Here is a 72,089-nt window from a genome sequence, read left to right on the forward strand (position 1 = left end):
CACAAACAAGGAAGTAAAAAATGTTTTTCCGGTCCCACCACTAATTTGCATATCCAAATTAGGATTCGGTATTCGGCCAAATCTTTCACGAAGGATTCGGGGGTTTGGCCAAATCCAAAATAGTGGATTTGGTGCATCCCTACTCTATAATCCATTCCATATATCAGTTTTGTTTGGCCCGTATGTCAGTGTTCTCTTGTAGTGAATCAGTTCCTGCAGCAAATATCTATAGCCTACTTTTTAGGTAATTTTGATCTTCAGTACATTGTACAGAAAACATTCACAGAAATGGAGGCTTATTCAGTTTGCTGTACACTATAATGAATGCACATTTGGACAAATCTAATACCCTAAAATTGAAATTGTTATACATCTGATTAGCCTTTGACAGGTCAAAGTTTTTTTTTATTGATAAGCTTTCTCTCTCAGACGGTGGGAGAATCCCTTCTCTTCGCTCTGGAGTCCGGTTTAGGAGATGCTTTTACTTCTGACACACGAGAAGCCTGGAGCCTGCTGTATGCGACTGTGGTACAATCCATGAGTCGTGGTTGGCACAGAGATTCCCAGGAGCAGCAAGAGGGCATCTAACAGACAAGTAATATATAATCTGACAGTGTAGAAGTCATTCTTCAGACCTTTAGTGGCAGGACAGTCACTGTGCAGCACTTCAAAAATAACCCACAGTGCTTTGCACACAGACGCTCATCTTTGCAGACATGCAACTGCAGAGAAATAAAATCAGGGACACGATGCTGGAATTGTGCAGAAAACATGACAAATATCTGAAGACTGAATGGAGTTTGGGATTTTATGCTATCCTCACCATTCGTCTACTTAAGTATGAATCTTGACATATACTGGAGCAGGTCGAGTTGTTACCCATTTTATGCTCTGCAAATATTCTGAGCACTGTTTTTTTTTCCCTCCACTTTATCTATATAAATATATATAAGTAGTCTAAATATTCTATATAAAACTGTACATTTATCTTTGTGCCCTATGTGTAGAATATGTGCAGTAAATGATTCCTGAATATGCATTAAAGGAGAAGGAAACTCCCAGGGCGCTAAACCCCTCCCCCCCTCCCCTGTGCTGCCCCCCCTCCCTCCTCCCCCCTGGCCTACCTGTCCCCCTGGGCAAATGCCCCTAACTTTTTACTCACCCCTCTGCGCAGGTCCTGTCCACGGAGTTCGCAGTCGCCATCTTCTCCCACGCGCGTCTTCTTCCTGCTTTGACCGGCGTCTTCTGGCGCATGCGCAGTAGGAACAGGTACCGGTACGGCTCTACTGCGCATGCGCCGAATGTCACGAAGTTTTCTGATTTCACTTCGTGACATTCGGCGCATGCGCAGTAGAGCCGTACCGGTACCTGTTCCTACTGCGCATGCGCCAGAAGACGCCGGTCAGAGCAGGAAGAAGACGCGCGTGGGAGAAGATGGCGACTGCGAACTCCGTGGACAGGACCTGCGCAGAGGGGTGAGTAAAAAGTTAGGGGCATTTGCCCAGGGGGACAGGTAGGCCAGGGGGGAGGAGGGAGGGGTGGCAGCACAGGGGAGGGGGGAGGGGTTTAGCGCCCTGGGGGTTTCCTTCTCCTTTAACTTTAACTCTAATCTGTGTATTCTAAAGATGAATGTGCTATCTCTAGAGAGTGGAAGAGAGTGGAATGATTTACAAAGTACCTATGCCTAGCCCTCGTTATCTGTATGTAACTCTACGTGTGGGATTCTTATTTGTATATTTTATCTATATTAATAAATTTCCAAAATCCAAGAGAAAGAGTCAGCCTTCAGTGATCCATTTGGGAAGAGCAGTGCGTAATGTACACAACACATTGCACACTGTAATAATAATAATAATAATAATAATTCTACCATTTCAAATTAACACATGAAAGAGACAGTAGTATAATTGCCCTTCGAAAACCATGTAATTTTGATTAAAAAGACATAATTAGGCAGCATCCTAGTTGGATGAGCAGCTCTTTTACCTACATTTTTCCTACATTATCTGTATTACTTTAAAACACTTTCATTTATTGATGTTACTGTTCCTTTAAGCAAACCTCATTCAAAAATGTGTTGTAAAAACTGCAAAGGAATGTACACATTGACAAATTCAAAATAGTAAAGAATCATCCTATGTGGCTTAATACAGAAGTAAAGAAGTTAATAGGAAAGAAGAGAAAGGCATTTAAAAACTACAAATCTGTTGGGACAGAAGCTGCATTTAATGAATATAAACACTGTAATAAATGTAGTAAATCAGCAATCCGGAAGGCAAAGAAAGGAAATGAAGAGTTAATTGCGATGGAGGTGAAAACTAATCCTAAAAAGTTTTTTAAATATATTAATAGTAAAAGATGCAGGTTGAGAGTGTTGCTCCATTAAATAATGGTACCAGTATGGTTGTAACAGATACAGAAAAGGCAAATGTGTTAAATCGGTTCTTTTCTACAGTATATACGATAGAGGAGTCTGAGTTCCCAGGCTCACTTTTTAGCTGCATAATGGCTCAGCTCAATCTAGTCAGTGGCTGATTTAGGATATGTTTCATAAAGCTTTAATAAAAATTCATGTAAACAAGGCTCCAGGGCCTGATGGCATACAACCCGGGTTCTAAGAGAGCGTAGTTCAGTTTTAGACCAGCCCCTATTTCTGATTTTCTCAGATTCACTTTCATCTGGTATGGTGCCTATGGATTGGAGAAAAGCTGATGTTATTCCAATATTTAAAAAGGGATTACGATCTCAGCCTGGCAATTATAGGCCAGTAAGCTTGACATCTGTGGTGGCCAAATTATTTGAAGGCTTGTTAAGGGATCACATTCAAAATTTTTTCAAAGTCGCATTTTTCAAAGTCGCGACTTTGAAAAACGTATCGCCGTGTGTGAATGGGCGCAGGCGACTTTAGCGCTAGCGGGTGCGAGATACCAGCAAGCCATTCAGGGAGATTAGTCGTCTCAAAGATGCGGCGATTAGTCGTCAGGCGACCAATCTCCCTAAATCTTCCCGTGTGGCCCTAGCCTAAACCATCTTTATCTCACACAAATCCATATGTACCAATAGCAAACAACCTAAATATGAATGCCAGGATATACTTAGCAGTTATATGGACAAAGTATGGCCCCAAAATTAAAGTAATGCATACACATTTTCAAGGGTAACACTTCTCCTGTGGCAAAATAAGCACCCTAAATGCATTTGTGTACCACAGACGAGCTCCTAAAAGTATGCAGACCCCCTGAAAACCATTTATTTTTGGAAAACACACATTCAGACAAATCCAAAATGGTAAAATGTCTTTCTATGTCAAACTACCAAACTGCAACGCTTTCCTAAATTTAGCGTTCTCTAATCACATTTCTGAAAAACAATTATAAATATTGCAATTTGCCACAATTATTTGTTTGAGACAAAGATGGATCACGTATCATCTCAAAGCTGCTGCTGCAGGTTATTAGTAATACATTTTACACACCAGATTTAAACAGAGGTTTGGGTGCCCATGTCCCGAACCCCTTTACCTGAGACTACTCTCAATTCTTCTCTCCATTACAAAGTTTCATTTATAAAGACTCACCGGGTAGTATTGGTGGCCAATGTGCTGCAGCCCTGAGATAGGAGCAATGAGGGGAATCCACAAATTCAATCCAAATAGGTGTGCTCATCAGACCACAAGAGTATTATGCAAAACTTCTTTCTTTATTGGAACATGGCTAAAAACAAGCTTGATGCATTTCATGTCTTGCATGTAGTCATAAGCATAAGAGTAGTTAATTGCTCTGACTTTGCTTTAGGAATAAGGCATTATAATTAGCCAAAAAAAAACAACAGTCTAAAACACAGTTATATTCTGTAGTGTTTGGATGAAGATTATATTTATTATGTTGGTTTGAAAAAGCCAACATATTGTTCTTCGACTTCAGGTTATTCTTCCGCTTCTTCTTCTTAATATTCTTAATCCTAGGTTCCTTGTGCCGTCTTATGGAGGCGGCACTTTAAACACTCCAATGTTTGATCCTACCCTTACATGTCAAGATTTTTCAATTTCTTTCAAAAAACGCAATGGTCCCCCCTTACGTCTTGACATTTTTCACTTACTCAATGCTCCCCCCTTACGTGTCAAGATTTTTCAATTTTTTTTCACATATGCAATGGTCCCCCCCTTACGTCTTTACATTTTTTCATCCCCATTGCTGTTGATAATCTGACTGTGCCCATAAATAGTTAATTGCACAGTGAGACTTGTAGAGATAGGACTTGACCAATGATCTCAGTGTGCAATAAATATTTTTTTAGCTCTGTTTTATTGTAATTTTATTGCGGTTACCATTGTTCTCAATCCTTTGATTTTGATCCTTAAACAAGTAATGTGCAGAATTTTCCATTTGGGGGTCTCTATATGTCACAAACTGTGTTTATCCTGTGTCTGTTGAAGGTCAAATTGTTAATAAAAGGGGTGTGCCCTGATGCCATTGTGAACAGACGTGTGGTGATTGCTCTGCCCCAGACTGTGCTTTATGTTATATTTGTTGCCTTTTACTGTGCAAAACTGATCCAACCCCTCTATAGTTGTTCAGCACACTTCATATTTAAAGAGAGATTAAAGATTGTTAAATCTGGAGGCCTCCATAGTAACCAGGAGGAACCTAAAATGGCTGCCAGCGAAAGGGTTGTCCTTCTACTTTGCCACTCATCAGCTGCGAAGTGCTCTAAACAACAGCTGAAATCAATACTCAATACCCTCACAACCTAACGCTAGTTGTGCAAGCCATGCAACATGAAATCCAACTTAATTAACACAGCAATCAAATTTTGGAACCCCAGAGGCTCATTGAAATTTGTAGCTGGCACAGCAAACACTGGATAAGGGACCTCCCAGAAGATTTATACGCCCCCAAAGCAAAACAGATTCTCATTCTTTTGAATTGCCTGCTGGACAAAAAGGATTCTACAGAGATCCTTAGAGTGATGGTACAAGTGGAGATTAGTTGCCCGCAATAAATCTGCTCTACTGTAAGCAACTAATCTCCAGAAAATGCTTGCTCAGCAGCAATAATGTAAACCTCAGGTGGGAAAAATATGTATTACTTAGTTTCCTGCAGTTGTCCGAAGTTTTCTCAAAAAGAAAGGCCTGACTATAGGTCATTGCTGCCTCCTAAATTACCCAAAAGACTCTTCTATGGGATCCTGGAGTCACAACTATACCTAGACTTGGGTTTCTTTTTCTGGTGACTGTTCCTACCTGGCAAATGTGGCCTTTCATTCTAGTACCATTAAAATCTGTAGCTCAAGCTTCCCCCTGTATATTATAAATGGTATACTGAACTGTGAACTAAGACACTCCCTGTGCTAATTCCCCTTAAAGAGTATAACTATAGGTAAAAAACTGTTCAGAAGGCCCCTAGCATTCCTATTTATGATGTGTTATCCTTGTACAAAGCAATATGTGTGTATGATGTAAAGTGCAAGCTTTGACACAAAGTTCAGACATTTCACACAAAGCACTGCTGGGTATTGATTTATTAAGCCTCTGTAAAAATGTGTTCCTATTATAAAGCATTAATGGAAATTGTTTTGCTTTTCTTTTCATTGCTTTTCCCTACACTGCCCACTCTCTCCTTTTTTCTTTAAAAGAAGATAATGAGCTCTATATAAACAAACCACACCCCTCCCTAAACTACAACCTTTGACAGACTTTGAGATAAGAACATATTATACAGAGTGTTTGTGGACTAGTAATTTGTTTTACTAACGTTCTCTCCTAAAACAGTGACAAGTAAAAACAGGACATCGGAAAGTTGAAGCAGGTACATTTTATTTGCATTGTTGAATGCAAGAAACTATTGCATATTGCATATTTATTGCAACAATTTTCAGCACTCACTCATGCTCATATTGAAAAATAGTCTGTTTAATTAGCTGTTTTTGATGTATTGTTTCAATAATCAGAATATCCAGTGCAATTGCATTTACAAATATTTTTGAATTAATATCATAGGGCACAAGGTAAGTAGAGGGTATTTCTGTGCAGACATTAAATGGATGTTTTTTCTCACCCTGAAATATTTGATTTTGATTGTGAATAAATGAGTACTCTAATTGCAACTGGTCCTGTGCTGTTTCTACGTTGCTATTTCTGATAGTAAGCTCTGTGTATCAGGGCAGAAACCTGCAACCATAGCATGCACAGATCCTAGATGGCCCAAATATTGTCCTTGATAAAAATTCATAAAAGAAAATAACCTGACTGATATTCCATACTTATTACAGTTGCTCTTAATCATGAGGAAGGATACCTGAGTGATGATTTAACCCCCATGTCCCTGACATTCCTAATCCCAGTCCCAGTTTGGGGGAAATAAAAATGGCCAATTTCACAGGAATCCTCTGCTTACATTCCTGACTGGATGATGATGTATTTGTTTGTTGTCTGCCTGATTCAAGTACCTGCTTTAGTAGTTAGCTTTGTTACTCATCCTTGTTGAGGGACAGCCTTAAAGGAGAACTAAACCCTATAAACGAATATGGCTAAAAATTCAGGGTCAGTTGGACACTAGTTAGAAAGCTTAGTGAATGAAAAAGGAAAAAAAGAAATCTGATACAAGGTTTGTGTATCCCAACAGATTTGCCCCCTCACTGTGATGACAGGCACTGCCAGACAATACCAGAACACACAAAGGACAAACTATATACATGAATAATTCCTGGCTACTGACACAGGGCACACGTCACACCCGTCCTCCTACCTCAGACCAGGTTCCCAGGTTTGCACATTGTTGGGTAAAACCCTGGAACACCAGAATTGGGTAAACCTCAATCCTCCTATCAAGACAAGGCATCAGTATTGCGATGTTGTTTGCCACTGCTGTGTTGGATGGAGAAGGAATACTTCTGTTGGATCAAACTCCAGAAAAGTCTCCTGAAACTCGCTGAAGCCAAATGAGGGGGTTAAGGTTGGTCATCACAATGAAGTCTCTGCCATACAGATAAGGCTGTAATCTTTTTAGGGCCTACACCATAGCAAGGCATTCCTTCTCCACCATAGCAGAGGCTATTTTAATTGGTAATAACTTTTGGCTATAGGTCTTCCTCCCCATGGTTGTCCACTTGATATAACACAACTCCTATCCCTGGGGTATTCAATAGGGCAGATTTTTTTTTCTTTATTTATTTTTTTTAAAATTTTGAAAACTTTAATAAAAATTTCGAAATCATAAATAAAAATCAACAGTAAGAAGAAAAGCGAAGAAGAGAAAGGAAAGAAATTAGGTGCTAAGAGGAGGCAAGGGTATCAGTTATTTCATACCAGGGTAGCACTCAGATAGCATCAAATAGTTTGTAAATCCAACCAAGTTCCCCATATGGCTTCAAATTTCTCTGGGCAACCCCTCGCTAAGTAAGTACATTTCTGTCTTGGAAGGGAGTCATTTACCAATTTCAGCCAGAACTGCAAAGAAGAGGGATCCAGAGATTTCCAAGGCAAAAGCTTTTTTTGCATAGTAGAACAGCTGTAAGTAGCATGCTTTGGAGTAGGCCCGGAGTTGTAATTCCCCCATTAAACCCAGCAGACATAGCTCTGGGGTAATAGGGCAGATTTAATGATGATCATTTCTATATAAATAAATGATGATGATGATGATGATCATTGCTTTCTCACATCAAGGAGTCCATTGCACAGCCTTCCCTCTCTTCTGGTTAAATCTATAAGAGGTTTCACCATGGAGCTATAGTTAGATATGAATTTTGTCACAGAACAAAATTACCAGCGCTTGGTGTAACCCAAGCTGTGGTGGTGACCAGCTGCTAGAAACACCCTTGTGCCAGCGTTTGATCTAACCCACAATATTGAGTTGACCAGCTGCTATAAACGATAAAAAGGCAATATTTGTACACAAAAAGAAGAAGAAATGTTGCCAGCACACGGTTTGCCTTTAAAAATAATTATTACAAAAATAAGGTGTTAGCACCACACTTTGGCCAAGTTATGTTAGCTCACATGCCACGTCAAGGCCCCTCATTGTATGTGAGTCCTACACTTTCTGTGAGCATTCTCAGTCCCTGTTTTAAAGCCATCACTCAGCCTTTAAAACAGGGAATTATTTATAGATGTATGTTAATTGGCTGGGGCTTAAAAGTTCCCAGCTTTTTCACTATAGCTCTTGAATTAAGGGTAAGTTATTATTATTAGGGTTATTTTTAAAGACGAACTGTGTACTGACAAAGTTTCTTATTATTGTTTGGACAGTTTATGTGTGAAAACCACATAAGTTGTGTCATGAAACCGATGTATTACTATATTTCATGCAGCTTACAGTTTATCCTTACAAGATGCCCATACAGCAGTGAGATACCATTAGAGCAGTGATCCCCAACCAGTAGCTCGTGAGCAACATGTTGCTCTCCAACCCCTTGGATGTTGCTCTCAGGGTCCTCAAAGAAGGTGCTTATTTTTGAATTCCTGGCTTGGAGGCAAGTTTTAATGGATTAAAAACCAAGTCTAGTGCCAAGTAGAGTCTTTTGAAGGCTGCCATTCCACATGGGGGCGACCAAATAGCCAATCATAGCCTTTGTTTGTCACCCCAAGGGACTTTTTCATGCTTGTGTTGCTCCCCAACTCTTTTTACATTTTAATGTGGCTCACAAGTAAAAAAGGTTAGGGACCCCTGCATTAGAGTCTTGTTGAACTTCCCTATATGAAAACACAAGATGTGGCACTTAATATTCCCAGGTGAGACTGCAGCAAATGTGCCAACACCATTGCCCACCAGTACTGGAGTGGGAAGATGATGGAGGATCCCAACTGTATGTTGTATAGGTCCATTACCCACATCTAAACTGTCCTAAGCCACTAGAATCTCCTTCTTAGTACCTCCAGGTAGAAGAATATGAATGGACATTTCTATAAGGACATTGGAGAGCATGTGGGGTTCTACTAGGGAAATGTAAAAACCCCAAATCGAGAAATTATTTAGCTGGTTTACCACTGCGATGATATGCTCGATGATATCCTCGAGACAAGAAATTTGGTCATTTTAGTGGACTCCCAGAATGATAAACCACTTTGGCTTGAGTAAAGATGCCACGTGGGTGTGCTGCTTGTACTGCTTGAATGGCCTGTCCTTTAGCTGCAGTTACTTCCCACGTGAGAGCAGTTACGGGATGGTCTACTGGGTTATTAGAGGTTCTGGGTGGTTTCAGACACTGTCCCAGAGTAATAGAACCACAGCAGAAAAATTTCCTGTTCAATGCATGATGTTGTGGTGCTGACCAGACCTGTCCTTCCAAGCACTGGTCAACCTATTGAGCTGCTTCCTCCAAAGTTTTCAAACATTTTTCCATGAACTGCTTTAGTAGGCACAATTGGCAAAGATCCTGTATTATTTGAATCTGGTTTGTGTTTAACTCCACAATAGGTTTCCAAAATCCCAGAATCATAGGCTATTTTATTTAGCATGAGAAATGACTGCCAATATGTTTAGTGCACTGGGGATATGGGATCTCTCTATGGATATCGCTTTTCAGCACAATTTACCAGGAAGTATCTTCATCCACTATGCCTTAGACACAGTGTAATGCTTGCACATCATCTCAAAGATTTGTTTATTACTTCCCAGTGTTTAAAGGGAAAGGCAGCACGGGTAAGCTTGACCATGGGTGTGAAATGCTCAGTATTGGGATACTGCAGATGTTTTGTGCTCATAGTGGAAAGGGAAACTCTTAATCTTTTCTTCCTGAATAGTCAATTCAAGTACCTTAAGACTTTCTGAACTAGTGAGGTCAGATGCCAGAGCTGCAAGCATTGACTGATTATTTACCAAAGTGGGGTCATCTTCCACCTCGCACACTCCCCCTTGTATTGGCAATTCAGTCTCAGATACAGTAATGGTGGTGACACCTCTATCTATTTCACTTACATTGGTCATCTGGAAGGACCTGCCTGCTCCATCAACTGAGTATGCTTTGTGTGTTTGGCAATAAGAGTTGCCATCTATGCTTTAGTTATTACAGTAAATTTGATTCCCAGATCCTTACAAAGACTTTTGAGAATGGGAAGATAAAATTGAGCCAACTCATGCTCCAATGTATATGCTCCCACCAACTGGCTACCACTTTCTGTCACAAGAAGTACCATGAATGACTTCTCACTAGCAACCACAACTGCAAGAAAAACAACTCCTTTATTAATATCTATTTATCTATTTATCTAGTCTAAGTGAAAGAACTCCTGTCATGTCCTCAGTCACTGGCTTCTTTTTATGAGCCCTCTGATTGGCCAGTGAATGGTACTGGGGGAGGGGTTGAACCCCAACCCAACTCCACTATGTAACTGTATGTAACTATATGTGGTCCTTGTCCAACAGGCCCCAATAAGCTATGACAATAATGTCATGTACTGATAACGATCTAAGGTTAAAATGGCTGCTTGTAAGTTGGATATATGTTGGAATAACAGTACTTCAAACACTCTTTTTATTTTTATTAGCATGAACAAGTTGTCCTGTTAGATGATAGCATTACCAATGGTCAGCTGAAAGAAATGTTTTCTTAATTTAGTTACAACAAAGTTTGTTACAGTGTGGGCAGAGATGTGGCACAATGGTTAGCACTGCTGTCTTGCAGTGGTAATTTTAGGTTTAGTTCCAGCCAGGGCACTGTCTGCAAGGTGTTCTCCCCCATGTCAACATGGGGTACCTCCCAGATTCCAAAAGTATATAGGGAGGTTAACTGTACAAATTATGTGAGTGGGAGGTTGAATTTGTTGTTGCATATTCTTATAATATATCTTTAGACCTTGTTCAATGTTCTGTGCGATGGAGCAATTTCTATATTGGGAAGCATGTAAGTACTATCTATAATTAAATATAGTACTTACATGCTATCTTTCATAATATATTTTTAATTTTTGTATATAATGCCACACCTTGTGTGAAAATAAAAAACCCCCATGTGTGAGCATTTCCAGGCAGATATTATGCCTGTTACTGCTGAGTATTGGGAAGGTCAGAGCAGATGGGCTCTTTTTGTCTGGTCTTTTGATCTGGTAGAAGGATTCTACAGTGAGGCAACTTCAGGCTACTATAGAAAACGCATCGCCACGTGTACATTAGCGCAGGCGACTTTTCATTATAGCCTATGGGAAAATACGCTGAGCCAGGAGACAAAATCTCCCCGAATCTCCTCGTATGGCCTTACCCTTACGTTGTCCACTTTGTAGGAATTTATACCTTTCAGCAACCACATTTACTCTTGGCACGAAAAAGTTCTTTATAGCAGTAAGAGCAGTTTCAAAAGTATCATCAGGTAATGGTAATGTATAGAATATACGCTGTCTCTCTGCTCCCAGGAAGTATGCACAGTATAAGTATGGGCACAGTGACATCTACAGGCCATTTGCATGAACACCACAATGCTCCACTGTTCAAAACTACCCCTGATTTCAAGCCCATGCAAATTTGTGCCTCTCATTCTGCTTTATCTCCTGAGAAATGCCTTCATCGAAAGAAACTTATCCAAACCACTGTGGCCTTGCTGAGCATATTTTTGCAACTGCACTTCCTGTTCATTCTGTCGTTTTCTCTCTCTCTCTCTCTCTCTCTCTCTCTCTCTCTCTCTCTCTCTCTCTCTCTCTCTCTCTCCCTCTCTCCCTATCCCCCCTCCCCTCTCTCTCTCTCTTTCTCTCTCAATCAACATTTTTTGGCAACATACATTCTTATTCCACATTAATTATGATGGGGAGGCCAATGGCTTCCCTATGCGTTGCAGTGCTGTGACTCCAGAAACACCTCCTCTCAAAGACATACTAAATAAGACTCTTCTTCTTCGCATACAAGGATAATTTACTTTAAAAAGCCTATCAAGATTTATCTGACATTTGTGTTAAGGAAGGGAGTGCAGGATTATTTGCCCTTGCAATGGAGATACCTCCTCAAATTCTCTCCTGAAGACTCAGAATTAGAAAATCCAGATGGCATTGGTTATATATGCTTCAATTTTCAAAAATTGACCTAAAAATCTTGAAGCGGATGCGCTTTACTGGATGTTTTCACCTGAATTGAATTAACCTACCTACTATGAACTCAAATAGTCCATCTCTACCACCTTCACCCGCTTTCCAAACTTACCATTTCTTCAAAGAAAAGATTTTAGTCCTGATCGTCTTTGTCTGGACCTTTGAGACCTTGAAGATAAATGCCTCTTGATTTTACTAATGGAATATGATGGGCCATAGCAAGCCTATTTTTCTTTTAACCCACAATTCAGTGGTTCCTGAGAATTTTCTTTGCAAGAACACTCAAGGAAACACTCAAGGAAACATCTTGCACATATTGATGACAACTTAGATTATAGCTTAGATAAGTAACCATTTGAAAACCTCTAGGTACTATGATTGACTAATTGATAGGTGAAGAAGTGCCAGATGATGGATGCAGTATGTGAATAGTCCTGGATAGGAAAGTGTGAAGATTTAACATCTAAGGAGTCTGGAAGACCCTCATAAGAAAAGGTTACTTCTGGGGGTGTACCTTGTAAGTAAAGAGGAGATGTATAATGGTGCTGTTTTGTAGTGTCACAACTAGTCAGCACCAGCACCCCCCCCCCCCAATGCCCTAATATAGGTCACATTTCTTGGTGTTCCTGGCTGCTTTACAATTCTATATTTACTGTTTACTGGACTCTTGCCATTCTACCTTGTACCTGACAATAATCCATTGCTGCCTGCCCCTGAGTCTTCAGCCTGAACTTTGACCACGATCGACACTTAACCCTCTCACTACCATGTATTGGACTTTGTACCTAGTGCTTGGTCCGGACCTCTCCGCTAATTTGGCCCGTGAGGTCCTGACATAGAGAAAGCATATCCAGTGGTCATAGTGATTTCACAGGGAATTTAAGTGATTTGTTGCCCACATGCCATCACCCTAAAGCATCAGCGCAATATTAGAAATCACCTGCTCAGAGAAACTGCGCATATTTTGTGTACTTACTTTGAAGCAGAGAGGTGGTTGACTAAAGTTTCTTGTTTGGTCTAATAAAATGAGGACAAAGGGAAAGAAAATAAATGTACTTTCCTCATTCCACAGCCTTAACCTTTCACAGATACCTATATCTTATGCATCAGGGAAATGTCATAATAAATGCCACCAGCACAAGGGCTAGACCTGTCATTTCTGAGGCTCTGAAGAGAATAGTGATTTCTAAGATAGAGTTCCATTGCATATCTGCCTGGTCTATTGGCTGTATATTTTGCAGAATATTTGCTAGTTACTTTATTTATTTTGGAGTACCTTCCAAAAATATTCTTTCTGACAAATTCATTAAATCTTTGAGATGAGCCATTACTATTGGTTGCATTAAAGGGATTTTGTCATGGTAAAATATGTTTTTTTTCTAAAACAAATGCATCAGTTACTAGCGGTCCTCCAGCAGAATCCTGCATTGAAATCTGTTTTTCTAAAGAGGAAATTTTATCTAATTCTAATTTTATATATATATTTAATTTTGAAATATGACATGGGGCTAGACATGTTAGTTTCCTAGGTGTCCACAGTTATGTGAATTGTGCTCTGATGAGTTTCAGTCGCTCTTTACAGCTGCACTGTAAGTTGGAGTGATATCACTTCCCCCTCCCTTCCCCTCCAGCAGCCCTTCAACGGAACAATGGGAAGGTAACAACATAACATCTCCCTAACACCTGCATTGCTAAAAATGCAATACAGGTGGTAAATATGAAAATAGCACTCAAAAGTAAAAATCCATCCGCTAACCCAAGTCGCGCCTCCTTCAGTTACATTGAGTAGAAGAAACAAAAGCTTATCTGAAAGCAGTTTGTGAAGTGCTGGCTCTTTCTGACCAGTGACTAGGAACAATGACCTGAGATGGCTGATTACACACCAATATTACTACTAAAAAAATACATTAATGGGTTCAAGAATAACATTTTAAATGGTAGAATGATTACTTGCAATGTACACAGTGTAATTTAGTGATAAAAACTATAGCATAAAAATCATGACAGAATCCCTTTAAACAAAACAGAGAGACTTTACATAAAAAATGTAGCACTCAATTTGACCAGAAAGAAATAATCCAGCTCCGGCAAGATAGTGGAATACTTCTGAAACTACAATTTAGGCCAATATTGGAGTTTTAAGATAATTAAAAAGGATTTACACTTAATTTAGTGAGAATTTACATTTTTGTATTTTTGCAAAACAAAATACAATTATATATTAAGCTGGGTTAAAAAAGAAGGCATAACACCATTTAAATCAGCCTTCCTCAAACCCTTGAGAAATGCAAATAACACCAGACTGCCCTTTTTGGCTCACAGGAGAGAATACAGTATATTCTTAGCAGACTTCAAATTACTTCAATAATCAATAAATTCCTTTTAATTAATTATACAGTCAAAAGCAAAAGTTTGTCCACCCCTTGCAAAATTAATTTATTAGATAATATTGCAAGTGAAAAGTGGGAAACAGCTACTGTAGGAAGCAGTGTGTTTAGAAACGACATATGTGCATATGTTAATGCTCAGTTATCTTTTATTTTATGAACGGTAAAACATAGGAACAAAGAAAATGATGATTGTAGCATGTGCAAAAGTTTGGACCAGTGATCAACATTGTACTTGCAAGTTCGCTGAACCTAATTGTATCATCATGTCATAAGGAGTTGTCACCTGTTAACAATTGCAGATCTTAGTAAAAATCTCTAACACCCCAAACTTTGGGCTGCCACAAGTGATGGCCGAATAAATTCCCCAGACATGAATTTGTGATGAACTTTCACCGCGTCATAAAACTTTAATGCATTTGGACCAAATACTTGGGCGTATAAAAATTGAAGCTTGTACAATTTGTACTGCACTATTTTCTAAAACGGAATGCAGTCCATTGCTAAACACCAATTAATCGTTGGAATTGTCCTTGGAACAGAAACTATTCCTGTTGTGAAGGTTGTCTTTTTTTCCTTACCTTTGTGCGCACTGTGATATTCGAGAAAAGTTTATTGGACCTTGTATATATTTGCACAGTCATTGTAATGTTCCTCTTTTCTAGGGAGAATAATCGAAATGTTTCAATCATTTAGATTAGATCATCAATACCTTTCCTTGGCCTTTTACAGTTCTGTTATGTCTTTTTGTAGATGGTTAGTAACAAGCATGGGAAATGCACACCCTGAGAAAATAAATGAGGTGCCAATCCATTAAACAAAAAGAGATGAAGGGATTGCACACCCCAAAAATAAAAATACAAAAATCTTCATAAAATAATCACATCATAAAAAAGCCCCAGTTGTATGTTCTTGTGCAGGCTTTCCTGCACATCTGTGTACCATCTTCCCAGTTAGTACCAACTTTGTTGTCTCTATAGTCTTACTAGTGTGATGGTGGGAGCCATCTTCTGACATCACTATCCAAAGCTTATATATAGATCAGTGCCTACGGCAGCAGAGAAAGAAACAAAAACAAAAAATAGTGCAATATGATTCAATATTACACCAACACCCAGGGGCCCATTTACTTAGCTCGAGTGAAGGAATAGAGGAAAAAAAACATTGAATTTCAAATGTTTTTTTTGGCTACTTCAACCATCAAATGGGCTACTTCGACCTTCGACTACGATTTCGAATGGAACGATTCGAACTAAAAATCGTTCGACTATTCGACCATTCGATAGTCGAAGTACTGTATCTTTAAAGAAAAAATTCAACCCCCTACTTCGCCACCTAAAAGCTACCGAAGTCAATGTTAGCTTATGGGGAAGGTCCCCATAGGCTTAGCTATCTTTTTTTGGTTGGAAGAAAATCGTTCGATCGATAGATTGGAATGATTCGAAGGATTTAATCGTTCGATCATTCGATCGAACAAATATCACTAAATCCTTCAACTTCGATATTCGAAGTCGAAGGATTTAACTTCAACAGTCGAATATCGAGGGTTAATTAACCCTCGATATTCGACCTTAAGTAAATTTTCCCCCAGTGTCTAAGTTATTTTCTTGAGGTGTAGTTCCCCTTTAAACTTTCCACTCCTATTGGTAACCAATTTTTTCAATTCGTTACCACCACCGTTTGGCCAAATTTCAGGTGTCACCTCTTTGAAGAGTTACAATGTGCCATTGTGATTGGATAAGTGATGGGTTCAGATGGGTTCAGATGGAGTTTATATGGTGAGAACTTCCCACACCAGTCAGTTGAACTGAAGAAGCTGCTCGGATGAGTAGTGAAATGTCTTCAATGATACTCAGCAAGTCCAGTTGTTTTTAGATTTACCTATACTAGAAATATATATATATATAACTATTTAACTATGACACACATAACCAATGGATTAAAGCATTGGGCATGCAGAATCTCACCTCACCTCCCACTGAAAAGGAATAGAGTGGACGTACCTTATATAATACAAGATAAGCAATAGGAAAAACAAAGAACAGGGCAGCAGGTGAGGACTGAGATGATGCATGTGGCCTGCAGGTTGTCTATTGCTGAAACTAAACAACTTTGAGTTGGCCTCTTCCATAGCCCTTTCTTGCCTCTAAACCATAGCATGGCTATTTACTATACCTTATTCTGAAAAACAAACGGGGTTGGCAGCAGTCATCTTGCACCCTTCAGGTTCTCTTCTCTTTGATCACCAACACTAAACGTGAAGTTGAATCCAGGCCTGTATTGACTTCAACTGTGCATGCTCCTGTTGGAAGATAAACAAATATAACCAATATAAATAAAGTAAAGACTAGCTGCAAACCTGAGAATATTCTTATCTACATCATACTAAAAGTTACTTTTACCTTTTTTGTACTATAGTAACTACTTTATAATCATTGAAAAACACACAAATTGCTATAAATTGTCAAGATTCTACTGCTTGCAGCATGAGGAAGATTCAATTAAACACATTTAAATATCAGATTCATTATTTAACCTTGTACAAAAAATTGTGATTCAATAAAATTACTCATCATTCCGTTTAGGAGGAGTCTGATTCTTTCACTTTAAAAGCTAAACTAAACAGGAGAATTTGTTGTAGTGGTAGGCCTGCTTTCATGCTTTTCTTCTTCAAGTTGGATGTAGTTGTGCATATCTAGAGATTACATGGACAGATACACTATTGATTCTCACGTAAATGTTCTTTCTGTTGCATGAAAACAAGATACTACCAGTTTATCTGATTTGATCTTACATAACAGAATGGAGAATCAGATTTTGTTGCATCCGACTAAATATCATGCTGAACGCCTTCAGTTGCATAGAAAGATTTGTTGGGACACATAGGTCTATCTGACCAAAGCCCCTTGTGTAGTTCAACTCATATTCATTGCATTTATTTCTAAAGAGATACTTTCAAATACACAAACCCTTGTGTGGAAATCCATATAGCATACATTTATGTATAATTATAAATAACTCATTTTAAACACAAAAATACAGTATCAAAAAACCCCATTACAGCATGCACAGGAAACATTAAACAGAAACATGTAATAAAGTGCACGTTAAGATATCACGCATGAATCCAGTTCCCAAAGTCTCCAACATCAAATTCATAAAATACAGATTCAATACATAGACAGACAGACAGACATATAGATGATCGGTAGACATATAGATAGATAAAGACAGAGAGAGGGAGAGGAAGAGGGAAGGGGAGGGGAGGGAAATAGCTTAGCTAACATTTAACAACCATAGGAAGCAACCACTGCATCAGTGATTATCATCACCCAGCGAGAAAAGTCATTCATAAAGATATCAGCAAAGCACACAGCATTAATAGAAGTAAAGAGCTGTGTGGCTATGAAAGAGGCATGAAGGGGATGTGAAGGTTAATCCGCAGCATCTCTAGAAAAACAGAAGCACAAAGAGAGTGTGTGTGTGAGAAAGAGAAAGAGAGAGAGAGGTGCACACTGAACCCATCACAGCCACTGGCTGTTGGTCTGAGCTCTGTATCCTCAGGTTCGTCAGGTTCTGTCTGACAAGGGTGAGTATATCTATTAGGTGGCAAGCCAAGGGAAGGCAATGTGCTGATGCAATGTCTTTTCTCATATTTAAATTAACAAAGAGGGTTGTGAATATGGTTAGTAAGCACTGGACAAATACAACTGTACAATGGAGAAAAAAGGCTGCACATACAGTAAAGTGTATTAGGAAGCTTATATAATATGAGATGGGGTGATTGAAGTAAAAATTAAGCACAGGACAAGGTATAAAAGAAATTAGGTATGTAGTGTAATGGGACTGAGATGAGGCAAAATGATAGATGGACACTACACAGATGGAGTAGAAAGAATTAAGTACTGCAGGGAAATAACTTATGTAGAGAGGATGAGGAGCAGGAAAGGAGAAAATTAGCTGCTTAAAAAAAAGAAAATAAAGTGCTGTAAGGTATCAATTAAAGTACTTATAAAGAGATGAAGTAGGGATCATCTGGCTCAGACTGAATGAGGTGTGGCAGGTGAAAAGGACCAGTTGTTCAAAGGGTAATGAAGTAAAAGATCATCTGGTGGATAAGTAATGAGCTAAAGCAAAGATCAGCTGGTGTACAGAGCAGAGGTGCGAAGGAGAGAACAGCTGTTATATAGGGAAATATGAACAATATGAGATTAGCTGGTAATGAGGGACAATGTTTTATGACAGAGGAGATGTAGAGGTGATGAGTTTCACTAGTGGAGGAGATAAGATCATGTAGAGACAGTGAGGTGCAGAGAGGTGAGTACAAGGTTGAGCAGGAATGATCAACAAGTGTAGAGGGTATACTATATGGAATTACAAGGGTTCGGTTGTAAAGAGTGAAAGCTGAAGAAAGGAGTTCTACATAACTTTGTGCGCTTCTGTTAAAATACAAATACTGGCTAACAGTTACTGCTCCTGCATTGCTCAAAATCCTTATTTTCCACTTTGCACAATTGTACCATAACGTCATTTGCAAATCGAAATCAGACATAATTACGATAAAAGATACATTTGCATTGAACTGTATTTGAATTGTACCTTGTAAGGTAAGTCATTAAAATACATACATTAAAAGAAACCATGTACCCATACGTTATAAAGGGTATCATTATATTGTGAATTATCATTAAAATTTATGCTCTCCTTTGTAACTTTCTAGATGTTATATGATAATATATGGCTTGTGCAACTAAATTGCGTATACTTTTTTGATACCAAATGTTTTATTATTAGTGCTTATCAGTTGCTTTCATGACTAATCTGATTACAGGAATGTGGTGCAGCAAGCATAGTATGAAATCCTTACCTGTACCTTCTCCTTCAACATCGATGAAGTACTCTACCCTGCAATAGCCACAAGACTAATGTTCAACAATCACCAACCGTTTCTACTGTGCAGATTACCTACAATGCTTAGATACCGAATATCATCAGGATGGTTCTCCTTAAACTGCTGAATCTTCTGGCTCCACTCTATTTCCTCTGCCTGCTATCAGTGACCTTATCCATTCAGTTCTTCTTACTACTTCCAGGCATAAGTGGGGAGACTTCATCTGCCTTGTCTTTCACTAGTTTTATTCACAATTCCCTCTTTGTTGTCTTCCTTGTCAATGTGATGGGAAATTATATACTGACAATCTGGAAGAGTCCTCATGGCAGTGAAATGTATGTAGAAGCTGAGCTATCGGGAAAGCCATTTTGCCATCTCTGTGCCCGTGTGATGGGTGACCAGGAACATCACTGCTTTTTCACGGGGACGTGTATAGGACGCAGTAATCTTCGTAGCTTTATTCTGTTTTGCCTGCATGCCTGCTGCAGTTGTTTCCATGCTATGATAGTTGGAGTGGGATACATTTCAGAAAGCATCTCCCTCTCCTTATATGATCCTATGACCTTCCTAAGGCTGCTGCCTCTCTCTATCACTCGTTTTTTCTCAGGTTAGTTGTTTATTGATATGTAGTGAATGCAAAAAAAATATTTGGGGTTTGACATTTTTACTAGAAGTAGCCATGAATTGCAAAGGTCATGTTTGCCAAGTGATAACAACTATGTTATATAGTATATATAGAGTATATATATATATATATGTTATAATTTAAAGGGATACTATCATGGGGAAAAAATTTTTTTTCAAAATGAATCTGTTAATAGTGCTGCAGAATTCTGCATTGAAATCCATTTCTCAAAAGAGCAAACAGATTTTTTTATATTTAATTTTGAAATCTGACATGGGGCTAGACATATTGTCAATTTCCCAGCTGCCCCAAGTCATGTGACTTGTGCTCTGATAAACTTCAATCACTCTTTACTGCTGTACTGCAAGTTATAGTGATATCACCCCCTCCCTTTTTCCCCCCAGCAGCCAAACAAAAGAACAATGGGAAGGTAACCAGATAGCAGCTCCCTAACACAAGATAACAGCTGCCTGGTAGATCTAAGAACAACACTCAATAGTAAAAACCCATGTCCCACTGAGACACATTCAGTTACATTGAGAAGGAAAAACAGCAGCCTGCCAGAAAGCATTTCTCTCCTAAAGTGCAGGCATAAGTCACATGACTGGGGGCAGCTGGGAAATTGACAAAATGTCTAGCCCCATGTCAGATTTCAAAATTGAATATAAAAAAAATCTGTTTGCTCTTTTGAGAAATAGATTTCAGTGCAGAATTCTGCTGGAGTAGCACTATTAACTGATGCATTTTGAAAAAAACATGTTTTCCGATGACAGGATCCCTTTAACAGAATACTGTATTTCAGCTATATTGGTTATCACAACAGCACCAGAATAATCATACTACCACTTAAAGGGATACTGTCATGGGAAAACGTTTCTTTTTTCCAAAAAACATCAGTTAATAGTGCCGCTCTAGCAGACTTCTGCACTGAAATCTGTTTCTCAAAAGAGCAAACAGATTTTTTTATATTTAATTTTGAAATCTGACATGGGGCTAGACATATTGTCTGTTTTCCAGCTGCCCCCCACTTATGTGACTTAACTTCAGTCACTCTTTACTGCTGTACTGCAAGTTGGAGTGATATCACCCCTCTCCCCCCCCCCAGCAGCCTAACAACAGAACAATGGGAAGGTAACCAGATAACAGCTCCCTGATTCAAGATAACAGATCGCTGGTAGATTTAAGAACAGCACTCAATAGTAAAAAGCCAAGTCCCACTGCGAAACATTCCGTTACATTAAGTAGGAGAAACAACAGCCTGCCAGAAAGCAGTTCCATTCTAAAAAGCTCACTCTTTCTGAAAGCACATGACCAGGCAAAATGACCTGAGATGGCTGCCTACACACCAATATTATAAATTAAAAAATATACACTTGCTGGTTCAGGAATAAAATTTTACAGGGTAGAGTGAATTATTTGCAGTGTAAACAGAGTAATTTAGAAATAAAAACTACACAGTAGAAATCATGGCAGAATCCCTCTAAATACCTGTTCCAAAGTTCCTTTAAATCATGTTATTTGCCCCAACCTTTAGATAATCCCACAATTCCAAAAACAACTGCTGAAATCCTTGTTGTTCTAAAAAAACTGGATGCAGCACATTTATCAGCAATGTTCTAACTGTCCATCACTCTTTACTGCTAGCTGAAACTGTTATCCATAGCCAGTCATGCAGACTTATCCCAGCATTATTCCAAAACAGACAAAAGTCCCCCGAGATATATGACATTTTTAATACTTACATATTTAAAAGTTAAAAAAAAAAGATTACTATAAGAACAGTTTGTTAGGTTATACAGGAACAAAAGTTATATAGTCAGTTGGTGTGTACTTTACAGCTTTTGGATTGAGGAATGATGATGATGATGGAAGACAGTTGCGGCAAATGATAATTATATTATCTGGTTCTCATTTACTCATACTGCAGTTCCCAGGGAACTCAGGGGGGTGTAGAGGGCATTAATAAGGGTGATTAAATCATTTCAACGCCACAGCATACTTCTTTTTGACACTCTAAATTACTGTATATACCAGAAATAGCCCATGCTTAATGCTATACATGCTAGAAATAGTTAAACCATCTTCAGCTGCAGTGACATTGATAAACGCTGCCCCAAATTTTATCTCCCAGTGACAATGACACATGGAGACCAAGCCAGGCTTGCATCTATTTATAGGGGTAGGAGGTGGAGTTAAAATCACTGCTGATAAATAACTGTCCCATATTATTCCCCCGCCTTTTCTCAATTCTATGTATGCCCCATTTTCCCACAGTCTTTGTTTTTTTATTGGCTCCCTGAACTTTTTGTATACTTTATTAATGTCTCACACAGCAGAACCCTAAAGTTTATAATATTTTTCCTTGGTCATCATCATTCTTTTCATTTTTTTGATACACTATCTCAGCATTCTTTTCTGTCCTTATACAGTATGTAGTCATTTTTTCTGGATATCTTGTATCTCTGAATAATTCTTTAAATTTCAAATGAGTTACTTTATTATTCTCCTGCTTATTTACTTGTGTTACCTGTTCCAACATATTCCATACTTCTTCTGATAAACTGACAATCTCTTCTTACTACGTCACTCTTACTTCACTCCTACTCTTCTTTCCTTCAACAGGAACCCTTCTCAGCTCAGAGATGCTAGTGGTCCTCATGATCTACCTCTGGTTTGGAGTGGGTATAGCGTGTGCTGCTTTTTGCTGTCACCATCTCATCTTGATCTGCAGAGGCTCTAATGGTCAACAACTTCACACAGCAGGGATCAGCATAACCACTGGCAAAGAGAACCTCCAGAAAGTATTTGGAAAGAGATGGCTCTTTGCGATCTTTGTCCCACAGCCAAAGAACAAATGAACTAGCTCATGACTGAATCCACTGACTACAGCAATACCTACAGATCAAACATATTTCTAGTCTTCCAATGTTACAGGGCAACCCTTTTAAAATAAAAAAATAACAAAAGTGGTATAAAGGTGATACCTTCATTGGCTAACTAATATGATCATAGCAAGCTTTCAGAACATTTTAGTTCCTTTTTCAAGCTGATTACAATGAAGCTTGGGTGTTCTCTGGTATATATACAACATTCAGCTCATAGGTCAAATGACCAACAAAAAGAAATATCAATCTATGTGTAAGGTGTCAAAGTCATTTACGAGGGGATCTGCAAGAGACAAGCAGATAAGGTACAAGATAATGTGGGTCAAAGAGGCTGAGTACAATTAGGGCTGAATTATTGGAGTGTAGAATCAAAGGAATTCCATATGATCTGTTAGTCCATATCCACTCATATTGGTATTTCTGACCTGGTGTTGTCCTTTCTTAGTCCACATAATTAGCCATAAATCCAAGGCCCAGGTTTAGTCCATTCTTCAGAGAATTGAAAGTTTCCATTAATTTGGATTCCCACACTATTCTTTCATTATCTGTTTTAAAATTGCCCTTAAGAACCAAAATTCTTAAATCCTTTATGGAGTGATAAGTACTATTGAAATTATTTTCTATTGGTGTGTCCAGTTTTTTATTGGTTTTATTGGTTATATACAGCCCCCCTGTTATGCATTTAGTGCATTATATTAATTACACCACATTGGAAGAAGAACAGTTGTAGTGACCATGGATTTTGTATTCCTCTATTGTGTCCAGAATTGGTATTTTGTCTGAAGTCAGGATGTGTGGGTTTTCCATTGTTTTTGCCACAGGGATATGTTCCATTTTTGGTGGGGTGCAATAAGGCACTTCTTGTTATTAGTGACTTTAGGTTGGGAGGCTGTCTGAATGCTAGGAGTGGTGGGTCTGGGAATATGCTTTTGAGCTTCTCGTCCTTATGAAGTGTACCTTGTAGATCTCTAGCTATTTTTCTGAGGGTCCTTAGTTATGGATTGTATGTGACCACTAGGGGAACCCAATTTATTTCAGGTTTTTGTTTATATTGTAGAAGGTGAATTCTGGGAATCCTGGTGGCTGCATGAATGTATTTATCTACAATCATGGGGTTGTAGTCCCTGTTGATGAAGTCTGCTTTGAGTGCTTTGAGGTGGTGGTTCCTTTCAGCGGTGTCCGAACATATACAATTGTATCGTAAAGCCTGGCTGTAGATTATTGAGTGTTTCGTGTGGTCAGGGTGAAAGCTGTCATACATGAGATATCATGGTTTGTCCGTTGGCTTTTGATATATGGTGGTATTTTCCCTGATGTGAATGGTTGTGTCCAGAAAGTGGATGTGAGTGGGAGAGTAGCCCATTTTCAAATTGATAGTTGGATGAAACTGTTTGTGAAACTGAATATGTTCTTGTTCAGTATCTGTCCAGATTAAGAATATGTCATCTATAAAGCGGAGGTATGTCAAAGGCTTGGTCTTGCAGGTGAAGAGGAAGTCCTCTTCTAGTTTGAGGTTGGCATACTAGGGTGCAAAGTGTGTACCCATACTGGTTCCCATCCTTTGCAGAAATACTTCCTGGCCGAAAAAGAAGAAGTTGTGTGTTAATGTAAACTCAATCAGTTGTACAACTGCTTGGGATGGTAGATCATGCTTTTCCAGAAATGTTTTGCAGGCATCTATACCATCCTTGTGTGGAATGTTTGTATATAATGATTCCACATCCATTGTTGCCAAAATGGTACCCTATGGAAGTGGTCCTATGCCTTTGTTTAGCAGATCAGTTGTATCTTGTAAATAGCTTGTTGTGCCTCTTTCAACAGATTTTCAGATCTGCTCAACCCATCCTGATCCTCTGCCAATCCCAGATACTATAGGTCGCCCAGAGTTACCTGTTTTGGGATTCTCTGGTACCAAATCTATCAGATGTGATTGTGTGGCTGGTAGTGTCTTGATTAAGTTTTTTAGTTCTTTCCTATAGGCAGTTGTGGGGTCAGTATCTAATTTAGTGTAGTGATTGGAGTTTGATAGCTGTCTGTGGGCCTCTGTGATGTATTTCAAAGTGTTCATAATGACCACTGCACCCCCTTTATCGGCTGGTTTGATGATGATGTCTTTATTGTTCTTAAGGCATTTAATAGCATTCCTTTCTTGGGCAATCAAATTGTGATTTTGTTTCTTCTGCTTGGCCAGGATGGTTGATTTAACTCTGTCCCCAAATGAATCTATGTATTGATCTAGTTTGGGATTCATGCCTGCAGGAGGTGTCCACTTGACTTTCTTTTTTTTATAATGTTCCTGTTGTATGGAGGTGTCAGAATCACTGTATGGCCTGTCATGAAAAAATTCCTTAAGGCAAAGTTTCCTAAAGAATTCTTCCATGTCTTTGCAGAGTGTTGGGAACCAGTATGGGTACCCAATTTGCACCCCATTATGCCAACCTCTTCATGGCAAAACTAGAAGAGGACTTCCTCTCCACCTGCAAGACCAAGCCATTGACATACCTCCACTTTATAGATGACATATTCTTAATCTGGATGGATACTGAACAAGAACTTATTCAGTTTCACAAACAGTTTCAAGACTTTCATCCAACTATCAATTTGAAAATGAGCTACTCTCCCACACACATCCACTTTCCGGACACAACCATTCACATCAGGGAACATACTATTCAAACCACCATGTATCAAAAGCCAATGGACAAACTATGATATCTAATATATGACAGCTTTCACCCTGACCACATTGAACACTCAATAATCTACAGCCAGGCTTTACGATACAATCGTATATATGTTCGGACACCGCTGAAAGGAACCACCACCTCAAAGCACTCAAAGCAGACTTCATCAACAAGGGCTACAACCCCATGATTGTAGATCAAGACATTCATGCAGGATTCCCAGAATTCACCTTCTACAAAATAAACAAAAACCTGAAATAATCGGGTTCCCCTAGTGGTCACATACAATCCACAACTAAGGACCCTCAGAAAAATAGCCAGAGATCTACAAGGTACAGAGGATCAAAAGCATATTACCAGATCCGCCACTCCTAGCATTCAGACAGCCTCCCAACCCAAAGTCACTAATAAAAAGAAGTGCCTTATTGCACCCCACCAAAAATGGAACATATCCCTGTGGCAAAAACAATGGAAAACCTGCCCATACATCCTGACTTCAGACAAAATACCAATTCCGGACACATTAGAGGAGTACAGCATCCATGGTCACTACAACTGTTCTTCTTCCAATGCGGTGCACTTAATACAATGCACTAAATGCATAACGGGGGACTGGGCAAAGTCTGAGAAAGAGAAATACACACCACAGATTCACTATAACCAATAAAAAACTGGACACACCAATAGGAAATCATTTCAATAGTCCTTATCACTCCATAAAGGATTTAAGAATTTTGGTTCTTAAGGACAATTTTAAAACAGATAATGAAAGAAAAGTGTGGGAATAAAAATTAATGGAAACTTTCAAATCTCTGAAGAATGGACTAAACCTGTGCCTTGGATTTATGGCTAATTATGTGGACTAAGAAAGGACAACACCAGGTCAGAAATACCAACATGAGTGGATATGGACTAAGAGATCATATGGAATTCCTTTGATTCTACACTCCAATAATTCAGCCCTAATTTATATTCAGCCTCTTTGACCCACATTATCTTGTACCTTATCTGCTTGTCTCTTGCAGATCCCCACTCGTAAATGACTTTGACACCTTACACATAGATTGATATTTCTTTTTGTTGGTCATTTGACCTATGAGCTGAATGTTGTATATATACCAGAGATCACCACAGCTTCATTGCAATCAGCTTGAAAAAGGAACTAAAATGTTCTGAAAGCTTGCTATGATTATATTAGTTAGCCAATAAAGGTATCACCTTTATACCACTTTTGTTATTTTTTTTTATTTCAAAAGGGTTGCCCTGTAACATTTTTTACTGGCTAACACTGTACAGCAACTTTACCTGCAATTACAATAGTCTTCCAATGATAGCAAACAAAATCCCTTTGCAGCTTTGAATATCTTGGTATTAGAGCTTAATATTGATAGCATGCTGCCATGCTTGTTACTCTTCATTCTACTGAGGGAGGGACTGTTATCATACTATAACAATAGCAAGGGTCTCTTCAGGTTTGTACAAAAAAACATAGCAAATTAGTGCTGTGTAGCTACTATGCTATTGACATCTACAGTATTCCACTGACAGCATATTATATTCTATATATGTATGCGCTGCTATTATTCTGGATACAAGTATACAAGCAATTTGTTAGAATTTGTCTATAATAAATATTCATTGCTCTGTAGCCACAGCAAGGCCTTTTGTTCTGCACTTACACACTTCTGTGTCTGTTTGGAATTGTAAAAATGCTCTGTAATTGCAGCGAGGTCTCATCTTTTGTTAATAGTGAAATGATGTTACCTCTTGAGTACTGATTGCAGAACCTTTTAAATAATACAACATTTGCTGTCTCACTGCTCTGAACAGAAAGCAAGGTTTATGTACTATTCTATAAGAGAGTCAGCTTCTTTCACGGCTCTTTGATATCAATCTCCTCTCATTCCTGTTTAAAGACATATTTCATTTCGGAGTCTATGTCTTTGTATGCTTTACACCGATCATATGGTTTTATCACAGGTCTGAAAGAACAGTTCTTACTACCCATCCTGAGATTTCTTAGGGAGACTACAACATTATTATTATTATTATTATTATTATTATTAACATGTATTTATATAGCGCCAACATATTGCGTAGCACTGTAAAGTAAATGTGATTATACAACTAAATCACATGAATTACATACATAGAACATATGGAGTAACAAACATCACAATTAATACAGGTACAAAAAGGTGAGGAAGGCCCTATGCATAGGCATACAGTCTAAAGGGAAGGGAGTAATACACAAGGTGTGGGAGTGGGCAAGATCAAATTAAGTGGGTGAGAAATGTGGTACTGTATATGGTGTTGCGTTTGGTAGTTAAGCAGAGTGAGGGTAGGCTTCTCGAAAGAAGTGCGTTTTCAGAGATTTCTTGAAAGCAGAAAGGTTGGGAAAAAGTCGGACAGACCGTGGGAGAGAGTTCCAGAGGAGGGGTGCAGCCCTTGCAAAGTCTTGAATGCGAGCATGTGAGGAGGTAATGAGAGAAGAGTTAAGTAGCAGGTCAGTAGAGGAGCATAGTAAGCGAGTGGGTGAGTATATAGAGATGAGTTCAGAGATGTAGGGTGGGGCAGAGTTATGAAGTGCTTTGAAAGTCAGTGTCATTAATTTGAATTTGATTTTGAAAGGTAACGGAAGCCAGTGCAGGGATTGACAGAATGGCGTGGCAGAGGAGGAGCGGTTGCTGAGGTGTATGAGCCTCGCAGCAGTGTTCATTATGGACTGGAGAGGTGACAGGCCAATTAAAAGAGAGTTACAGTAGTCTAGACGCGATATGATGAGAGAGTGAATAAGAATTTTGGCAGCGTTTTGGGTGATAAATGATCGTATTTTGGATATGTTCCTTAGGTGGAAGTGACATGATTTAATAAGTGACTGGATATGAGGAGTGAATGACAGGGCAGAATCTAGGATAACCCCAAGGCACTGGGCCTGGGGAGAGGGGGTTATAGTGGAATTGTTAACTATGATGGATACTTCGGGGATGCTAGTGGTGTTAGTTGGAGGAAAGAGAACCATTTCAGTTTTAGAGAGGTTTAATTTAAGGTAGCATTGCGATATCCAGGTAGAGATAGCGGACAGGCAGGAGGAGACGCGAGTTAGGAGTTCTGGGTTGAGATCAGGAGATGAGAGATAGATCTGAGTATCGTCAGCATAGAGGTGGTAGTGGAAACCATACGAATTTATTAATTTGCAGAGGGAGGAAGTATAGAGGGAGAATAGTAATGGTCCCAGGACAGAGCCTTGAGGAACTCCAACAGAAAGGTAGGGGAGAGGATGATACTCCATTGTAGGAGACACTGAAGGAATGATTGGTGATGTAAGAAGAGAACCAGGACAGGACTGTGTCACGAAGGCCAAGCGAATGGAGGGACTGGAGGAGGAGAGGGTTATCTACAGTGTCAAATGCGGCTGAGAGATCAAGCAGTATTATTAGTGAGAAATGATTGTTTGCTTTAGCGGTTAAAAGGTCATTAGTTAGTCGAGTCAGGGCAGTTTCCATGGAGTGTTGTGGCTTTTATACCAGATTGTAGGGGGTCCAGCAGGTTATTGTCAGAGAGGAATGAGGTTAGTCGGTTGTAGACTAGGCGCTCAAGTAGTTTAGAGATGAAAGGTAGCAGAGAGATAGGTCGGAGGTTGTCAAGATTGGAGGGATCAAGAGAGGGTTTTTTCAGAATGGGGGTGACAAGAGCATGTTTTAGTTGAGAAGGAAACAGTCCAGTTGAGAGCGAAAGATTAAATAGGTGAGTTAAGGGTTTGATTAGATAAGGATTGGTATTGCGGAGAAGTTTTGAGGGAATTGGATGAAGTGGGCAGGTGGTAAGGTGAGAATCTACATAGTAGATCAGACAACCTGAGGGGAACTGAAACACTTGCTGTGTAGTTACAGTTTTTACATTAACACTTAAACCTTGTAATTAATGGTTATTGTGTAGTATTAAAACTCACCTTATAGGGACACTTCAGACACTAGTAAAGTTCCCTTTAATAGCAAGCGAGGGTTGCTGCTCTGCAACAATGTCAGCCCACTATCACAGTGCAATATGCAGTAAGCAATCATATCATGGCATTCACTATACTGCAATAAGTCACTGGTAAGCAGTAGTTGTCCTACAGTTTCATTGTTTGAAATAATGGGCTGGTTCAGACTCAGTGGACTCCTGCCACATCTTGGTATGTTTTTCCAGCATTCCATTTTATACTTGTGTGCGCAGTTTTTAAAAACGACAGTATGTGCTCAGGTCAGAATTAATACAAAATGTTATGTTTTCACACAAAATTATTTGTGCGCCCGACAATATGTTGTGTGCGCTGGCGTCAAAACATGTGCGTGTGCACAGCTTAAAGGGAACATTGGGGTAAATTTACTAAAGTGAAATGACTAACGCTGGCGAAAATTAAACGTCATTTCGGAACTTCGCCGATTTACTAACGGGCACTGGCGTAAATTCGATAGCGAAGAAGATAGACTCTAGTGCTACTTCGCACTCTAACGCCAAGCAAATTTTTGCTCTGGTGAATGGACGTAACTACGCAAATTCACTAAGTTGCTGATTTTACTGAATGTTGCCTCTTGCCCCAGACTTGCCTTCACCACCTCAGACCAGGCGAAGTGCAATAGAGTAGATAGGAGTTTCTCAAAAAACAATGGCTTTTACTTTTTAGAGGGTGATTGTAAATTTTTTTTGGGTTCCCTCCTTCTCCCCTACATTTCCTTTCATGTGGCACCTAAACTATACAGTGGGCACATGTGTAGGGCAATAACTTTATTTTATTTTATTAAGGTTCCCTGGACTTGTGTAGTGTAATGTAGTTACTGCAACATATACATCCATTGTACTTTAACTTCCCACCGTATGCAAATTAGGAATCGCTAGCGCAACTTCGAACTGCTGATCGTATTATCGCTAGTGCAACTTCGCAAGCGTTCGGAAACCCTGGACGCAACTTCGGATTTTCATGAATTAGCGTTCTCCTGGTGAATCTACGCCTGGTGAAGTGTTGCGATGTCAGTGAAGCCATCGCTGGCCCAATTTCGGAGGTAGGTAAATTTGCCCTATTGCCTCTGGTTTATTAATAACACTGTATGATTCTGTATAGGGCATTTTCAATAATTAATTACCTATTTAAACTAAAAATAAAAATAATAATAAAATTCTGAAATTGTAGCAAGGTCCATTTTAAGCCCTTAATACATATGCTCCCAGGTTTTATACAGTAAAGTCTCTGAAAGCACAGCTTAAAAGAACTTCAAATGGAGCTACACATGCATGGCAGAAATCCCAGTCATCACGGAGTGTTCATAAGTAAAACATGTGTGTGACAATGCAGCCTCCCCTCCCAGGTGGATTTGTCAGTATAAAGAAGTTACAGTATACTGTCAAAATACAAAGCCATAAAAAAACAACATATAGGACAAAGTCTACACACCTTATAAAGTATATCTGAAGTGCTTGCTATGACCCGAGTAGTTTTTTGCTCTAAAAGATGTTGAAGGGATCATCTTATATAAACCCTGATACCCCGGGTCATAAATGTCCTCCTCTATATATAAAAGCGAGAGCACACTTTATTTGTAGGATAAAGAGCATAGTTGTCTGTAAATACGATTCCTGTTGCAAATGAGGACAGTTTATGAAAAGTTGTGTGCCACCTGATTTTGGCACTTACACACACCTTAAAGGATAATTCAACCCCACAGCTGATAGAAACCCCTACCCTACATAGTCCCCTCTCCCCCCACCCCGCTCAGGCGTTAACACCTGTAAATTCCCGTAATCCTACAATTACCCCTCGTTGCAGAGTCAGCGCAGCAAAGCTCACAAGCGCCATCTTGGGGTTTTCTTCCTTCCTTTCGCCAATTTCTGTCACTTTCGTCGCATGCGCAGTTAACACAAAGAGGAAGGCGGCTCTAACTGCGCATGTGTCGATATGGAGCTTACATTCCGAAGATTACTGCGTCGCTGAAGATGGCACCTGTGAGCTCAGCTGACTCTGCAACGAGGGGTATGGGGCATTTACCTGTGTGGGGGGGGGGTGGAGCAGGGAGGGGGGGACTATGTAGTAGGGTAGGGGTTTTTATTAGTTGGGGGGGTTCTCCTTTAATGAACACAGACTGATCAGGATGCACTGGCTGTGTTTCTTCCTGCATTTTCCAGTGGTAGAATACATTAAGAATTAACTGCATAGGGACACAGGAGCAAATGCCTATGTGCAAGGGCCCTAATGCTTGCACTTCCAGTTTTGTGATGAGAAATACGGTACATCCAATGATCATAAGTACTTCAGTGTGGGGAGAGGGAGAACAGAATCCCTTATAAAGCCTCTCAATCTGGAATAGCATCCTTTCATGTCATCCCCTTATCACACACATTCCTCTATGCTCAGAAAATGCACAGGAAGTACACCATATACCCTTACACTGACCAATCAGACTTGGTGGATCAGAAAGCAATTGCTTGCTATGCCTGTCTTCTGCCCCAGTATGAGCAGGGCATTTAATTTACATAATAAAGTCTTTATTCTGCAGTAGGACAGACCCTATAGAAAATGAAACTTAAAAAACCTTTCTTAACCTATCACACTGCAGTTGTACACCACCCCTAGGGGAAGGAGTATGGCACCCATAGATCACATGCTGTCCTCTAGTAGAAAGTGCTATGGAAAATTAGCAATGTGTTATTGTATGATCCTACATTTTAAAACACAACTTTAGCATTATTAGAGAGGTGTTTGTAGTCGACTTTAGGTGTATATGTACAGATAAACATACCACTATAAGTACAGGAATTGCCTAAAACTTATAAGAGAACAGCTTTATCCAAATATAATGTTGTGCACTTCCTTTTTAAAGGGGTTGTTTACCTTCAAACACTTTTTTCACTTTCAGTTCATTTGGTTTCAGATAGTTCAACAGAATTAACAGCTTTTTCCAATGACTTTCCAATTGTGCCAGTTTTTCTAATATTGAAGTGAAAAGTTTAATTTTTCACTTTCTAAAGAAGCTCTCGGAGAGGGCTCGCCGACTCTAACTGTTCTAAATTGATACATTTAGTTGATAAATTTGTTATCATTGTCCCTGCTGAGCAGAATCCCTGAGTTTCATTAAAGGCAGCTGTTAGAATTTATACAATAGTTGCTAGTATTCCACAGATACTGCTGAGAAATGTATCAACTAATTATACCAACTAATTGTAGCAAATTGTAATAGTTCAGATGCTCCTGGATCACTGAGCTGCCAGATTGAGACACCAGAGACAGGAACATTAAACTTAAATTTTAGGGAAATGGTAAAAAATAAAAGATGGAAAGCAATTGAAAAAAGTCTGTGTTTATGGTGAACAATGTGAAAACAACTCAATTGAAAAAAGTGTTTGGAAGGTGAAAAACCCTTTAAGACCGTAAATAATAAGAAAATACCACCAAGGATAGTGAGACTACTCACTTAAAAGGGTAGTTCACCTTTAATTTAAATTTTAGCGATGAAATGGTTGTCCAGAATGCTCAGGGACCTGGGGCTTTTCAGAGAATGGATCTTTTCTGGATCTTCATAACTTAAGTTTACTAGAAAATCATGTAAGCATTAAATTAACCTTCCAATAAGGATTAATTATATCTTATTTTGTAACATGTACAAGGTACTGTTATTATTACCGAGAAAAGGGGAATACTTTTTAAAAAATTGGTTTATTTGGATAAAATGGAATCTATGGGAGACAGCCTTTCCGAAATTCGGAAGCTTTCTGGATAACGGATCCCATGCCTGTACATATACTGTCCTATTCGTAGTACTTTTTCAATGGGTCTTTTTTTATAGCTATTTGTTCTTCTCTTCTGTCCTTCCAGTAGCAATTTAAAATGCTAACAGGCTGATAAGGGTCACTGACCCCAGCAGCCAAAAAAAGTATTGCTCTGTGAGGCAACAATTCTAATGTTATTGCACCAATTCAGTCAGCCCAAGCACTGCTTATAATTTACTGCCACATTTGCAAGGACCACAGATGCAAAACTATATTTTTCTGGGAAAACATCCAGCGCCAACAGGCATTTACATTGCTCTGTGATACGTTACATTGGTACAGATCTTGCCAACATCAGGATGGGAAAGTTCTGCTCTCGTAAACATTAAAGCTAATGATAAGCTAGAAAGGAAAGCACAGTCACAGGTTAAATCAGGGGTGGTGTGAACAGATGGACTTGATAGCAGACCAGTTCTCTCTATTAAGCAGTGAGGCTTGTGACTAAACGCATCCTGCTGCTAATCTAAGAAAGCAGAAAACAGTTGTCGTTTTGCGAATAAGTAGGAAAATATCGTTTTTTTATTTTCACTTTTACAAAGGGGAGCTTTTGGTTCCCCTTAACAATAAGGGGAATTTAATTTAAAAGTTTGAGGTTGAACAAAGAGTTGTGGCTGGTTCTTTTAACAGCCACACCAAAAAAAAAAAAAACCCTGAGACATTATAGGCCAGTCTCACATACTACTACACTAACACATGGTCAGATGTGATGTACAGTTATACTGCATGATTATTAACTTGGATTTTAATTCAGGTCCATCTGGTAGGCTGAACACACCAGCTAAATTAAAAAAAAAAAAAAAAAACAAACAAACATGCTGCCCTATAAATCATGGATTCTTTGGCACCAGCCCTGCTACTAAATGTTAAGACAAAGCAACCTCTGCCAGATGCGGATAGTTGTAGTGCAGAAAGATGGCGGGAGCTTCGGGCTGCTGATGCTTTTGAAACTGAAAAAAAAATGGCAAAGCAACAGTGTTAAATAGGTATTTTTTATTTATTTATTCTGTATGAAATGAAAGTGTACAAAGAAGCCATACATAGACTGATTTGGAGTTGGTTAGAAATATTCACATATTTAATTACTCCACACCTACAAAATGAAATAAAATGAAATCTTATGTTTAGATACAATGTAGTAAAGGCCAGCCTTGCACTACTTGCCAAACACAGCATGTAAGCAGAGATTAGTCAAATATCTTAGCTGTGATAAATTGTAAAACTCTGCCACCAATCCCTTCTTCTTAGAATGCACATAACTTGCTAACAGTTCATGCCACCTCTCTAGGGTTACCACCTGGCCGGTATTTACATGCCTGCCCGGTAAAAATTATGGCTGATCCCAATGTTATTATCATGGAAAAAAATAAATAAGGCTGGTATTTTTTCCAGAAATGGTGGCAACCCTACCCCTCTCTCAAAGCCAAGCGACTATTGTGTTCTCTGTACCGGATCCAGCCTTGGGTATAAAATATGCTCTGGCATTCCAAGTACACAGAAGCCCAAACAGCACCTCTCTAGCACAATAAATAGTAACTGTTATGGTATTTTACAGCAGCCCCTCTGGTGCCACTAAGCTTCACCACTGAATTATCTCCTTTTCCTGAACCAGCTGCCTCCAGCTTTGAGACAGCACTATCTTACCCCAACTCTCTTTGATAAAATGTACTCTCATTCTTATTTGAAATTATGTGTGAACATACGCTGATATGGGGATAGACAGGTTTTCTAACAATCTGTATCTTTTATTGGTCTCTTTTTTTGGTAGAGAGTGGTCTTGGGCAGACAGAACAAATATCACTAACAATTAGAGCCTACAAATGAAACATTACAAATCCATTTCTCTGACTGACAGGTCCTCTGTATCTCCTTTAACAACCTCTGCCAATGAATCTTGAAGTCTCTGCCAGTCTTGAGGGTTGTTACTGCTCATTGCTGTGGCATAAAGTTGCACCTGCTCTTGCAGCTTCTCCAACTGGCTTTGTGTAGCTTGGTTGTGCCGTGCCAATTCCTTCGTTTTCATGGCAATGCTCAGCAAGCCAGAGCGGTGCAAAATATCCAGGGTATTCTGAAAGCGTTGTGATTTGTTTTGTTGACCAGCACTGAGAAGGTTCTGTTGTGTATCCAAGGAAGCAACTCTGGAACCCTTCTCATTTGAATTAATGTTCTGAGTTGTTAGTTGTATGTCCAGCTCTTTGTTCTTGGCAGAGACAGAACTTTCTTTCACATTTTGGTCAACTGGGCCTTGTTGTACTCCTGTATCTAACAAAGTTGCTGCATCCATCCCTTTTCGACTCCCACTGTGGCCCTTGGAACACTGCCTCTTTGTCTGGTTATGAGGCCTCTCATCTGGGCCCCTCTTTCTGGCACAGGGAAGTGATATATTGGAGACACGGTGTGATGGATGTGGTGCAATCTTTGTGTAGGATTTTAAGATGGGCAGGTACTTGGCATCTTTTCTACAGGTGGAAGGCTTGGAAGAAGACACAGTAGGAGGAAAGAAGACAATCTGTGGGGAAGTCTGAAGCAGCTGAATGGAAGGATGGACAGCCCAGGAGCTGGCATTAGGTTCAGGACCAGACCCCTGAGGAAGAAGAGAAAAAAACAGCTTTAAAAGAAGGCCTTTTGGTTACTTTGTTTTTCTTTTACAGTGCTTCTTTCCCCTTTTTTGCCAGTCTCTAAAACACCATGTACTGTCGCCTGGGAAACAATTGTGTCTCTGGTGACCATTTACTTGTGCTCTCTCAGTCAACTGCGTGGAAACAGCTGGATTCAAATTGTTTACTGCACCATAAGCAAATGGTCAGATACTCAGGACGCTGCACTAACTCTTACTGACAGGAGAATTAACCAGGGAATGACTAGAGAACTGCTGGCATACATGTACATGGAATAAAAATTCTCTATTGTTCCTAACTTCCACATCTCCAAAATACTCAGAAATCAAGTAATTGGCCAGTTATTAGAGTCTAGGCAAACAAAGCGCCTTTTATTACACATGGGCAAACAAAATGCTAAGCAATATTCTCGTAGGTGAATTTCGATGCATATGGCCTCCAGTATTTGCACTGGTGAAAAATAATAAATGTATTAAATATAGACAAAATTATTAGTCAAAGTCAGTTGGCATATTTATGAAAAATTGGTGAGCTACATGGTTATTTTGTTTTTATCATCCTGAATTAGGCTCACCCTTGTGGAAGCTGATGTTCAGTTCACTGGTTTGGTCTCATCTTTTTGGAGAAAAAAAATAAAGTAATTGTGGGCTTATTCATGATAATTACGGATGCACAGAATCAGCAGGATTGAAATTTGGCAGAATCCAAGTGCCTGGCCAAAGCAGATTTGAATCCTTCAAATCAGTAGTTTTCATCAAACAAAAAAAGAAATTTCCATTTTTTTCGCCCGCACACAGTTCTTTGTAACCCTTCCTTAGCAAATTAGGGTTCAGATTCAGCCAAAATTATGAATTTCGGGCATTCCTAATGACAGCATGTGATTGGTCATATATAAGTGGCTCTGGATCATTATGTTTATATGATTTGTTTACCTTTTATACTCGACAGCTTGTTCAATCCTGGCACAATATTAAGCAAAGAACTGCCTCACTTGGATGTAATACGATTGGCTAAATAAAAGCAGCTTGATACTTGGCAAGAAATGGAACTGAGCTCAGCAAATGACAGAGCACTGGATGATACTGAACATGATCTGATCAGGGATTATAAGAAACGACTGCGTATTCATTCACTTCAGCAAGCACGTCTATGGGGGTGAAGAGACTACCAATGTCAATATTAAAATTCAACAAATAACAGTGGGTGCTTAATAAACCTATTTTACAGGTTTTCTTCATTTAATGTTTATATTTTACTTATTTCTATTTATTGAATTGCACCTTATATTACTAATAAACCATTAATAGTTCAACAACTAGAATAAAAACATAAACCTATTTGTGAAAATAACGTTATCAATACCAATTGAATGCAATCAAATTTCACAATATCTGCAATTTAGGGATGTACCGAATACACTATTTTGGATTCGGCCGAACCCCCGAATCATTTGCGAAAGAATCGGCCGAATACTGAACCATATCTGAATTTGCAAATTAGGGGTGGGAAGGGGAAAACATTTTTACTTCCTTATTTTGTGACAAAAAGTCACGCAATTTCCCTCCCCTAATTTGCATATGCAAAGTAAGATTCGGATTTGTTTCGGCCGGGCAGAAGGATTCAGCCGAATCCTGCCCTATAAAGTCTGAATCCTGGTCGAACCCCGAACCGAATCCTGAATTCAGTGCATCCCTAATGCATGAAACTAACCTATGCTCTTATACTTCAATTAATAAAGTCAGCCACAACACCAAACATCTATGAAAGAAAGAAACACTAAGAAAAAATCGAACAGCATGTTGTTCATCTTTGAATGAATTTTTAGTTTGATATTCTGAGACAATTTGTCTATATGGTTTTGTATTTATTTAGCTTTTTCTTCAGCAGCTCTTTTTGTCTGCTGCGACAGTGACCCCATCTAAAGCTGGAAAAAGACATAAGGCAGCAATATGGGTACTTCATTTAGCAGCAGTCTGCTTCCCCTAATTGTTTAACTAGGAATGTCTATCTGGCCTTGTCGAGCCACATACAGTATAAGTGAAGAAGCACAAGGATTACTATGTTTTCACTTTATGTCAAATGCCGTTTGCTGGTTACTGTTTTTAATAATACTCCCAACAAACAATTTTGTAATTTAACTTTATTATTTTGAATGGATAGTTTTGAAGCTACAGACCATTTAAGCTGTGGATTGCTGCTGTCTCTCTCCTCTGCTGTCTCTCTGCTAGCGATCTAAGGACGGCTTTGCAGTCTGCCCATACAGGAAGCTGACACTTATCTTGTTACAGCGCATGCCTCCCCTCTCCTGCTTCATATGCATTTCACGAATCCTATTGGCTAAATCTTGCCAGCCAATCCCATCAAAAATATGCAAATAAAATGTTTGACAGCCTGCCAAGTCATGGCTAGCCGTGCAGGGAAATCCCCTACAGAGAGCTGAGAGCACAGAAGAGAGAATAAATGTGTAGCCTTACAGCGCTTTGTTTTTAGATGGGAACCCCCATTTAAGAGCTTGAAAGAGTCAGAAGAACGTGGCAAATAATTAAAAAAAAACTATATAAAAAAAATTAAGGCCAATTGAAAATTTGCTTACAATTAGCCATTTTATAACATACTACAAGTTAACTTAAAGGTGAACCACCAATTTAACAGCCTAGTTTACTGACAGACTGACTACCCTCTGCAGCCAAGTTCTAATTAGTGTCCATATAACAGTTTCTAACAGACTTAGCACAGAAGTATTTCCCACTTCCTTGTTTCAGAGGGATCCCCTCGCACACACTCATCACTTACAGCACCTATGCTAGATGATTTACAAACAGCCTCTGTTATCCTCCTCTCTGCTGGGTATCATAGGACATTCTGGGAATTATGTACCTTTTCAATTGTGTTTTCCCTGATTTTACACCAAAATCTTGTCCTGATGTTTAGAAAATAGCGGTTTGTCCTCTGTTTTGGTTTGATAAAGGAGTGTATTTTACAAAGCGTGTAGGACCAGCACTTTTCCCTCTGTTCAATTTGGTGTTATTTTTCCAGAATAAGACCAAGTTTTGCTGCTTCCATGTAACAAAAAAAAGAAGCAGATTATACTGCCAGGCACAATGCAAACAGTCTCTAGCATGCTCTACCTGATCAACAAGCAGGTTTTTCAAGACGACCAATGACTGTGGCTGCGATGGAGTTTTGCCTGAGGGCTTCAATGCTACATTCCAGCGTGATGTAGTTGGACCCTCTTCTGTATCAGTCTGCTCAACAGAGCTTAGGCACTCTGATGCGACATCTGCAGAATAGAGAAAGCACACTTTATAACACATAAAGGTGATGCAGAATAAATTCTCTCACACCAGCAACTATGAGTCTTGCTATAAACCAGTTATAAGCCACAGTGCTACCATATTCACATATTCACCAGCTCAGCTGTTTCTATCCTGTAAAACAATGCCCACATGATATGTATGCACATATAATTTGCAATATAAAGTAAGCAAGTAAACATTGCATTTTAGGTTAGTATCAACAGCCATTTTAAAATGCCTTAGATGTGGATTTTCATATGTTCCACTGCATGGTAATGCAAGTGTTGATTTAAGTCTGGCCTTTGGGCTTATACTCATGGAAGCATGAATGACAACAGGAGGAAAAAATGGGCTTAATCTATTTTTCCAGCTTTCAGAATTGATGCTCGCATCAATGGATACGGAGTGAAATAAGCAAACACTTTTGGGGACATGTAAGATGGCAAGATCGCAAGCACAACTAAAAAAAATAATAAAATTATGTTTGTACTGTGCATTAGCCAACGAAATTATTAAAATGGTGTAATATACTGCATGATATGTTGGCTTCATAATATCAAAGAACAGAGAATTAAAAAGTAGAATATTGTTTGGAGTTACTATGCAATCGTTTTTTGACTAAGGCACTTACCGACACACGGGTACATTTGTTTTACATAGCATAAAAAAAGCTGCAAAGCAATTTTTCTTTTTTTACATAAATGTCTATTTAGACAGTGCTTTACCGCAACCAGCTAAAATGACTTCTTTTTTTTTATATTTAAAAGGTTTATTGATTTTTGAGGAATAAAAGTAGTAACAAAGAAAATACTTTGTTGCATAAAGTTGTGCTTGAAAGTGTGTGAACCCTTTAAAATTTTCTTTATATGAATGTTACTTAAAGGAGACGGAAAGAGGAAAGTTTTCAAACACATCCTAAAAGTAGATGAAGAAAAATCTTATATTTGGTCATTTATTTATTGAAAATAAATGATCCAATAACATATCTGAGTGTGGCAAAAGTAAGTAAATCCTTAGGATTATCATATAATTTGAAGGTGATATCAGAGTCTGGTGTTTTCAGTCAATGGGATGACAATCAGTTGGGAGTGAAAGACCCTGTTTTATTAAAAGAATGAAAATTCAGCAAAACCTGATCACACATACAACAAATCTGTGGATGTGTATCGTGGCTTGAACAAAGGAGGTGTCTGGGGACCTCAAAATAAGAGTTGTTGATGCCCATAAAGCTGGAAAATGTTATAAGAATTTCTCTAAAGAGTTTGGACTTCACCAATCAACAGTCAAATGGTGGAAATTCAAGACCGTTGTTACTCTACCCAGAAGTGATCGACCATCAAATACCACTCCAACTTCAATGTGTCCAATAGTGCGAGACATTACAAAGGAACCCATAGTAACTTCTAAGCAACTGAAAGCCTGTTTTACATTGGCGAATGTTGATATTCATGAGTTCACAGAAACTGTGTGAACAGCAAAGAAAGAGCCACTGCTCTCTCCAAAAAATATTGCTGACCATCTAGAACTTGCTGACCATAATAGAACTTTTTGGCTTTAGTGTTACATTTGGAGAAAGAAAAACATTGCATTTCAGCATAAGAACCTTATCCCATCTGTAAAACATGGTGGTGGGGGGCATGTTCTGGTTGGGCCTGGACAGATTGCCATCACTGATGGAACAATTAATTCTGAAATATACTAGAGAATGCTAAAGGAAAATGTCAAGACATCTGTCTGTGAACTGAAGCATGCAGCAAGACAAGGATCCTAAACACACAAGTAGTTCTACCAAAGAATGGATAAAGAACAATAAAGTGAATGTTCTGGAACAGCCAAGTCAAGACCTAAAGCGAGGAAACCCACCAACATCCAAGAGCTAAAGCTGTGAGGAGGAATGGGCTTAAATTCCTCTGAGTCGATGTGCAGGACTGATCAACACTTAGTGCAAATGTTTGGTTGCAGTTATTGCTGCACAAGGGAGTCACACCAAATACTGAGCGAAAGTAAGTGAATACAGATTCTCTTATTTTTGCCACATGCAGATAGGATATTGGATAAGAAATTTTCAATAAATACATGACCAAATATAATAATTCTTATTTCATTTATTTAATTAGGGTTTCTCCATCTAATTTTAGAACTTGTTTGAAAATCAAATGATGTTTTATATCACATTCACTTTAAACTTTCAAGCACAACTGTATTTGTAAAAACAGTGCATCAGGAATCATGTATAATATCATCGTTAGCACAACAGATAGTTCAGGGAGTTCTGTGCGACTTTGCCGAGCAGCATCACAGATCGCCCTACAACAGCTATGCCCCGATACATTAACAAAGGTTTCAGATATGGGTATTCAAAATTACTTTCCAATTACTGAGGTTTCAAGCTGGGCGAAGTATCCCACAGCAACCAATGAGAAATTTGCTTTTGCTCCATTGATTTGAATCCGATCAGCTTGTGTGCCCATAGCCTTAAAGTGAAGCGGAGCAATGGGAGCAAAATAAAAACATGGCATTCCTAACAGTTCTGAATAGGCGGCTTTGCTCATATAAGTTGGTGGGGGTATGCAAACATTGATTTGCAGGGCAATGGTACAGGAAGAGTGCAGCTTATTAAGTACAATTGAGTAGACCAAAGGAATAATAGAGGATAACTGAGGATAAAAAAAATGGATTGTCTTTTTAAAAAAATAAATCATTACAGGATTATGTATGGTTCAGACTAGCAGTTGTTTCTTTAATTGTCTGGAAAGAAGAACTGTAATCAAAATGGAATCAAAACTGACCCATGATCAAATCACTAGCCAACGAAATCTTGTTACCATAACTCACCAACCAACATGATGGAGTAAACCAGCTACCTACTTACAGATTAACCCTATGGTAGCTTTAACACACTTTTTAAATAAACTAGAACCACCTTTACATCATTTAGGCAACTCTTGGCATGACTCTTGGTGATGTCTGGCTGCTTACTTATATAGCCCCATATTATAATATATTATTCATGTCAGTATATCTTCCAACTAAAGGCATGCCAGTTTTATATATTACATTCTTCAGCATTAACAGGGCCCCGTCTTTGAACGTCTTACCATTTTGTGCCTAAACTGGTGTTTCTGTTAGATTTTTCCACTTCAATTTTTACAGACTACATTCTTTAGCACTTCATTTATATTTACAAGGAAAACAACAGCTCTAGCAAGCAAACATGTAAACAACTGAATTAATACAAACACATCAACAATATACACTGAGGAATGTTTTGAGTAAAGTCAGAAATTCCATACCTGAGTAGCCGGAATCTTTATCAGATTCTGTAGTGGTCTGTGTCTTTCTGGGCTCTGCTCTCTGACCATCCCCATGACCTGATCTAGCCTTAAATCTTTCTTGTTCAGTTGCACATTTCTGATTCTTCTCCATATCTTCTTAGAGCCTTTTAGAAAAGCATTACAAATGTTGGTTGGAAGAAACAAAATGTAAGGTTTGGGTTACTTTCTGATCTAATCACCATGAACCCCTCCTTTATTATTTAACGTTAAAATTAAAATGTGCTTTTTGTTATTATCCTTTATTTATAGAGTCAATTTACTCCATGGCACTTGACGGAGACAGTTAATTATTCAAATTGGTCCTGAACCACTGGAGCTTACAATCAAAGTTCTCTACACAAGCATACACTAACCTCACTCACACACTAACCTGTCTGTTTGCTTTTAGAGTATGAAAGGAAAGCCAAAAACCTGAGGGAATCTAGTAAAAAGCAAAATGATCAGTCCAAGGGAGCTCCTAGTGTCTTGGGTATAGGATACTCGAATTGCATTCAGCTATATAGAACATGCATATATACCTCACTGCCAACAATAACCAATAGATTAGTTTAACCCAGGTAATAACTCAAGCTATGTAGTCTGTGGGGTACAGTAACAGTCCACAACTCAAAATCAATGTAGTACTTTAGCTATACTTGGAGCAGCTGTTACATTTATGTATAAAGCCTTAATGTCAAACCCTTTATATACCCACAGATCCTTAATCACATTAGTGTTAAACTAGACATATAGGATAAATGAAAAAAAACAAACTATTTTTGTAGGCAATTAAGTAATATTGGTGTTGCTTTTACATGATGCTAAAAATTAATATTATCTTTAAAAATAGCCCCTTTATTGGAGCTCCCTATATATGTTCTCTGTCTATCTTTCAAATGAGGGGGGGGGTGTCCTAACGGTCCCTGCCAGAAGCACAGTAGGAGGGGAACAGCCAATCACAGCCCTGCAGTCACACAAGCACTCCTACAGTGCAGTGAGCGGAGTGCCGCCGGTGCTCCTCCACAGTCTGGGAATTCAGGAAGTGGAAAGGAGGGATTATTAGGGTTTTTGCAGAATTATTCAATAAATCAACCTGAAACACTACTTTTTAATGCACAATTCTTCTATATCTAAATGAGTATAATGCACTGGTAAATTCTTGTTTTTTTTTTACACAAAATGTCTCCTTTAAATGAGAAACAACCCCTTAATAAAAAAAAACCCTACCCCCCACCCTACAAAGACCGCCCCTCCCTCCCCCACAGGCGACATCTGCAGCCGCTTTGGTAATCTTCGAAATTAGACCGGCGCTTCGGCAATTTTCATGAGTTTCGCATGTTGTCGCGAAACAGAAAATTTCTCCAAATGCACAAGCGCTGCCACACCGGTCTCATTCTGAAGAGGGCTGCCGTGAACTCCGTTGGACGGGGTGTCTATGTAGAGTTTTTTTTATTTTTTTATTAAACGTTTGTTTCTCCTTTAAGAGTAGAACACCCAATACATAAGGCCAGACCTGCCTGTTGAGCACAAGAAAAAGACAGGGCATGGCATAAATGATTTAAAAATGATCAGTTTCTATGTATGATAATAAATACATATCACATATAAAAGGAAATCTTTCATCCACCCATGCACTCGCCCAGTTTGTTCAGCAGAAACTCCATCTCACAATCACACAGTTGCAGTCACCAGGCTGATGACAGCAAATAAATAATGATACAATGCATTACAGATACATTACAGATACATTACAGATACATCATTACATACATACATACATACATACATACATACATACATACATACAAGCAATGGTGCTAAGTTTGCAAGACAACCCACACTTTGTTACGCTATTCTGCCTAATCTTGTCCAGGCCTCACCCCCTTCACTCTCCGCCCAGATCAAACAAATCCTGTTGAGTGCATACCGCTCTATAGACAATCTATCCGCGGGACAGTTCCGATTTTCATAACATAAGCAGCAGTCCCGGAAAGCCCGAAGATTGTGACAGTATCGCGAGATGAGAATGCGACGTCACTACCACAGTGATACGCATGCAGCGGCCAGGAAGGGTGACGTCGAGGGTTGAGCAGAGTTCATGGTGACGCCGTGCGCGTATACGGGGCGAGGCCTTATATGGACGTTCGACTTTTGTATTTATTTTATTTTAACTCACAGCTTCCACTGTAGTTTGGTAAAGGGGGTTAAAAAGCGGCTTTGTAGTAGTGGTGATGCTTTACCAGCAATTCCGGATGCTAAAGTGATTAGAATAGGGTTGCCAGCTTTGCTGATGGCTAAACTCGAACATGGGGAGAGGGGCAGGAGTGGCAGGACAGATAGCATTGGGGGTGGGGCAGTGATGTAGGAACAAGCACGATGACATCAGAGGCGGGCACAGTGATGTAGGTGGAGTTATGACACCTGGGCAAGGCTATTGCATCACTTAGATGCATACCTCCCAACATTTTGGAAGTAAAAAGAGGGACAAAAAAAATTTTTCCGCACGTAGCGCAGCATTTTTTGACCACACCCCTTTCTGTGGCCACACCCCCTAATTACCATGTTTGTTTTACAAAATTTGGCAGGTTATAAAAGTTTGAAAATATTTCTCCTTATCTAAACTGTGTTTTTGTGTCTCAAAATTGTTACAAAACATCTTATTTGCACCTGTTGGCTGTTCTGGGCTCTCTGCTAAAAGCCAATTAAGTGAGAAACTTTGTTTCTTTTTCTGGTTGTTCAGTGCAGAGAAAAGAGGGACTTTCCAGTACAAATGAGGGACTGCGGGTTGAGCTGTCAAAAGAGGGACTGTCCCTCCAAAAAAGGGACAGTTGGGAGGTATGTAGATGTAACTGGCTGGATTTCTATCCGTTTTTCACAAATTTTCACAAAGTGTTGATGCTAGGGTTGCCACCTGGCCTGTGTTTTACTGGCCTGGCCTGTAAAAATGCTGGTTGATCCCAATGTTATTAATAGGGAAAAAAAGATAAATATATAGGAAGGCCGGTATTTTTTTCAACCCTAATTAATGCTCAGTTCAAAACCACACGGATGGCAACTCTATCCCGGTCCAGACTGAGAATTATAATAGGTCCTGGCATTTCAGGTACACAGAGGCCCAATCAGCCCACACAGAGGCCCAAACAGTCCCACCAGCCCACTAAATAGTGACTTTCTATGGCACCTTATAGCAGCCCCTCTGGCATTTGCCAGAACCCACAGATTGCCAGTCCGGGCCTGACCCTATCTCTAGCTACATTCTGCTTGATGAGTAAGCCCAATACTTTACAGGTATGAGATCTCTTATACAGAAATCCGTTATCCAGAAAGCTCTGAAATACAGCAATGCCAATTTAGAAAAAAAAATCCTTATTTTTGATTGATTTGCTTTTATTTTGTATCTGTAATAATGAGAAATTAACTGCACTTGATAGTAACTAACCAATGTTGAGGGTGAGTATCTTAGTATTTAAATGTGTTTCATGTATTGGACAGATTGTCAAAACCAGTCAGGTGGCAACCCTAGATTAGAACTAAGTAATCCTTTGCTTTTTCTGCTCGCTAGAACCCATTCTTGTGCCAGAGTACTATAAAATGTTACCAGTAACAATCCTTGCGTTCACTTGAACCTTCTTTCTTAATATTAAAAGGGATTCTGACGTGATTTTTATGATGTCGTTTTTATTTCTAAATTACAAAGTTTGCTGCAAATAATTCACTCTACAATATAAAATGGAATTCCTGAACCAGCGAGTGTATTTGTTTTAGTTGTAAAATTGGTGTGAAGGCAGCCATCTCAGGTCATTTTGCCTGATCATGTGCTTTTAGAAACAAACCCCTTATTAAAAGAAAAAACCTACCCCACATAGACCCCCCTCCTCCCCACTAGCCTAGCTGCTACTAGGGTTGCCACCTTTTTTTTTAAGGGTATTACAATTTAATACCGGCCTTGGCAGGTGTTTTACCGTCTAGACCGGTAAAATAATGGCCGGGTGGCAACCCTAGCTGCTACCCTGGGCAAATGCCCTTAATTTTTTACTTACCCCTCTGTGCAGATTCAGGGATCGGTGTTCACGGCAGCCAACTTCCGGATCTTCGTGTCTTGTTCTGGCGCTTTGGCAATTCCCGTTAATTTCAGCACATGTTCAGTTGGCGCAAACCGGGAGATTGCTCCAACTGCGCATGCGCCGACACACCAGTCTCGTTGTCAGATTAACAAAGACCTGACGGCTTCAGGACTTCAATTTCAGCGGCCTCGGCTCCATTCGCGGCTGCGGATCTTCAGCACTTTGGGTCTTCAGCTCTTCAGGATTTCAGCGGTTCGGCATAGTCAAGGGGGGCCCTTTAGGCCCGGGCCTTGTACAAATGTAACCCCTGTGCCCCCTGATAGTGGCTCTGCACACACACATTCAATTTTGAGGGATCATGGGGTTCACACACATTTACACATTTGCATATGCAAACACGTGCGCAAAACACACAATTTGGCAAGTGTAGACACACATCTGCAAACTTACAGTTTTGTGCCTATTTTATCGATTGTCTGTTTTTTTTGCTTGAAAAAAACTGTTTTATCGCCATTGAAAATAGCGTATTCACTAACCGCACTGCACAATACCTTTAGTATGTTATTTCAGTGATTATTTATATTTTTCTATCCATAAAACCTATTTGGCCAAGCTTAAATATTCAAACTGTGATTTGAATGCAGATTACACTAGGTGGAAAAAAAACAGATTTTTGCGGTTGATTTTATTGAATTTTAGTGATTTTATTTGATTTTGCACTGTTCTTTGTTACTAAGTTTTGCCCATGGAAACTTTGTCTGCTAAATACAGTATCCATTTGGGTGCCTCTGTCCGCCACATAATTTGGTAAACTATGCATATTGGGCAACAAACTGTTCAGTAAACCTCTGGCTTTCATATTTAGGATGTTTTATGCTGATACATTAGGTAATGTGAGGCATATAACGGGGTAAAATGCAAGCTTTGGTATGCACAATTGTCGTGAAACAGAAAATTGCTCCAACTACGCATGTGTCGTCACGCCGGTCTCATTCCGAAGATTTCCGAAGAGAGGCAGATGGCGTCCGCCAACTCTGATGTCTGAATCTGCACTGAGGGGTAAGAAAACCTTAGGGGCATTTGGCCAGGGTAACACTTAGGCTTTAAGTATTTTGAGGGTTTTATATTCGTATTTGGATTTGTTTCAGGGTTTTATATGTGTTTGCTTTTCATGTTAAGATCTTTTAACAAATAAGTAGACATTCATGCTTTTTTAAAAAGTGAGTTTAGTCATGGTTAAAAAAACCTTCTAAAACTACACAAATTTGAATTCTGATAACTAAGCCTCTTCATTTTAGAGAAAAAACTTAAAATGAAAAATTAGTGCCAGGCCACCAAAATATAAAATTTTTTATCAAGATAAATATCAATATAAAACATAATATCAACATTTTATCATATTTATCAAAATCTGAAAAGTTCTCATTGTGAAGATATCCGAATCCTAAGAATTTTTCAGATTTGTCAGAGTAAACTGCGACTTTTTCATATTTGACGCCCGAAACCTCTGACTTTTTGGGATTTGACACCCGAAACCAGGAAATCTTTGGTTTATTGAACGAAACCCAGCGCAGATCAGGATTTCAACGGGACATCTGCCATTGACATCTACAAAAACTCGGCATGTCTGAGGTGGAGTACTTTTTTATTCAGACTTTTAACAACACAGTAGTTTAATAAATCATTGAAACGATCAGTTTTTTTCCCTCTGAAAATATTGTTTTTCCCTTTAATAGGCCAGAAAAAATCTGATTTTAATAAATAACCCCTTTAGTTATATTTCCATTATTTCTTAACAGCAACAGCCCTATCATAAAAAAGACTGACCTTGTTTTAATTTAAAGCATCAGAAACAGCAAAAATTAAAATCGTCATACTATGTATTCTATCCTGTCCATGTAAACATATTTTCTGGATTTTCTGTTTTTATATAATTCAGAACTGTATCTTGTGTCTCAACAGATCCTGTAATAAAGTGAAATACAGTGAAACTTCAATTTTACATCCCCTGATTTTAAGTTTCCCCTCACTTTACATTGTTTTTATATAGTATGCATAATCCCTGACATGTTCCCTTTTACATGTTTTTATTCTGGTCCATAGAAAAATGTAAAAGGGGGCTCTACTGTATAACATGGTTAAATAGTTAAGTTTGGTTGAAAAAAAAAGGCAAGTCCATCATGTTCAACCCCTTCAAATTTAACCCAGTGCATATACATACACACGCTCACACCAACCCCTCAATACACTCACATAAAGGTATCCCAATAGCCTTGGATATTATGCTTGGCCAAGAAATCACCCAAGCCCCTCTTAAAGGCATTAACAGAATCAGCCATCACAACATTATCCGGCTGTGCATTCCACAACCTCACTGTCCTCACTATGAAGAACCACCTACACACATTTCAAATAAAAGTTATTTTCCTCTAGTCTAAAAGGGAGGCCTCTGGTGCAATAATCTGTTTTATGGGAAAAAATATCTCCTGCTATCTGTCTATAATAACCTCTAATCTATAAAGCATAGAGTGTAATCATGTCCTTTCTCAAGCATCTTTTTGTGAAAAAAAACTCCAACCTTGACAATCTACCTTTATAAATGAAATCTTTCATCCCGTTAACCAGTTTAGTTGTATGTCTCTGCACTCTCTCTACCGCATTAATATCAATATCAATAATACAACATGTTGCCCAGTTTCACCAGTAGATGGCAAAAACGCCAAAGGTTTGCCATGTAATCCCATGGGGTGTCCAAACTTTTTGCGTGTGTGGGGGCCAACCATTCAACGTGACATTCTTTGAACCATTAGACCGAGGAGCAAGGGTTGGAGCCAGACACTAATACCAAGTAATCTGTTATAAGGGGCTTTATGAAATCCTATTGTAGGTGTCATTGAAGGTATCTCCCTGTCATTCCCTAAACCACTGTATGTATAACAGAGAGTCAACCAAACAGGATCATTGCCTTTAATACTGGAAAGTGTAGGAACTGTGGTATTCAACAAGACTGAGCACTCAATTTACTATTGCACTCAATTTACTATTGATACTGTGTGAGGTTGTTGGGTGCCAGGGAGCCGTAGCAACACTCCTCTCTACCTTAATGCAGCAGACACGGGGCTGTGAAGCACAGACAGCACTGCATTCAAAGTTGGGTGCTACCCATTGTGCTCCATTCTAGTGTCCAAACTATGGGGCAATGTATAATACAAATTGTACTATATGTAACTGATGACAACACAATAAAAAGTTTATACTAAAAAACAAAAGTGCTTATTTCTACTTCTCCTTTAAGCAATAGCTTCCTATTGCGACTACCAAACAACATCATATACCTGCAGGTCAATAAGCCAGGTGTGGAACTAGTATAGTCACCCTGAGGATGTCCCAGAGACACAGCACACTTAATCAGGACCCCAACAGTAAACAGACAGAGTCAAGTATCTCCTGCAGGACCCCAGTAGCAAACAGAAAACACCCAGAATGTCCTGTCACACCGGACCCTGCTGAAAAGCCCACGCACCATTAAGCAACATGTGTTTGTACTGATACACCCCTGAGTGCTGGAGCCCAAGGGTGAAATTAATGACTGCATGGGCTGCAGGGTATGAAACGGTCAGCCATGTTGTTAAATGGCAGCCTCAAGAAGATAGATAACTCTGCTCATCTCTGCTCGGGCTGGCCAGTTGGGTGCTAATTTTTATCCATGCCTGCCAATGAATGGGCGAATCCATGGGCCAGTCTGAAATTCAAAATGGTCCACAATTGGCCCTTGGGCCAGAGTTTGGACATGCCTGCTGTAGACCTAGGAAGTTTCGAGGCGCTACCAGGCTTATATAAATGAGCTGGGTTTAGGGAAGGACCTTTTGCCCAAAGTTTTTGCGCGCATGTGTGTGTGGCTTTTTTGTGGGGATGCATGCAGTTTGAGGCAAGGCCTGGGGTGGGTGGAGCCCAGAGGGCTCTGTAATTTTTGTGATATGTGATGGTGGCCCTGCTTACAGGGCCCTATATGAAGCTAGTTTATGCTAATGATGGGAATAAGTGGAGTATGTGGGTAAATGGGCTGGGAAATGATTGGGGTGAGTGGGGAAATGAGCTGGGAATAGACACACATGACCATATATATATATATATAATTCTGGGCAGTGTCATTCTGTAGCTAAAGCAAATAAAGTTCTGTCTGGCATAAAAAAGGGCATTAACTCAAGGGATGAAAACATAATTATGCCTCTTTATAGGTCCCTGGTAAGGCCTCATCTGGAGTATGCAGTGCAGTTTTGGACTTCAGTCCTTAAGAGGGATATAAATGAGCTGGAGAGAGTGCAGAGACTAAGTGCAACTAAATTGGTTAGAGGGATGGAACACTTAAATTATGAGGGGAGACTGTCAAGTTTGGGGTTGTTTCATCTGGAAAAAAGGCACTTGCGAGGGGACATGATTACACTGTACAAGTACATTAGAGGACCTTTTTACCCATAAAGAGGATCACCATACCAGAGGTCACCCCTTTAGACTAGAAGAAAAGAACTTTCATTTGAAGCAATGTAAGTGGTTCTTTACAGTGTGGACAGTGAGGATGTGTAATGCACTGCCGGGTGATGTTGTGATGGCTGATTCTGTTAATGCCTTTAAGAGTGGCTTGGATGATTTATTGGACAGACATAATATCAAAGGCTATTGTGATGGGTATATATAATTTATTTGAAAGTATGGAGGGGTGTGTGTATGGATATTTGATCTTCATTTGGAGGCGTTGAACTTGATGGACTTGTCTTTTTTCAATCCGTTTTAACTATATAAATACCCCATAACTCATAGCAGGATAGCACAGTGGCAATCCCATGTATGTATACCATATATATATATATATATAACCCCAGAACTCACAGCATGATAGGATAGTGACTATTTCATGAACAAATACCCCAGAACTCACAGCCAGATAGCACAGTAGCAATTAAATGTATGCATACCCTAGAACTCATAGCAGGATGGCACAGTGACTATTTCATGTATAAACACCCCCCGAACTCAGTTCTGCGCTGGGATGCCTCAATTGCATCATGGAAGTGTGGCTCTATGAATCTGGGATCGCATCCTAGAAAGGCCCCATTAATTTAAATATTTTACCTGCCCCCTGCCTGAGCTGCTGATTCCTGCCCTAGCTGCTGCTCATTGCTGCTTGTACAATAAAAACAGAAAGCAGCAGCAAGCAAGCAAACTGGTGCCCACACCTTACAAATATGGACGCCTATGCAGTTTTGCACTTGCGGAACTCGGTATTCCCACCAGAGGGCAGTTGCTTATTCCCCTTCTGCCACAAGGCTAGAACATTGTTGAATATTTCCTGTGTTTTGCCACAAGGGGTCAGGTGATAACGGTATTTTCCGTATTAATAACTTGATTAAGCAATAAGTCAGCTGCCACCAAGTTAAAGCATATGGTCACATAACAAATGTTAACCATCAACATGTAATTTTATCTGACTACTAGATTTGTAGGTTTTTATCTGACTCCTATACTATTACTAGGTCGTCTTTTTACTTTAATTAGGATGTTATCTTTACCCAACATATTTTTTTTAACATTTAAATCGTGAAACGGTGAAAAATTTGCAAAACGCATTAAAGTCAATGGGCGTCGAAATAATTTTGACGGACTACAATTTTACGTGCAAGACAATTCTGACAATTATTTTTGTTGTGGCGGATTTTTCGCAAGCAAATTTTTGCTGCAGTTTTGCAAATATATTTGCCGGCCACGAAAATGTGCAAATGAAGCTGAATGTGAGCTGCAAGTAAGTATTGAAGGTTTGGTCAGGCAGATGCTGAGATTCTGTTCACTATGAAGTAGCTAGTGGTATTTCAAGGCACTCTGCAAATGGTCTTTTTTTTTTACCTCACGCTCTGTGCGGTTTTTTGAAGGGATTCTGAAATCACACAAATGTTGCTGGAGGAAGAAGCATCCTACAAAACAAGATAGTTTAGATCCCAGAAGATAAATAATTTTGAAAACTAAAGTTACATAACAAAGTGACATGATCCTAAAGCTTGCATAAACCAACTCAGCCAGTAAAACTGCTACACTTACCAACACAAATCTACCCTTCACCTGCATTATTCACCCACAAATAGATTGTTGGAATGCTGATGTACAGAGGTATTTATTGTAGGGAAAAGGCTAATACACTAAAACCATTGATCTTATATGGCTAAAAAAGGGATACGTGACAAGGAGTTTTCTGCTTTAGGGTCTTGTTATCCATTCCATGGCTTGGAGTTTAATTTTTATTAAAGTTACATGGGAATCACATCTATAAAAATATATAAATGCAGCAAAGCCTGTAGGCCCTCTTGGAATCCCCATGTTAATACTGCATCATAAATGTGAATCCATTATCTGGAGCACATTTTGGGGTGCATTTTTAATTTCATGCAAAATGTGTGGACTTCTTCCTGTACAAAAATACTGTTAAAGGGAAAATGTACCCCTTCTTAATATTCAGTCTGTCTGAAAGCATATGACCAGGCAAAATGACCTGAGATGGTTGACTACACACCAATGTTACAACGAAAAAAATACACTTGCTGGTTCAGGAAAAATTTTTTATATTGTAGAGTGAATTATTTGCAGTGTTAACCGCAAAAAATCATCATAAAAATCACGACAGAATTCCTTTAAATTGTCCCGTGTATGGCCGACATTTAGTTTCATGTTGTAATGCAGCCTTTCCTTTGTTCTGTTGTAACTGATGAATTATGGGACTTGCATTCACAGTGCTTTTGATAGTGGTAATGTTTATGCATTTTTTCTACATATGCCCAACTAAATGAGCTCTAAAAAGGGTGCATTTTCCCTTTAAAAAAGAAGGAAAGTAATTTTAACTTCTGAAAAGTTAGTCACCCCCAAGTGATTGTATTTACTTACCTGACACCCAGGGCTGGTGCTCCTATCAGCAGAAAACTGCACCGACCTGGGGGCAGATTCACTAAAGGGCAAAGTGGCTAACACCAGCGACTTTTAGCCATCGTTACCATCTTCATCAACATCGCCAATTCACTAACAGGCGCAGGTGGCAATTCGCTAGCGAAAGAGACTGCCACTAGCGACCATTCACACTCTACCACCAGACGACTTTTCGCTCTGGCAAAACGTTGTTACTCCGCAAATTCAGTAAAGTGCGGATTTTATTGAACATTACCTCTTTCGCCAGAGTTGATATTGCCATCTCAGACCAGGCAAAGTGCTAAAAAGAAGGTAGATCTTCCTCAATCTTCTGTCAAAAAACGCTGGCGACTTTTCCTTTTTTGAAGCAGAATTTTTTTGAGTAACTGATTTTCGTGAGACATTTCATAACATATGAAACATTCATTTTACAGTGGGCTCATGAGTAGGGCATTATATTAACTCTCTTGTCTTTATTAAGGTACCCTGGACACTTGTAAGAAAAAGTGGTAACCAAGCATTTGTACCAACATTTATAAAAAAAGACCTCAATACAACTTTAAATTACACGCTGTATGCAAATTGATGTAAGCGCAAGATCACTAGCGATTTTCGCTAGGCACAAACGAACGCTAGTGCATCTTATCTATGAAATGCTCGCACTGCTGAAGTAACGCTAGTGAAAAGTCACCAGCATTCGGCGACCAGGACATAACTTCGCATTTTAGTGAATTAGCGTAGTGGTAGAGAATTTGCACCTGGCGAAGTGGTGCGATGTGTGCAAAGCACTCGCTGGCGACAAAAAAAAAGACTTTCCTTCTCCTTTAATACTGGCACCCAGCTGTATATACAAGCATAAGATACTATTACTTTTTGTGATATGTCATTGTTTACTATTGATACTGTGGACTCACAGAATGCAAATATAGAGCTCAACAAGACACATCTCTCCTGATGCTAAATGCATAAATGCATAAATTATTTGTGCTGCTCTCATTTTTGTGTTGTGTCCAGAGCAGAACGTCAGGTGTGTCCATGTGACTGACTGTCACACTGTGTGAGGTAAGGATTTTGGAATCGCGTTGCTGTTGCCATAGAAATAGCACTGTTAAGATTAATTAGGCCGAGTCCCCAATGTCTCTGGGTCTCTTGGTTGCTAGGTTACTTGCTCCTAGAAATATCTCTGTTTTAACTCCTAATCTTCTGATCTTTATGTCATTAGGCACTAGATGTTTATGGTGAGTAGCCTGTGGCACAAGCAGTTTATATTTAAAACTAGTTGTTTTTAGATAGATCACTAGAAAAAACAACTAGGGATGCACCGAATCCAGGATTCCGTTTGGGATTCGGCCAGGTTTCGGCCTTTTTCAGCAGGATTCGGATACGGCCGAATCCTTCTGCCTATGCAAATATGCATATGCAAATTAGGGCCGGGGAGGGAAATTGCGTGACTTTTTGTCACAAAACAAGGAAGTAAAAAATGATTTCCCCTTCCCACCCCTAATTTGTATATGCAAATTTGGATTCGGTTTGGTATTCGGCAGAATCTTTCACAAAGGATTCGGGGTTCGGCCGAATACAAAATAGTGGATTCGGTGCATCTCTAAAACAACATTTCCCAATTACTTTCCATTTTCTATTTGTGACCGTATTTCTAATATTGAAGTGTAAAGAGTCATTTTTCACCTTCTAAAGCAGCTCTGGGAAGGCAGGTCATCGACCCCCCAAAACTGTTCTAAATTGATACATTTAATTTTAATGGATACATTTAGCTGATACATTTCTTATCTTTGTCCCTGTTGAACAGAATCTCTGGGTTTCATTACAGGCAGCTGTTACAATTGATACAATAATTGCTAATACTCCAGAGATGCTGCTGAGAAATGTATCAACTAAATGTTGCAAAATTGTAACAGTTTAGAGTCTGCACCTGAATTACTGACCTGCCCGACTCAAACACATTCAACTTTAAACTTAGATTTTGGAAAAACAGTAAAAGAATAAATAATGTAAAGTAATTGAAAAAAAGTCTTTATTTCTGGGGAACAATCTGAAAAAAACTGAACTGAAAAAAATGTTTGGAAGGTGAACAACCCCTTTAAAGAACTGGGAGATGCCGAGGATGTTATCACCTCACAATTTGCTACAAAAAAAAAACATAAAAAAAAGGAAACACTTCCAGTTCTACAGGACAGGGCCCCGTTCTTTTTGTGCCTCTTAGAATGTGCCACTCAAAGGGGTAGTCTACCCCCTTTTTTTAACATAAGTGCAATGAACAGAGCTTGAGCTGAACACACTTTTTACCCATTGTTTTAATCATGGTATGATGCTCTTCCATGTTTCATCCTTGCAAGAGAGAGAATTATGTACAGATAATCCCCCTGCATAATGGACTCCTACTAACAAAACATCCACAACAAAGGGAGTGGGTTTTTATACATTTTGGTAACACATGATGATTTGTTGGAACATGTTGGAATTTTTAGACTGTCTAAATATTGCAAGGTTTATATGGAGACTTTTGTAAAAACATATTATTAAATGGTTTGGTATTGCTCTTATTTTGATTCATGACTTAAAGGGGAACTCCGGCTTCCAAACCAAAATTTGATAAAGAAGCCCACATAACACAGAAACCCATATAGTCAAATACAAGAGTCCTCTGCACTCAACCCATTATCAATATATTTAAGACAGCGACATTTTGTGCATACTGCTACTGAGAAATGCCTTACCCTTTAAACAACACAGGGATTGTTTGTCCATATATTGCAATATATTTAAGCTGGCCAACTACGTCAAAGTCATCCCATATCTGGCCAGTCCTACGCTCAATTTTCATCTGATTCATTAAGAATTCAATTGCTTAATTATACATTTTACAAAGGGACTAAGTTTTACCTGCAACTTACTTGCTGCTTTCAAAGTAAAACTCCCAAACTTGGCTGCCCTTTTATTAGACACCAGTGGGATCACCTGACTATAGCTGGGAACAACATGGAGCTGGTCACTGCTCCTGTATAACTATAACAAACAAGGGAAAGTTGTGCTCACCACTAATTTTTAATAACACAGAAACCCCTAATATACCCATTACAGTTACCTGTTTCTTCAAAAAGTATGCATAAATGCCATTTTCTATGCGGAAATCCAGCTGTTTAACAGTTCTTCTCTTTCTGCATCATTTGAAATCCATTACGTGTGTTGAACACTGCTGGTTCAACTGTATTCCATTACAATTTCATGTGTATAGACTTGCAAAATGCAGAAGTTTCAATGCAGATCTCAAAAATATGAAACCACTGTGAAATTAGATTGAATGTAATTCTAAGAATTGACCTGGTTAAGGCTCAGGTTGGTGCTAAGCCCCTACAGACTGCTAGCCATTAAGAACATATCTTGGCATCGTAATGCATCATTTTATACTTGGGGCAGTGTAAATTCTACTCCACTTTACTGACCATTTAAGAATTAACAATTAACTTTTTCTGTGCAGAAAAGAAACATTGTCACACATAAAATTATTGTCCTGATTGTTAAGCTGCCCATAGACGCGACGATTCTTCTTGCCGAACGACCGATTTTAGGGAAGTCCGACCAATCCTTCGAAATTATCGTGCGGTTAGTGGGATTCGAACGATCGTACATCTTACGATTTTTCGGCCGACATCTGTCAGGAAATTGATCGGCCAGGTCAAAAAATCTTTGTCGGTCCCAGTGCAATCTATCTATGTCTGCAGGGCCAAGCAGGCAGCTCCCCTTTGTTTTCCTGGCAAATTGGTCTTTTTAGTTGATGGTAAATTCGTAGGATCATACGATCGTTCTGAGAAGACCGTGGTCTCACGATCAGGATCTGATCTTTTCAAAATCTCAACATCTATGGCCAGCTTTACTCCCTATGTGAAATCCACCACGTGAATGACATGCTGCAACTTGTGTGACCAATCAGATCGTCTGACTTTAGCTTAATTGCTGGTATCTAATTTCTTTACAGTCAAACTGCATTTAGACCAAAATCCGTATTGTAGACAATGTAGAAATGTGCTTCAGGTGGTAAAAACTACAAATAGATATTTGAGAATATTACAAGCCTCTTACACAGGGAGACAGCAGCCCTCCATTGCTGAATTTCATTTTGGGGTTGCTGTGAACAGCTGCAAATAGCTTCCAATATAGGCCTTCCTTAATCCTTCCACTGGAGACAGAGCAGGCAGCTCAGGGTCTAGATCCAGGCTTAATCTTGCCACAGATGAGAGAGAATGAAGTTGTTTTGCACTATAAGGCTAAGATGTGATATTTTCTCCACCAGCATTTTAGCTGACACAAAAAATGCCAAACATCACCCACAACTTCATATGACTCCTGCAGATGTAACAGATTACCAGGGGCCCACCCAAAAGCCTTAGACCAGGGGCCCACTCTCAGTACTAATATTCTTCATCTCCTCAATCAACCTCTATTCTCCTAGTTTGTTTTCTTTACATACTATAATCTATTATTCCATCTACAGTATTTAGCCTCTTTGTTCTCATATAATAAGGAATGGCCATGAAATAGGACAAAAGTTTAGCAGCATGAGGGGCCACTGACACTTTGGCCCACCGGGAGTTTTCCTGGTATCCCGTGGGCCAGTCCAACACTGGCTGACAATATTACGTTTTGGTCTTTATGAGAAAAGTATTTATCATGGAAACATTAATCATCTTAATTGATCTTCACGTTTTCTGGTATTCAGTGAACATTGCAATGTTTATATAAATGACTGATGAAATGAGAGGGCAGATGAATTCAAGCATAAATGTGTATCTAAATTCTAAGTATGAGCATGAGGGCAAGGTCACACATGGCGTTTTTACGTTGCGTTCTTAAAAATGTAAAGCCAAGCGTAAATACGCACAAATTATGCCCTATTGAAAATAATGGAATACGCACTATAGCAATTCCCAGGGGGTGCTTGTGAACCTACATCCGCCATGAAACGCCAGTATTTGAGTTTTTTTAGCAGAAACGCCAATACACCAAAGAAACACCATGTTATTGAGCTCTATGGGATCCACAGGGCCGGATTTACATAGCGGACACCCCTAGGCCCACTGCCATTTGTCGCTCCTGTCCCCTTCCCTTTATTCGTGCAAATTTTGATGGAGATTGTATCTCCTGAGCATCCCCAGTGTTTTTTTTTTTAATAGGTAACTTTTTATTAATATTTCCAAAAGAAAACAAAAAAGTGGGATACAGAAAAGAAAAAGGGGGGGGGGAGGTACAGCAAGTCCATAGAAACGGAACATCATTTACATTCCATAAGCACACAGAATAATATCATGCATAATTCAAGGCAACGTTGGCAGGTGCACATTGGTCCAAGGGTCCCAAATATTCCCAAACTTTCCAGGACAACCTCTGGCTTCATAGGTCAGTTTGATCAAAGGGAGCATTTTGTTAACATATTGTACCCAATCACCCTGTTTTGGAGGTAAAGGAGCCATCCACTTCATAATTATGACTAGGGATGTAGCGAACGTCGGAAAAAAAGTTCGCGAACATATTCGCGAACTTGCGCAAAAACGCGAGCGGTTCGCGAACGGTTCGCGAACCCCATAGACTTCAATGGGAAGGCGAACTTTAACATCTAAAAAAAAAATTTCTGGCCAGAAAAATGATTTTAAAGTTGTTTAAAGGGTGCAACGACCTGGACAGTGGCATGCCAGAGGGGGATCAAGGGCAAAAATGTATCTGAAAAATCTGCCTGTGTGTGCTTGGAAGAGATAGTGTAGGGGGAGAGCTGTTAGTGATTTCAGGGACAGATGATAGTAAGTTTGCTGGCTAGTAATCTGCTTGATACTGCTCTGTATTGGAGGGACAGAAGTCTGCAGGGATTTGAGGGACATTTTAGCTTAGGTAGCTTTGCTGGCTAGTAATCTACTGTTCTCTTTAAACAACTGCCATACGTTGACCTTGTAGGCATTGTTTGCCCAGTTTTTTTGGACGCAGCCACTGAAGCACAGTTGCCAGAAAAAATATGCCATATAAATGCTGAAAATAGTCATTTTTCGCCATACGTTGACCTTGTAGACATTGTTTGCCCAGTTTTTTTGGTTGCAGCCACTGAAGCACAGTTGCCAGAAAAAATATGCCATATAAATGCTGAAAATAGTCATTTTTTGCCATATACGTTGAGTCAACGTATGGCAAAAAATGACTATTTTCAGCATTTATATGGCATATTTTTTCTGGCCTCTGTGCTTCAGTGGCTGCGGCCAAAAAAACTGGGCAAACAATGCCTACAAGGTCAACGTATACACTACTACAGCGGTGGATACGGATTACGTAAAATATATTATGGCTGCTTGAAAAAAGTCACTCCGGTGTTTTTTCTGGAGACGGTAATATTATGGATATTTAGACAGAATGTGAACAAGGTCACACAGCTAGATGGCGGGTTGAAGAAAACAGTGTGCAAATAATGCCTACAGGGCAAATAATGCCTAAAAGGTCAACTTATACACTACTACAGCGGTAGTAAAATAAAAAAAAGTAAAATAAAAAAAAAATGAATATTAAAAAAAAAAATTAAAGTTGGTGCTGCTGAACTACTAGGAGCAGCAGATTAGCACACCAGTCCCACTCCCCAACACTGCTAGACTAATAGCACTGGGCTCTTATAGTAGTAGTAGTAGTAGTAGTAAAACAACAAAAAAATAAATAAAAGCAGTCCTTACAAGGACTACTGTTATTGCAGCAGTCAGCAGATGAGATCAGAAGCAGGACAGCTGCCCACTGCAGCTACATACAGAGCACTGCAGTAGAAGGTAGATTACTAGCCAGCAAAGCTACCTAAGCTAAAATGTCCCTCAAACCCCTGCAGACTTCTGTCCCTCCAATAACAGAGCAGTATCAAAACGATTACTAGCCAGCAAACTTTCAACTGTCCCTGAAATCACTAACAGGCAGCAGCTCTCTCCCTACACTATCTCTTCAGCACACACAGGCAGAGTGAAAAAACGCTGCAGGGCTTCGGTTTTTATAGGGAAGGGGAGTGGTCCAGGGGAGAGCTTCCTGATTGGCTGCCATGTACCTGCTGGTCTGGGGTGAGAGGGCAAAAAAAAGCGCCAACAATGGCGAACCCAAAATGGCGAACGTCGCGCGACGTTCGCGAACTTCCGGCGAGCGCGAACACCCGATGTTCGCGCGAACAAGTTCGCCGGCGAACAGTTCGCGACATCTCTAATTATGACTTTCCTAGCATAGTAGAGGAGGGAGCTAACTAGAACTCTTGTTCTGGTTGCATTAAGAAAGTCATCTACTAGGCCCAACAAACAAATCTCTGGGGAACAGATAGAAGGAAGGTCAAGAAGTTCCCGTATATGGTGTGTTACCGCTGCCCAATATCTAGAGATGACTGCACACGTCCAAATCATGTGCCAGTAGGACCCATCCTGATCCCCACACCGCTTGCATAGTGGTGCTGGGAGTTGCCCCATGCGATATAACCTGTTGGGAGTGAGGTAAGTTCTTAGAATAAATTTGTGCTGAATAAGCTTGTCTCTGGCACTAATGAGGAAGTTATAAAGGTTCCCTGTTACTTCATCCCACTGATCAATACTGAGATTTGGAATATCGCTTTATCCCCAGTGTTTTTGAATCAATGTGGGTGTGGTTGGGCAGCATGCCGCCCCCCTAAAATCCTGCCGCCCTAGGCCTGGGCCTAGGTGGCCTTCCCACAAATCCGGGCCTGGGGATCCACAGGTTTGCTGAAATACGCTGCGTATTTTCAACATAGTGGCCAAACTCGCGAGATGGATTTCGCATAAACGTATTTACACTATTGTATGCTGGTGACATAATTAAGTTGCGTAGTACGCAGTACAGCTACATTCTGCATGTAAATTGCTTTCCACTTGGCTTTTTTTCAAAAAACTTACATAAATTGTGGAATTGTGGGGAATGAGAAAAAACAGAAATGCGTGCTGGGAAAAGAAAACTATAGGCTGAAAAACGCATATTATCATGCGCGTGAGCCGTGAGGTTTCATTGGAGTATTCATTGCGTAAAACACAAAGTAAAAACACCACGTGTGACCTTGGCTTGAGGCTCTGCCATTTCAAGTACACAATGGCCCAAAAAGCCCCATTACAGGGTGCTGTTTGACTATGGCAGACACTGTGCAACACACATAAAATCAATAGTCCTATAAAACACCACTTCAAGAAAGGGACAAATTAGACTATTATCTACATACACTTACAAACGGACACTGGTCATGATAAAAACTGACATCACACTTCACCCACTAGACAGTTATGCAGTGTCATTTCACATAATGGCAGTCTTCGGATGGAAATTGATATTTGGTCAATATTGGTATGGTAAGGTAATAATCTAACCTTTAGTAAAGGTGATAAACTCATATTAAAGAGGTAATGACAGTTTACTACTAGGTGGTTATTTGACATTATTATTATTATATGGCACAGGCCATTATGCTCTATCCCACTTTATTAAATAATGCCAGAATTTATTATAATTATGTCATTAGATGAAGATAGAGAGATGCACACAAAATACAGAAACTGTCTAAATACTGACTGCCAGCAGTGTAAGGGTTAAGTCAGGCACTGCATTCTTTTGGGGGGGGAGGCTGAAGTCCAGAAAGGTATTTTGGGTGGGGCGGATGTGAGTGTAAGTGATATCATGCAGGGGGTGGGGGACTGGAGAGGAAGCCAGAGAGTGTGGCAGTATGAGGTTTGCCCTACACACACATGGACTTTGTTACTAGCAGACTGGAGTGGGGGGAAGGTTACACTAGTAATGATGGGTGGGAGGAGATGACTGTAACATAGTGACCTTTTAAGTCTTTGCTCTTTCTGGGAAGTACAAATGGCTGCATTTTAAATATAGGAATTGTGGATGGCACAGAATAAATGTTGTTGGACTTTTTTTTGTGGCCATTGCAGTCCTCTTGTATGAGCATTTTCAGGTTGCATTAGTGATTACCAATGTATCCCTTAAAGCAGTGGAAAATAACTAATGTGTATCTCCATAGTTTTTTATATAGTGCTTTAATCCACCTCTGTAGAGACAAACACTGTTTAAAGCCACATGAGTAGACCCTGATCTATGGCATATCTCCCAACATTAATAACAGAAAGAGTGACAAAAAATTTTTTTGGCATACACAGCAACATCTTTGGTAAAACTGGATGTAAGCATTCACATCAGCACTCACATCCATTACTTCCCCTGCGACTGAATTAAAGGGATACTATCATGGGATTTTTTTTTTTCAAAACGCATCAGTTAATAGTTCTGCTCCAGCAGAATTCTGCACTGAAATCCGTTTCTCAAAAGAGCAAACAGATTTAATTTTGAAATCTGACATGGGGCTAGACATATTGTCAGTTTCCCAGCTGCGCCTAGTCATGTGACTTGTGCTTGGATAAACTTCAGTCACTCTTTACTGCTGTACTACAAGTTGGAGTGATATCACCCCCTCCCTTTCCTCCCCCCAGCAACCTAACAACAGAACAATGGAAAGGTAACCAGATAGCTGCTCCCTAATACAAAATAACAGCTGCCTGGTAGATATAAGAACAGCACTGAATAGTAAAATCCAGGTCCTACTGCATTACATTCAGTTGAGTAGGAAAAACAACAGCCTGCTCGAAAGTAGTTGCATCCTAAAGTACTGGCTCTTTCTGAAAGCACATGACCAGGCAAAATGACCTGAGATGGCTGCCTACACACCAATATTACAACTAAAAAAAATACACTTGCTGGTTCAGGAATGAAACTTTATATTGTTGAGTGAATAATTTGCAGTTTAAACAATGTAGAAATAAAAAATACATCATAAAAACCATGACGGTATCCCTTTAAAGTCCTGAGTGTGCAGAACAAAGCATCCAGTCAGAGAAACATTGCAATTTAAGATGGCCATAGACGCAAAGATCTCATCGTACGAATCGATGATTCGTACGATTTTCAGAACTTGTTTAAAGAGTCCCGACATTTTCTTCCAGTGGAGCTTGGTCGTTTGGTCGATCGGACAGGTTAGAAAATTTCTGTCGGCTGCGGGTAATATCTCTGCGTGTATTGCCAGTCGTACGATTTTCAGTGGGAGACTGTCACTAGCTTTGTCTATCGTACGATTGCTGTCAGGGGCAGAACATCGGCTGATCTGTTCTTTAACTACTTTATTTGGTCGGAATGGTAAGACTTTGATCTGAATGGTTAGTGGCAGGTCGGGAGATGGGAAAGTCCAATCGTACATTGATTCGTACGATCGGATCTTTACGTCTGTGGCCAGCTTTAGACTACATTACTGCTGAATCAGATGACACACTCTCAGATTGGAATTACATCTGACTTCACATATGTAAATGGATCAGTTGCAGATTATTGTGTAATTCTGGGTTGGTGATTTTTGTGTTGTAACCCCACCAGAGTTAGATTGGTCGAATATTTGCGTTAGGGGACACGCAGGTTTTCCCTGACAGAAATACTGTCTGGTATGGAGGCTGATTGAAAAGTTTTATGCTCAGCCATGAAACTGTCTCCAGTCCCTACATTATCCTTTGTCTGTTGGGGGTTGCTGGGAGCAGTAGTTTGCAATAGCTAGAGGGCTAATGTTTTGGCATTCCTGCCTAACAGGGACCAGGGAATGTGCATTGATTAATTGGCCAAGTCAGTAGCACTTCCATTGTACTTTAATACATTTTTACTTAGCCTTAGGAGTGCAGCCACAACCCCCCTTTTTTTGTATTTGAATTACAGTAATCTTGCCTCATTCCACACACCCACCCCAACAGCTGTTTTCAGAAAGCAGAGAGAACAATTTCTTCAATGGGAGAACTGAATGTTGCAATGTAGTAATATTACAAGCAGCCCTTTGAACTTAGCATCTGTCGCTTTGTTTCTACTTGTTACCAAAATACAACATATATTTATTTTAAAGAGCATGTGGTAGCAGTCACACGCTGCTACCGTCTCTGAAGGCAGGATAAAAATGGCTTCTGCCTTATGGCTCATCTGTACATTAACAGTTTATACCTACGAGTGTGTGTCCTAAAACACAATCACTAAAAAACATTGCTGCTTCATTTTACTGCTCCAGCAAGTCAACCCATTAACCCCTTTAGATTCACATGCCATATCCTCACCTCCAGCCAGACATTAAACTCTGTCTATTTATTAAACCTATAAAGCTTCTCTTTCCTTTTTTACTACATTGGTTCCTAATCTCATACAATGACTACACCAGCTCCACATTTTTCTCAAGGACTTTACAGTACTTTAGATACAATATCAGAGAATTATTATTCAGATTGAGCTAAATCATTCAGTTTGCTATTCCTCCCTATCTTTTTTTATTTCCTCCCTTCACCATAAATGCCTCTCCTCACTCTCTATGGAGCAGGATTTGATTCCTTTCCGCAGTTACTCCTCCTGTTTTGCTGCTCTTTTCTCCTCCCTGTGCCTCCACCCCCCTCTCTCTCTCTCTGAGCTCCCCCCTCCACACTTCCTTCCCCTCGAACTGAGGCCACAATTGTGGAATCTATTGACGTCAGCAGATCTATTCCTGGAGAAGGCTTAATGTTCTGTTTATTTCCTGACAACTTCCATGAATGTAGTGACCCCTTCCCTCTCCTTTCTTCTCCAGCTAGTTTCTCTCCCAATTTTGCCCTCTTTCTCCTCACCATTCAAGCTACTACCCCAAACCCCTAAGGGTAAGGCCACACGAGGAGATTCGGGGAGATTTTGTCGCCTGGCGCGAATATCTCCCCAAACTGCCTCTGCGTTTTCAATAGTCACCCAAAGTTGCCTCAGTGAGGCAACAAAATCTCCCCGAATCTCCTCGTGTGGCCTTACCCTTAGAGCAGAGATACACGTGGAGATTAGTCGCCCAGTGACAAATCACCTCTTGTTCAGGCAACTAATCTCCCGCAATGCCTTCCCACCAGCTAGAATGGAAATCGACAGTGGGATGGCACTCGGAGCTATTCGTTTTCCGTGAGGCAACTTCAGGCGACTTCCGAAAACGAATCACTCCAAGTGCCATCCCACCGGCGATTTAGATTCTAGCCAGCTGGAAGGCAGTTCGGGGAGATGAGTTGCCTGAAGAAGAGGCAATTTGTCGCCGGGCAACTAAATCTCCCTGAATCTCCACTTGTGTCTTTGCGCTTAGGGTGGTGGCAGACGTGGCTACTGGGGGGATTAGTCACGATTTACATTCTACCCTGCGGGAAGGCATTTAGGGGAGATTAGTCGCCTGAAGAAGAGGCGACTTGTCGCTGGGCAACTAAACTCCCCCAGTAGCCATGTCTGCCGCCACCCTTATTCCTACCTTGATCTCTGATTGCCAAAACTATGCTTCAACCTTTTTTTCTGCTTTATTTGCGGCCCTACCTACACAGTCTCCTTGCACAATGTTCCTCCTTATCTCCCTTATCACACTTCACCTAACCCCCTCCCAGCTCAGCTCTGGTAGTTTGTAACAGGCAAATATAAAAAGCTCAGCAGCTGCACAGAGATCAAGTTGGGATACACAAAATTCACTGCTAAAAACAACAAAATGTATGTGAGCGGTCACATGCTGACCTGAGGGAGTATTCAGAGAGTAATCTTTATATCTTTACCGAAGCACATTTTCAAAAGTTGCACTGACATGAGGCATCATATAACAAAGTCTGACCCAGAGATGCCAGCAGGGTTATATAAACTACCATCAACCCAACTCTCTTCCCAGATTGCCATCATTAACTTGGGTGCCAAGGTTCCTTTTTTAGTTTTAGGCTTTTGAATTGCTGCTTTCTTTGTACCCCCAAATAAACCTCTTGAAATTAGACCAAGGAACTTTGGCACCCAATTATTTTAAAATAATTAAGAATGAATTCTACAAGGAATTATTCATATTCAGTATGCAGGTATGGCTTTCTTCAACACATTTTTTTTAATGTAACAATTTTCTAATTGTCCAATGCCTGATTTCTTTTCCTGGTTGTAAATTGTTCGTGGAAAGTGGAAAACATAATCACTTAAGGGATAAAGGGATTTTACTTTGATTTCTACAAACAGAGAGCACATTATTATTAATTACTTTTACCTTATTACTGTATGTAAATATATTGATTTACAAAGGAGGTAAGTCATCTGAACGTTGACTGGGAGAGTAATCAAATAATACAGTAAAATCATAATTGCAGCTGCAGAGGTTCTTTCCCACTGGATAGTGACATATTTGATTTACTCCATCCTGCTATTTTTGCTTGATTTTATTCGATTGGACAGGTTAAAAGATTTCTGTCAGCTAACGATAATTCCTCTGCTTGTATTGCCTATATCAATGGATGACTGTTACTGCTATTTGTCGGATATAACTTTCGTATGATTGCTGTTACCGGCAGAATATCGTCTGATTTGTTCTTTTACTATTTAAATTTAATCTGAATGGTTAGTCTGCACATCCATGGCTAGCTTTAGGTCACTAAAAAAATAATGTGAATGTTTTGCCACCAACATGGATTCATGCCATCAAGTACATCAAGTACATTGTACTCTTTTGTTATTACAGAGAAAAAGGAAAATTAAGCAACTACACAGAATCAACATCTCTGTGAATTTGAGATGTCATCTCTCTGAAGAGTTACAATGTGTCATTGTGTTGGATTAGTGTAAGAGTTGAACTGAAGAAGCTGCTCGGATGAGTAGTGAAACGTCTTCAATCATTACTCATTAAGTCCAGTTGTTTTAGAATTACTTATATGAGATATACTATGACCTGGATAAATGAAAATCTTCATAGTCAAGGAAAATTAATGGTTTCTAGCTATCCAAAATATTTCAAAATAATAGATACTATATCTGTGGCACATTCATACACTAAAGGCATTGTCATGAATTGTTAGAGTTGAGAAATGAATGCATTGGAAGAGCTTGGTTCATGATTAAATAACATATTTAATTGTTTTTTACTAATTGATTTTTTATTAATACTTTGGTATTTTTAAAGATTATATGTTGCTCTGTGCTTCCACTTGCAGCCTTGCATGGGGGACCTAGAGCTTACTGTGCTACCTTATATTGCATATTGCTAACTATAAAGAATCAGAAGAGATCAAAATTAAAATTAAAAATACGACAACAGTAGCGGAACTACCGGGGGAGCAGGGGGTGCAATTGGGCCAGGGCCCGCACCCCCTCAGGGCCCCCTGGCAGCTCGCGCACTGCTGATTTCCGGCCGGGTAAAAAAAATGGACGTTACTGAATGACAATCCTCATATAAGAATGAATACTGGGCAATTGCAAGCACAGAGAATAGTATATCCATAATAACAATGCTGGTACTTTTTATTTAGAGATATATTGAAGTTGTTTAAGCATAACTTTAATCTTCTTTCTTCTCACTGCTCCTTAAGTAACATTAACATGAACCTCTCGTTCCCTACCATGTTTCTTGTCGTCATGCCCCTATCCAAATCTCTGTATGCCTAATATGATTAAAAAAAGTTAAAATAAACATGTGACCATAAGTAATGGGAGTTAACCCGTATGTCAGTTGTTTTTAAATATCTGACTTTTCAGAGATGCGTGATGGTATGAGTCAGACAGAACTATGAGGCTGTGAGCCTTACAAAATACTGTAAAAACAGTAGCATCAGTCTCAGCTGTTCTTTAAAAGGGAAGTTCAGCTTAAAATTAACTTTAAGTATGATGTGGGCAGTGTATTCAATTTGCAATAAATCGACTTGTTTTATTTTTTGTGTATGTTGTTTTTTTTTGTAGGTTATTTCTGCAGCTTTCAAGCTTGACAATTAAAGTCTTATCAGGGCCTCGTGTATGGCCACCTTTAAAATGAGATGAAAGGAGAAAGAGTGATGACTGAGATGAGTATTCAGCAAAAAGGTGAGACAGACTACTATGGGGAAAGCAGAGGGAGCTACATAGAAAGAGAAAGTAAAAAAGAGGGAGCCAAATATAGAGAGACTGAGATAGAGGTGCAAGGAAAGATTTTCAGAGAGAGAGACAGAGAATAATACAAATACTGAGAAAATGGGAGACAGAGATGGAGCTATGAGGGAGCAGGAGAGAAGTGTAGAAAATGCTAAATACAGCTATAGATAATTCTAGTTAACCAGTTACAAGAAGTCAAAGACAAACACTGTTATATCTCTTGGCCACTGAAAGGTTAAAATTTGGCTTCTGCAGCCGGAGATCTGTTCTGTCCCCAGATAATCCTCCCTTGTATTCCTGGCATGCCTACATCAACCACGAGCCAGGAACACTAGGCACTGCGCCAGGCCAAAGTCTGGAAAACACGAGAGAGGGGGCACACAAGCAAAACATTGCCCAAAAATATTCTAACTTTCCCTGACAAGGGCCTCAAAAGCCAACATATATCCCCCTGCAAAGGCCCCTGTGGAGATATGCAGTATGCTTTAAATAGCAATGTATAAAGATCATACTGTATGTGGGTAAGAATGGAAGCAATAAGGCACTTGCATGTGTGTTTCCTGAAACGTTCTTTGGTTTCCCAGCACACTGAGTTGTATAAAACGGAATACACTAGCTTTGTAGAAGGCAGTGTTCTGTGTATAGGCAACAATATATATTACATATACCCCCACTCCACACATACAGTACCTATAATAAATATATATTGCAGACACATATCCTTACCCTAACAACACAAGAACATATAAAACGCCAAAACACAAGGCAAGGCATACATACCCTTACACAAGCCAAACGACAAAAACACAGGTAAATATAAAGAAGTCAAACTGACAAGCTGTATAAGTAACAAAGTGCCAAACCAAAGCAGTTGTAGATGGTCCATGCAGCTATCTCAAACAGGAGCGTTTTGCACCTTGCTGTAGTGATGACAAATCCCCCCACCCCTCAATTTTACATTGTTGGAGCAGGGGTGCAATTCCTATTTAAAAATGAGAATTTTGCCTCTTGCAGTTACCAAGCGTGGCTTTTTGCCATCCCTGGTAACTTGCGAGCTGCCTCCATCTAAGGGAAGTTTCTTGCCTTGCTGCAGCAGCACCCCTCTTACCAAATGTCAAAAGCTCCTCCTTACTTCTCAAAAAGGGAACATATCTTTAAAAAAAGGTAAAAGCATGTGTAACAGTTGTGAAATATACAAACATAAATCCCCATGGGTAGATGTCACACCTCATTCAGGGAGCCCCATGCACTGCCCCCCCCCCCCGAGGTACAAGCTAAGAAAGCCCACCCTCTGAAAATCAACTTTTTCTAAGAAAAGTTCCCTAATTAGTGCTCTGCCTGCACCAGGAGTAAGGGGGGCAGTCATGTTGGGGCCTGTGACGTAGGCAGATCTGTCAGCAAGGGTGGATGATTAGAAAGTATGCCAGATGCATGCTGTAAACTGCTTTGGGTGTGGAATGTGGGCAGATTATTTACTTATCTGCCATACAGCTCCACAGCATGTCTAAATCAATCTAAATTGATGTGCAGCACAAAGGACACGGTCGTGTAGTCTGGATTAGTAGTAGTATTTAGTACATACATGAAAGTTGCATTTGGCAGAAAAAAACCTTACTTTATGGTCATTGTAGTTTAGGTCACTGTTTAGGGTGAGCGTGAGTATGAATGTATAAACATAAGTATCAGGGTCGGACTGGGCCGGCGGAACACAGGGAAAGAACCTGGTGGGCTGGCTCAGATCCGTACCTGTGTTTCTTCCTGCCTCGAACAGTCGCGGGTGTGGGGCGGTGGAGGGGGGCCCTGAGGCAGCAGCCCTGGTGGGCCCCGGGCCCCCCAGTCTGACCCTGGTAAGTATAACTCTATTTGTAAAGTGCTATTAAGGAGCCATAGCACCATACAATGCATAAAAGTACAATACATAAAAGCACACACAGGGAGGACGAGTCACATAATAAATACAATAAATGTACACAAAGTACACAGAGCTTAAGTGCTATGTGGTAGGAGACACAGTAGGAGGGAGGTCCCTGCCCCATAAAGCTTACATTCTAAGTAACAAGGGTTTGGTTTTCCTACAGTATATTATGTATCTATCCCAGAGATCTGAGTCAGGTGAGCAAGCACTTCAGTTTCCTCTCAAACACCATGCTGCAAGACTGATCAGAAATCATTTGACATGCCGTAGTGCTGATTAGTAATCAGTTCAGATTCATGCTGATAAAAACAACTTCAGTCGGCAGCCCTGAAGCACAGTTTATAGATTCAGCTTTAAAGAGATAGGGTGGAAGCCTCGAGCAAGGTGACATTTGCAGTATTGCTTCTAAATTTCTGCAAAAAAAACTGAATGTCATTTACTTAGTCTCCCCCTTTGATTCTCTCTGCTCTAGCCCTCGTTTATCTGCTCCAGCCCTCGTTTATCTGCTCCACCTCTCCTTCAGGAATTCAGCCAGCAGTAAGCGACTAGACAGGAAGGAGAGTGAAAATCATTTTCCTCACCAAGGGAGGGAGGGTGAATAAGGTGAGTGTGAAAGGCACAGAGAGGGAGGGAAAGTAAGTAAGGATATAAGTTCCCAAAGTAAATCATATACTGCAAGATGGAAGCATCCAATGTTGAGCTAGAAGGCCTCAAAACAATTTAACAAATTATAAAGTAAGAAGGGTCCTCTTATACAGAAAATTACTTTTTCATATTCTATATCAGAAACATCTGGTATCAATCCTACTAGAAACACCATGTATTTGCAGGTGCACGGTACCAATGAATGTTATTATGTTCAAGATAAAGCTAGCAAGACCTGTAGCTGTTGGTGCCAAGGCTAAAGCTGGTGGTATGCTGCTCAAATTACTTAATATATCATTGGAGACCAGTGCTATAGCAACAATCCCATAGAATAAGTGACTTGCAGCAAATAAAAGAATGACAGTAACAACGGGTGTTTTTGCATAAGGGAAGCAATACTCAATTCCTTTCATTTTCTGCAGTCTTATTTTGGGTCGTGGATATCAGCTCTTTGCTGGTTTCCATGGTAACAGCCAGTCTCCTGTGTGGTTTCCTTGGTAACAGAGCCAGGCCAGTTTCTATCACTCCATGCTGCATGAGAAGTGAAGGGGGGGGGGGGTAGGACTATTTAATCTTAAAGTGAGACGTTTGCTGAATAATGGCAAAAATTAACAAAAACCCGTCATTTCAACAGCACTCAATTCATATATTTCTGCTACATTCAGCAACATGCTCTACGCAGACTACATCCTATATAAATCCAAGCTCTCTCACTAATTGCATACAAATCTGTAGCAATCCTCTTGGAGCACACACAGCAGTGTCCTAATCCCAGCTTTTTCATTGCACATGGTTTATACAGTTTTCTTTGCACTCCCAACATCCCATGTCTTCATCTGCACAAACAGCATTCTATATTTAAACCGCTCTCTTTGCACACAGTAACCTGTAGTATCTAAACACTGGATCCTGTACACCTCTCTGAACATTCTAGTTTTGTCTGTCAACACATAATTCCCACATCTCCCTGCACCCATCTCTATTTTCTCTCTGTACACGTACGGAGCAGAGCCCTTCCTGCACACTCAAAACACTGTTCCTTAGCTCTCAAGATGTGGAGT

At 39.6% G+C, this 72,089-nt stretch overlaps 3 protein-coding genes across 4 annotated transcripts in view; 2 read left to right on the forward strand and 1 right to left on the reverse strand.

Annotated features, from left to right (window-relative positions):
* The window catches only part of ngb.S (neuroglobin S homeolog), an 8,706-nt gene extending 7,657 nt beyond the window's left edge, over positions 1–1,049 (forward strand). The window contains exon 4 of the mRNA XM_041575044.1: positions 430–1,049. Coding sequence (XP_041430978.1) covers positions 430–588 — 159 coding nt within the window. The 3' untranslated portion in view covers positions 589–1,049. The remainder of the gene's footprint in view (positions 1–429) is intronic.
* Positions 1,050–19,679: 18,630 nt separating this feature from the next.
* Positions 19,680–22,866, forward strand: LOC108700490 (palmitoyltransferase ZDHHC22). The gene is made up of 2 exons (XM_018233696.2): positions 19,680–19,895; positions 22,536–22,866. Exons 1-2 carry the CDS (start codon positions 19,790–19,792, stop codon positions 22,769–22,771), a joined length of 342 nt encoding a protein of 113 aa, XP_018089185.2. The 5' UTR covers positions 19,680–19,789; the 3' UTR covers positions 22,772–22,866.
* Positions 22,867–34,257: 11,391 nt separating this feature from the next.
* cipc.S (CLOCK-interacting pacemaker S homeolog) lies at positions 34,258–44,518 on the reverse strand. Of its 2 annotated transcripts, none has more exon segments than NM_001091299.1 (4): positions 34,258–35,866; positions 39,029–39,180; positions 42,490–42,635; positions 44,438–44,518. In NM_001091299.1, coding segments are annotated over 3 exon segments (1,041 nt in total). In that variant the 5' UTR covers positions 42,623–42,635; positions 44,438–44,518; the 3' UTR covers positions 34,258–35,110.
* Between the last annotated feature and the right edge of the window lie 27,571 nt (positions 44,519–72,089).

Source organism: Xenopus laevis, chromosome 8S (assembly GCF_017654675.1).
Source record: "Xenopus laevis strain J_2021 chromosome 8S, Xenopus_laevis_v10.1, whole genome shotgun sequence".
NCBI classification, from domain to species: domain Eukaryota; kingdom Metazoa; phylum Chordata; class Amphibia; order Anura; family Pipidae; genus Xenopus; species Xenopus laevis.

Excerpts from the sequence above, each read along its gene's own strand:
- LOC108700490 (XM_018233696.2), top strand. The coding sequence starts at position 19,790 with ATGATAGTTGGAGTGGGATACATTTCAGAAAGCATCTCCCTCTCCTTA. Across the intron at positions 19,896-22,535 it reads TATCACTCGTTTTTTCTCAG|GAACCCTTCTCAGCTCAGAG; the intron begins GTTAGTTGTTTA and ends TTCCTTCAACAG.
- cipc.S (XM_018231944.2), bottom strand. The coding sequence starts at position 42,622 with ATGGAGAAGAATCAGAAATGTGCAACTGAACAAGAAAGATTTAAGGCT. Across the intron at positions 39,181-42,489 it reads TAAAGATTCCGGCTACTCAG|ATGTCGCATCAGAGTGCCTA; the intron begins GTATGGAATTTC and ends TCTATTCTGCAG. Across the intron at positions 35,867-39,028 it reads AAAACCTGCTTGTTGATCAG|GGGTCTGGTCCTGAACCTAA; the intron begins GTAGAGCATGCT and ends CTTCTTCCTCAG.